This window comes from Phaseolus vulgaris, chromosome 3, assembly GCF_000499845.2.
Source record: "Phaseolus vulgaris cultivar G19833 chromosome 3, P. vulgaris v2.0, whole genome shotgun sequence".
Taxonomy (NCBI): Eukaryota; Viridiplantae; Streptophyta; class Magnoliopsida; order Fabales; family Fabaceae; genus Phaseolus; species Phaseolus vulgaris.
In genome coordinates this window covers 41,924,168-41,996,256 of record NC_023757.2, presented here as the reverse complement: position 1 = coordinate 41,996,256, position 72,089 = coordinate 41,924,168, and the positions used below count along the sequence as shown (strand labels likewise).

The 72,089-nt window shown below is 30.7% G+C and overlaps 6 protein-coding genes across 6 annotated transcripts; 1 reads left to right on the top strand and 5 right to left on the bottom strand.

Annotated features, from left to right (window-relative positions):
* The first annotated feature begins 15,550 nt into the window (after positions 1-15,550).
* Positions 15,551-17,663, top strand: LOC137807824 (transcription factor MYB1R1-like). The gene is made up of 3 exons (XM_068608639.1): positions 15,551-16,048; positions 16,162-16,370; positions 16,862-17,663. Exons 1-3 carry the CDS (start codon positions 15,793-15,795, stop codon positions 17,294-17,296), a joined length of 900 nt encoding a protein of 299 aa, XP_068464740.1. The 5' UTR covers positions 15,551-15,792; the 3' UTR covers positions 17,297-17,663.
* A 9,354-nt stretch (positions 17,664-27,017) lies between these two features.
* On the bottom strand, positions 27,018-30,827 carry LOC137807821 (serine/threonine-protein kinase AtPK2/AtPK19-like). The gene is made up of 6 exons (XM_068608633.1): positions 30,015-30,827; positions 29,862-29,944; positions 29,648-29,768; positions 29,256-29,429; positions 28,660-28,767; positions 27,018-27,712 (listed from the first exon to the last, which is right to left on the bottom strand). Exons 1-6 carry the CDS (start codon positions 30,486-30,488, stop codon positions 27,419-27,421), a joined length of 1,254 nt encoding a protein of 417 aa, XP_068464734.1. The 5' UTR covers positions 30,489-30,827; the 3' UTR covers positions 27,018-27,418.
* Positions 30,828-32,527: 1,700 nt separating this feature from the next.
* On the bottom strand, positions 32,528-48,171 carry LOC137807820 (transportin MOS14). Its single transcript, XM_068608632.1, has 27 exons — positions 47,762-48,171; positions 47,328-47,405; positions 47,124-47,186; positions 46,853-46,900; positions 46,581-46,727; positions 46,156-46,287; positions 46,023-46,063; positions 45,496-45,587; positions 43,641-43,768; positions 41,374-41,449; positions 41,094-41,214; positions 40,775-40,874; positions 40,429-40,510; positions 38,291-38,373; positions 37,904-38,023; positions 37,320-37,371; positions 37,032-37,187; positions 36,147-36,270; positions 35,959-36,040; positions 35,785-35,873; positions 35,606-35,680; positions 35,447-35,501; positions 34,883-35,002; positions 33,909-34,001; positions 33,678-33,823; positions 33,301-33,478; positions 32,528-33,185 (listed from the first exon to the last, which is right to left on the bottom strand). Exons 1-27 carry the CDS (start codon positions 47,882-47,884, stop codon positions 32,907-32,909), a joined length of 2,883 nt encoding a protein of 960 aa, XP_068464733.1. The 5' UTR covers positions 47,885-48,171; the 3' UTR covers positions 32,528-32,906.
* Positions 48,172-54,582: 6,411 nt separating this feature from the next.
* Positions 54,583-58,012, bottom strand: LOC137807819 (uncharacterized). The gene is made up of 5 exons (XM_068608631.1): positions 57,584-58,012; positions 56,701-56,814; positions 56,332-56,590; positions 55,531-55,695; positions 54,583-54,808 (listed from the first exon to the last, which is right to left on the bottom strand). The coding sequence occupies exons 1-5, from the start codon at positions 57,674-57,676 to the stop codon at positions 54,786-54,788; spliced, it is 654 nt and encodes a 217-aa protein (XP_068464732.1). The 5' UTR covers positions 57,677-58,012; the 3' UTR covers positions 54,583-54,785.
* A 124-nt stretch (positions 58,013-58,136) lies between these two features.
* Positions 58,137-60,595, bottom strand: LOC137807818 (KIN17-like protein). The gene is made up of 2 exons (XM_068608629.1): positions 60,387-60,595; positions 58,137-59,476 (listed from the first exon to the last, which is right to left on the bottom strand). Exon 2 carries the CDS (start codon positions 59,467-59,469, stop codon positions 58,270-58,272), a length of 1,200 nt encoding a protein of 399 aa, XP_068464730.1. The 5' UTR covers positions 59,470-59,476; positions 60,387-60,595; the 3' UTR covers positions 58,137-58,269.
* Positions 60,596-71,152: 10,557 nt separating this feature from the next.
* On the bottom strand, positions 71,153-71,722 carry LOC137805646 (AT-hook motif nuclear-localized protein 17-like). The gene has a single exon (XM_068605587.1). The coding sequence runs from the start codon at positions 71,720-71,722 to the stop codon at positions 71,153-71,155; it is 570 nt and encodes a 189-aa protein (XP_068461688.1).
* Between the last annotated feature and the right edge of the window lie 367 nt (positions 71,723-72,089).

Genomic DNA, 72,089 nt, shown 5'->3' with positions numbered 1-72,089 from the left:
CCAAGAGATTTAACACTTGATAATGTCATTGGGAACATTGAGAAAGGAGTGTCAACTAGAAAATCCTTGACAAATTTCTGTGAAGCAATGGCCTTTGTATCTCAAGTTGAACCCAAGAATTTGAATGAAGCTCTCAAGGACAACAACTGGATTTTAGCTATGCAAGAGGAACTAAATCAGTTTGCTCTTAATGAGGTCTGGACTCTTGTTCCTATAATACCTGAGATGAATATAATTGGGACAAAATGGGTATTTAGAAACAAGATGGATGAGCATGGAGTGATCACCAGAAACAAGGCTAGGCTAGTAGCTAAAGGGTACAATCAAGAAGAAGAGATAGACTATGATAAGACATATGCACCAGTGGCTCGGTTAGAAGCTGTTAGACTGCTGCTTGCCTTCTCCTGCATCAAAGGGTTCAAGCTATTTCAAAGGGATGTGAAGAGTTCTTTCTAAATGGTTATATTAATGAAGAGGTATTTGTTTCACAACCACCAGGTTTTGAAGACCATCAACATCCAGAATATGTGTTCAAACTCCAAAAGGCTCTCTATGGACTCAAGCAAGCTCCTAGGCAATGGTATGAGAGGCTAAGTGATTTTCTCACCTCACAAGGCTATGACAGAGGCACATCAGATAAGACCTTGTTCATTAAGAAAAAAGGAGATGACTCAATTCTAGTCCAAGTATATGTGGATGACATGATTTTGGATCAAACAATGGAGAATTGTGTGAAGCTTTCGTGAAAGTCATGAAGAGTGAGTTTGAAATGTCAATGATAGGTGAGTTGAACTATTTTCTAGGCTTGCAGGTCAAACAACTCAAGGATGGCATTTTCTTAAGTCAAGCTAAGTATTGCAAGGATCTGCTGAAGAAATTTGAAATGGACAAGTGTAAACCAATCAGCACACCCTTCTCAACAAGCTGTCATTTGGATCATGATGAAGCTGAAATTTCTGTTGATGAAACCAAATACAGAGGACTCATAGGATCACTACTGTATCTCACTGCCAGCAGGCCAGATATAATGTTTGCAGTGTGCATGTGTGCAAGGTTTCAATCTGCTCCTAAAGAATCATACTACAATGCTGTCAAAAGAATTTTGAAGTATTTACAAGGAACTAAAGAAGTTGGCTTGTGGTATCCAGGTAATATTTCATTAAGCTTAACTGGATATTCTGATTCAGATTTTGCAGGTTGCAAAATTGATAGGAAGAGCACAGGTGGAACCTGTCATTTGCTAGGATCAAGCTTGATCTCATGGCAATGTAAAAAACAGGCTTGTGTAGCTCTCTCCACTGCCGAAGCAGAATACATTGCAGCAGGGAGTTGCCGTGCTCAAACTATATGGCTAAGACAACAATTGAATGATTTTGGTATCTTACTTAATCATATACCTCTGCTGTGTGATAATACAAGTGCAATCAACTTAACCAAAAATCCTGTCATGCATTCAAGAACCAAACACATTGAAATTATGCATCATTTTTTAAGGGAACACATATCTAATGGAACATGTGATATTAAGTTCATTGGTACTGATTTACAACTTGCTGATGTGTTCACAAAACCATTAGCCAAAGATAGGTTTAATTTTCTGCTTAATGAATTGGGTATTATAAATGTCAATTGTGCCTAGCAGTGAAAAATTAAATCTATTTATTCGCAATTGAATGTGTTTATTTTCTGCACTGATATGCATTGATGACTAGGAAAGAGAAATTTTGATCTTTGACTGCTTGACTGACCTAGTGGGCATTAACCTCTGTACCTTTGACGGTTTTGGTCATGGTTATGTAACCGATTTGATGGTTTGGGTGCTCAATAAAGGCATGAGTATATGCATCGTGACCCTAAATATTTGCTGCATATTTTCAAAGATTCTCTGCACAAATTTAGAGCATAAAATCTTCATGCATATCCACTCATAACTGCCATATCAACCCATTCATTTCTATATAAATCTGTGTGAATACTTGCTACCCACATTGGCTATTCCTTTTCTGTTCTCACCATTTGAAACCAAGAAAAGAATTCAGGTTCAACCATGGCTTCTTCTTCCAAGAAACAGAAAAATAAGGGGAAGCAAACCACCTTTCAAGGTGTGCTAGAAGGTTGGTTCGCTGGAAATGAAGAAGGCTTCAATGCCTACATTCACGAGACAAGCAGAAAACAGATTAACATACCCAAAGTGCTGGATTTCAACTGGCTGAAATCTGAAAAACTGGTAGAAACAAGGGCTGTGTTGAAGCACCAGAAACTGAAAAAGATGTTGGAATTAACGGGTAATGTATATCCTGACTTGGTTAAGGTGTTTTACACTAACCTCACATTGGATGGAAAGAATGTTGTCTCTTATGTGAAAGGGACCAAGATGAAGATCACAAGTGAGGTGTGGAATTCTGTGGCTGGAATAAAATATGCTAGATTGAAAGTAGGAAAGGGAAACACTAGTGGAATCCAAGAATTCAACAAGCTGCAATATTATAAGAGTTGCATGAGGAATCCTACAGAGAGTATAAACAGGTTCCATGCAGGGCATTTGAACCTCACTCCACGCCTAGTTGCATACATCATAGCATGGCAACTTATTCCAAGAGGGACAAACCATGCTGTCTTACATGAAGAGGATCTCATTCTCCTATATTGCATCATGAACCAGATTAAGGTAAACTGGGTGTTCATTGTCAATGAACACATGCTCAAGTCAAAAAGGTTGGCCGATTACCGCTTTTCCTATGCTATTCTTGTTTCCAAATTAATTGATTACTTTGGTGTTGATGTTACAAATGAGAGAAACGACCCTATCAAAGCTGTAAGTGAGATTGATAATTCAACTCTCACCAAAATGGGTTTTCACAAAATTGAAGACAAGTGGATGGTTCTCATGGAGAAGGACCCTCAAGCAGAACATGAAGATGAGGATGAAGCTGTTCCTATGGATGATGACTCACCTGCTACCCAATCTGAACATGAGGAAGTTGCTGCAAATGCCATAGTTGCCTACCAAGCTCCAGAATACCGAGGAGAACCAATGTCTATGTTTGAAAGGCAAGTGTTGTATCGTCTTGATGTAATGTCTGCAAAACAAAGGTCATACTTTGAGACTACTCATGCAAGGTTTCAACACCTTGATGATCAGATTGAAGGGGTTCAGGCACAGCTTGCAGAGCTTTACTACAAGGATCAATAGTCTTCTGTTTTTAATGCTGTTTTTATCATTTTTCAAATGTCTGTAATGCTGAACAATATGGTTTTATTTTTCTGGACTATTATGGTTATGGTTTCTGTTTCATATTTGCTTTCCCTATGCTTATATGTTGTTTGATGAATCCAAAGGGGGAGAAAAATAGCTACTGAAAACTGAAACAGGGAGATTTTTCTGCACCTTAAAACCATGTCTTATGCTATGCAATATTGCTGTTGTTTTTCTGGTTTAAAATTTGGTGCAGTGCAGGTGCTTAAAGCAACAAAGCTATGAGGTTAGCTATGGGGATTTGTCTCCATCAAACAGGGGGAGATTGTTGAAGACGGTTGCTGCCCCTTCAAGATTGTGTTTGATGAAGACTTCTATGTACATTTCATTTGTATTTTGCTTTGCTTTAAGTGTGTCTTAGGTAGTGCTTAGAGGTTGTCTAAGAGTGGGCTTTTTGTTGAGTAACTCACCTCATAACCACTGACCATGTGATAAGAACAAGCATAAGTTTTCTTAAACTGTTTTTTACATGTTTTACAAAAAACACGTTTACTGCATAAAAATAAATCTGTTCTTTTCTAAATAAACAGATTCATTTTTTTTAAACTGATGCCTTGGCTAAGTCTTGTGGAAATTAGATTTTGTGCATCAGGTATTTTGAATAAGTCTTCTTCTTTTCAAAATGACTGAGTTTTAAATAGTTAAACTTTCTCTGCTTTTGTTTTGAAAAATAAATCTGTTCATCTGTAAATGAATAGATTCTTTTTGTCTCTGGTGCCATGTCAAGCTTAAACGTTTTCAGTTTTATCTCTGCACCAGAATGGTTGACTAAGTCTCCTCACTTAACAAATTCTCTAACTGCCTTTTGAAAATAAATCTGTTCATTTTATTTTCAATCTGTTCATTTTATAACAGCTTTAACTGTTTTTCAAAAATCTGTTATAAGTTGGTTTTCTATAAAATGAAAACTTGTTTCTGAGTTTAAGAATCGTTCATACATTTGCAAAAACAAGTTTTGATAGCAGAGAATTAAGAGTTTACAAAGGATTAGCATTTGTTCTTCAAAGATTTCAAAAATCACAAAGTGCTTGTTCTTGGTTTGGTTCCAAAAGCTTGGTGTGAGGTGCAGCTACTGTTCTAGCAATCTTGCCTACTGGTTTAAGGCAGATCTTTGTATCCTCAATCAGGTGTAGTCGTTTCACTTCTCATTTCTTGTAATAGTTTGGTTGAACACTCTTCTTGATAGGTTTTCTTGAAGAGTGGGTGTGTGCTGAAATAGGTTTTTTCAGCAAGAGTACCTAAGTTCTTGTAGGTTTCAAGAACAGTGGGAATTGTGCTTGGTTGTACTGTGTTTTAGTGATTTCCACCTGGTTTTGGTGAAGACTGGATGTAGCTCAGTTGAGTGAACCAGTATAACTGCTTGTGTTCATTCTCTCTCACTCTCTGCAATTTCGTTTCTGCATAATTGATAAAACAACAAAGAAATAAATATGTTCAATTGAAAATAAATCTGTTCTTTCTGGGCACTGTGCATACTGTTCTTAATTTCTGAAAAAGTTGTTTGATTCTGATAAGAACATATAAAATCTGCTAAAAGCCACTGGAACAGATTGACTGTGATAGGTTGCTCAAGAAATTGTCAAAGCTATTAATTGAACCTTAAACAATTGCTTAAAAATTGAAGCTTGCTATTCTGTGATTCATTGCTCTTAATTTCTGGAAAACTGTTTGATATCAAGAAGAACACTCACAGTTTGTTAAAAGCCACTGGAATAGGTTGATTGTAAAGGTTACTCAATTAATTGGTATGCTATCAATTGAACCTTAATCACTTGCTTGAAATTGAAGTTTGTTGTTTTGTGTTTCACTGTTTTTTAATTTGATATCTGTGTGTGTGCATCTGGAAAATCTATCTGCATAATCTTGTGATTAACCTTGTTGTATAAACGCTTTTCAAACAAAAACAGTGCTGAAATAAATCTGTTCATTTTCACATAAATCGATTTATTTTATGTAAAACTGTGTTAAACACTGTTTCTGCGAGAAAGTTTTAAAAGGTCAATTCACCCCCCTTCTTGAACTTTGGCACTATTAAACCCAACAAAAATGAGGTGTTCTCAGGTTCTTTTTTCGCTCAAGAGAGACTTATAACGAAATTCTAGGTGCTCTCAGGTTGAATCTTACTCAAGCGAGAGAATTTTTGCTTGAGCGAGATCCATTCTCGCTCAGTAAATTCTTGCTCAAGCTAGACTCTCTGTAAAATAAACTTTTATTTTTGCTTTTGAAAGCCTAGTTTATTATTGCATATTGTTTTTAAGTGAAAATTCTAAATTTTATTTAAAAATATGATTAAAGGAAATTAGTTATATGTTTAACTGAATTTTGAGATGTGTTTGTTTTGTTTAGAAAAGTTTAAATTATGACGTGATTGAATGGTGTATTGATGTGCTACATGAAGTATGGAATGATGTGAAAGTGTGATCAAAACATAGTATTTTCAGGAAAGGAAATACCGTGTTGAGATTGTTACTAGGTTGTATTGATCTGTCGGGTCCCAACCCAATGAGACAATCCTAATTCTATTGATATAATGGAATCACATAGATGAAGTTATTCAGTTGGCGAGAGTCGATGGAGGTTCATATGACTTTGTCTGCAGTTTGAAATATAATCTGGTCTTTCAGGTCATATGAATTTACTCTGTCATACTAGGTGATGAAATGATGAGATATTGAGATGTTTATGCGCATGAATGTGTGGATTCAAGCGAGTAGTATGACAGGTGCAGGTCTCAGGATTCTAATTTCAATACACAAGTCTTCCAGAAGTAGAGTCAAGTGTCTATGTGTTGTGAGTCAGTAGAAGTCTGACATGTGAAAGATAAATTGTGAATTTTAATAGACACTTATACGAGACTTGAGGAATTATGTTTATTAATTTGAAATTAAAATTATATAGATTTTTTTTATAGCTAGTTTATGCTTTACTTTGTTTTGTGGTTGTTTTTTCTTAATCTGTGATGACCGTGTATTTACACGGAAGCAGATGATGTTATAGGTGATAGCATTTTTCAGTGAGAAGATGGATCATGTTTTTTTTTTAAATATTTATTTTAATTTTATGTATATATGAAAAGAAATCTATTTTGAAATACTATATTAAAAAATCATAGAAATATTTATATTTTGTTTATATATTTATTATGATATTTTAAGTAGATTATGATTATAGGATATGAGAAAAATATTGAAATGTTAAAAAGGTGTTGAATATGTTGCCTCTTTTCCAATTTGGCTATAGTTTTTACCCAACCAAAAGTAGCATTAGTTGGTTAGGCAATAAATGAGTTGTGCAGAGTAAATGTATGGTGATGATGGTGGTGGAAGAGAGGGTTTATAAATAATAGTTTAAAGAGTGAGGATCTGAGATTGTAGCTGTCAAAGACCCCCTTTATACCTTTTCTTCAACATCTTTACTTCAAACTCAAAAGGGAAACAAAGTGATTAAGGCTACGTGACACCCACCATTCTACAATTTTCTCTTTACCTTTTTTCTTTCAAACGTCAAACAAAAAGAATGAATGAATCAAAATCATCTAAAGACTTCACCACTACCTGCTACAATTACAACTTTTTCCTACAAATTAAATGTCAAATCTTAAACTACTTTTTTTCATCGGTCAAGTTATATGCTAAAAGAATTAATTAAATTGAAAAAAAAGGACGAATCATCATATAATATAAATGTTTTTATCCACATTCAAAATATGTACTAAAATAAATAGTATAAAAAATTATCACTTTTAATTTTGGAGTTTGTTTTTAAGATACACTTAATAAGATTAAAACGATAAATCAAAATAATTATAACTGCACTATTTGAAATTGTTTATAATATAACATGTTCCAGTAAAATTATTTCGTATTAGAAGTAAATCAAAATAAAGAACTCAACTTTTTTTTCTTAATTTTAATGGAATCAAATGCATCCAATTTCAAAATGAAGTTAAAGTTCTATATATTTATTTTTATTTGTTAAGAAGCTGATATTAATTTCGCCACTGTTTTATTATTTTATTATCTTTATTATTTTATTATCGTAATTATTGTAGAATCGCAATTATTTCGTAGCAGTGTCAATAATGAAATAAGTAAAATGGAATGAAAATAAATATTGTTTAATTGAAAAGAAGTAAAATGAAAATAAAAATTATTTAATTAAAGAAAAGTAAAACATAAATAAAATAAAAGTTCATTTTTAAAATTATATTATTAGTTATTGTAAAATCGAAAAAATTAGTCTTAAAATATAAGTGATACAATTAAAATAATATCGGAATATTTTATTATTAAAGTTAAAAGAGTATATAAATAGAAATCTAGTTATTCAAGTTTCATTTTAAAAAACAAAACTATCATTTTTCTAAAAACTCATTTTTTTTCTTTCATCTGCCTTTTCTCTAAGATTTTGACCTCTTCGCTCGTCATTTTGATGATCGGAGTCCGTCATCAGGCTCCTGCCAATGAATACTACAAGATTGCCCGATCAGAATCTTTAATAGAGTAAGTTCATTTTTGCTCTGATCTATGAGTCAAATTTTGAACTTGTTAGGTGTGTATTGCATGTGACTCTTCATGGTTAATCTATGTTAACTCAAGATCCTAATGATTTAGTTAGATTTTTTATCAAGACTTTGTAGTGCAGGTTAGGCTACCCTAGAGATTTTAGTAGATTTGGAGCCCTTAAGGAGCATTTGCTCAAGTAAAGGTAAGGGAGACTAGTTTAAATTGCCAATAGAATCCTAGGCTAGAAGATCTGAATGTGGGAGTGACGTGATTACCCGTTCCAAATTTTTGTTTGCATGATTTTCTTGTTTTGAGTTGATTTGAAATTGATTGAAATTGAAATGTGAAATAATACATATAGTAGATGTTGTAGAATGTATATATGAGTTTGGAATTGAATGAGTTAATGAATGTATTTGAATAGTTTAAAATTCAAAAGGTGCTCTCGGGTCCCTTCTTGCTCAAGCGAGTAAGTTTTCACTCAAGCGAGACCTATGATAAAATTTTGGGTGCTCTCAGGTTGAATCTCGCTCAAGCGAGAGAATTTTCGCTTGAGCGATACTCATTCTCGCTCAAGATAGACTGTAAAAAATAACTAATTTTTTTATATTTGCTTTTAAAAGGTTGGTTTATTTATTTTTGTAAAGTTTTACTTATAAATTATGTAAAATTTTATTTTATGTATATTTAATTGAAAATTTCTTTAATTAGATTTATATGATTAGTGAATGAATTGTTGTGTGTTTTGGGAATTCTAAACTTTGTTATGATTTGACTGTGTGATTTTGGATATTGTGATATTCAGAATATGAATTTTAATCAAGACATAATATTTTCAGGAAAGAAAATATTGTGTTAAGATTATTTAGAATGTGCATTGACTAAGGATTTGTCTATAAGGAGATATCATGACTCTCTTGAGATAATGAAATCATATAGATGAAGTTATTCAAGTAGTGAGAGTCGAAGGAAGTTCATACGAATGGATAAGTTGTTTGAAAGATAACTAACTTGACATGTTATATAAATTAACCATGTCATACTATGAAAGATGATATTGAGATTATTTATGCACATAGTTGTGAGATAGTATGATAAGTGCAGATCTTTGAGTCTAAGTGAACGCATGAGTATTATATAATGTCAAGTGTCTATGTGTTGTGAGTCAGTAGAAGTCTGACGTGTGAAAGATGAATTATGAAATTTGAATAGATACTTAATGGTTTGAGAAATTGTATGAGACTTGGTTAATTATTTTTATTAATTTAAAATTGAAATTATATAGAAGTTTTTTTTATATAGCTAACTTGTTCTGTGTTTGTGTTTGTTTTTTTTATTTATTTGTGATAATCGTGTTTTATACGGGAGTAGATGAGATTGCAAGTAATAAAGCTCTTCAATGAGCAACTGGAGGATGAGATAACTTTAATTTAAATGCTTTATTTTGTTTTTTTTTTAAAAAAAACTTTTGTGTATATATTAAAATTCTTATGAAAAACAATATTTTTTTAAGATACAATTATAAAATAGTTATATATATATATATATTCATATGTTAATTAGATATTGTTTATTTTATTTCTATTTTATTATATAGGTAAAATTAAGGATATCACGGTTATTAATATTAAATTTAGTTATTTATATCAATATTATTGTTTTATTAAAGTAACATTATTTTAATTGTTTTTATTTATTTATTTATTTATCATTACTATTATTGTCGTGTAAAATATAAAAATCACAAAAAAATAATAGAAAATATAACAACAGATTAAAACTGACAACAAACGGACAGGTCTCTGAGTACTCACGGGTCTCAAACTAATATTTACAACAATATATAATAACAAAAATATTTATAGAGTACATATCTCATTTTTATTTTATTTTTAATTACATTTTAAAATTATAAAAAACATAAATATAAATTATTTATATTCTAAAATTAACTGTCCATCACTATTGTTATTATTTGACTGTACTTAATTTTTATTGAAAAATGATAGTTTGGAAAATGCTTGTTAATGATACTATTAAATCTTTCGTGCCGATGTAACTTCTCACAATACTTTTGTGTTAAAGTGAGAAAAAAAAGGAGTATGTAATTTTTTTTCTTCATTTCTTTCTTTTTCAATCAAACCACCATCTTTGATTCCTCTGTCTCCATCCAATTCTATACCAAACCCACTCTGAAAGAGAGAAAAAGGAAAAAGAAAAGATGAAGTTGCAAATTGCAAATTATGTTCATTCTATGTGACCTGTTTGGCTGGTTAGGAATGGGTAGCTTTTAAAACGCATTTTACGTCCATACTACAGCAGTCAAAATGTGAACGTAACTCATTTTCTTTGTATGAAAAAGTTGGTTTTGGTCCTTCAGATTTAAGAAACTTCCACAACAAGTTTTTATTCTTATATTAAGATTATGGAATTATTATTGTTTTAAAGAGAGAGGGAAAAATCAAAACGAAATTAGAAGAATAGATGAAAGAAGTTGTGATGTTACTGTAAGCAGAGAGAGTGAAGAATTGTGAGTGATGGAGGGAGAGAGAGAGATAATGGAAGGCCACAAACCCTTATCCTTTTCCCTGCACCCCACCACCAAACCTACCTATCACCATATCATAATAATATCTTTTATTATATATAGTTGCATCCACAGATAACAAAAAATCTTCCTTTTCGTCCCCTTTAACAATGCTACTCCTACTAATAATGGACATAATGCAATTCCTTTCAAACTCCATGATGAAAACCCAACATTACCAAATATAAAAGGGAGGCAACTCTTAATTATTGCATTTTTATAAGTGTGTGATGAGGTGGGTTTAGTTTAATATCCACTTAATAGTGTTAATTATGGACAAGTTGCGGAGAATAGTGTAAGTTTGACCATTGATATGATAGATGAAGATTTGAGATTTATAGATGCATGTGGCCCTCATCCTTTCTGCTTGTATTAAATTTTTGACAGGATAAAGGGAGGAGGAGCCCATGTGTCCCAGTTCCATTAGTGGAGATTACTGTGAATTTGTCAGCTACTTCCACACCTCCATTTTGGATAATATCTCTACTTCTTCTTCACTCTCTACATTCTATTCCTCCATACCCTCTCAAATCATATGCTTTCTCATTTCATATTAACCTATTTTTAATCCACACAACTTATTATCTCATCTCATTTTCTTAAATACTTTTATTCAAGATACAATGTTAACGTCAAAGTTCAAACTGGAATAAGATTTTAATTAGGTTAATAATTTTTATTTCAATATTTCTCATCAAACATACCACAAATAAATCTATACTAGTGCAAAAATACTTATTTAGACAACTAATATATATTATTTCACTACCAAACGTTGTATATTAAAATATGGTGATATTTTTAAATTAAAAAAATATATATAAACAACGATTGTAAGAGGAACCACTGTCTATTTATATCAGAGAGGGCTAAGAGAATGAAGTTTCATCTTTGGAACCACTTTACGATTACCACATATGACACCAATGTTTCGACCTTATGTTCATTGAGATAATATCGTTAAGGTCAACAACGCCGAGTGAAAATGCAAGGATTACAAGAGCAACTCGTAGCAGGAATAATGATCGTAAAAATGTCTAAATTCAAGAAAACCTATAAATAGGTGATAATTTTGGGAAGTATTGAACTGAACTGAACTCTTTATACTCTCTTATACTCACACTTATTTATACTCTTTTTTACATGAGCATTGAAGAGTCTTTTATAAGTGGACCTCTCTTCTTTCCTTGTGATCGATCAACACTACAAAACTCAATCCATAAGAAAATCTTCTCTTTTCCACCTCAAAACTTTTCAAATCCATTTCCAGTAAGAACAATTAACAACAATAATAATAGTACTCATTGTAATATATGAGTAGTCATTACAAGAAAATCATTGATTAGAAACCAATTTTAGAAATAAAAAATAATTAGTTGCTATAGTGACCAAATTAGAAACCATTGTGGAAACTAAAAAAATTGTTGGTTTCTAAATTAGTTTCTATTATAGTTAAATGGTTTCTAAATTGGTATCTAATTAGCTACCAAGGTTTTTGCTACCAAATTTTTAAACTAAATAATTGGTATGAAACTAAATAACCACTATAATTTTGGTTTTTGAAAAAGAAATAAAAAGAGAATAAAAACGCTAACAATATGGATATGGAAATTCAATTCAATTCCATAGTTCGTACAATACGTTTTGTTATAATATTGACACAATTGTTTGAGGTTGAAGGACTTAATGAGTGATTAGTCATAACTTCATAGTTACTCCATTTGTGGCCTGTAGCTTTTACATAAAATCCTTAAACTACAAAGTTCCTGATCCTAGGTTATTATGTGTAGCATAACTTGTGGATCTTTGAAAGAACATACTGGTCGATGAATTGCTTTATTTATTTTCATGTCACGACTTTTAATCTTCGTATCCAATGAGTTTACGACATTTGTGCTTGGGAATCGAACCCACAATTTACATTGTCGTCTCTTTTCATAGGATCGATGGTAGTAACAAGTTAGGATTGGCTGTAAAGTGTACTCTCTCCTCTTTTATTTGTACGATATCTTTAATATTAAATTTCATTATCAACATTGTTGACCAAATACTAATAATCAATTTTTGTATTATGTTATATATATACTCACATCACACCTGTGATTAAAATCAATTTATTAACATCTAAGATAAATGAAGGTTTACTTTATTTACCATCTTCGTCTATTTCATCAAACATATACTTGTTTGTATATGATGTTTCTAGGCATCATTAAATTATTACACAAATTTTACATTTTTTTTTAATATCATATAACTCTCCCAACATAGTTTATACATTCATTCAATCATTGCCATATAAATTTTATTAACTTTAGAACAATTAGTGGAAAGACAGTTCCAGGTGTGTTGTTTTTTTTTATGATGAAAAAATATTTGTAATTCAAAATTTAATTATTATAACAATTACCAAAATAAATAAAATAGTTACTAAATTGTATATTAAAATTATAAAAAATGTATATAAAAATCAAAAGTAATTATAAAAAAATATATTTTTTATTAATTCTTTCTAATGTTATAATTATATTGTTGGAGATCCTACTTTAAGGTGAACGAAACTAAATTATAATATATAAGTGAAATATCACACTTTGAAATAGTTTTATTATTAATAGTTATAAATTATCATAAAAATTATATTTAATATGATTTTTGGTTGTTGGCTATGTCCTTTTTTATATTATTAATTCATAGAAATTAATTTGTTTTTATTAAATACTTGTTTTTATTAAAAAAATTCATCACTTAATTTGTGATCTTTTAGAAAATCAGAGCTCAATTTTTTTGGTACATTGTATTATATGTTGTACGTGTATTAAAATATTATACTATGGAGCTAAAAAAAGTATATCCTGAATTTTAAAATGTAAATATTATTTGTTGTCTTGCAGCGCGGTGGTTGGATCTTTATCCTGTTAATAAAATTTAAAATAATTAATTATAAATAAATTAGAACCATTTGATTCATGAGGTCCTTTGTCGTCGTTCATTTAGATATGTGCAAAATATCCTCATTAATTATTTTGCTTAAGTTATTTGAATATAGAACCGTTTTGAGAGAATGGAAAAGACCAACTATAATAACTTTCTGCTTCATTTATATATTAATTAAAAATACAAAATATTTGAAGTTTGCTTCGACAACATTTTCATAAACATTTTTAGAAGAAAAATAAATATGGAATAAATTCATGTGAATTAAAATTAGTTTAGGTCATATTCGTTGTAAACTCATGGTATCATATTTTAATCTCTTGTAAGTTTTAATATATGACATCATTTTAAGATTTCCTTACATTACTCCATAAGACTTCCTTATACTTTTTACTTCATATAAAGGTTTTATATTTTAACAATTTATTATTTACTTGTTAGTAATAATTTTTTTTTATAAGAAAACAAAATTAATTTTATAATTCAGATTTTTTTTTAAATTTAGAGTTTTAAATTTTATGTTATATCAATATATAGACAAATATTCAAATTTTAAATTAATGATTATTGTATAACTCCACTAATATAGATATTTTAAATAATTTAATTTGTTATTAATTTTAAATTATAGAAAATTTCATTTAATTATTTTATTTTATTTTTCTCTCTTTGCATAATGACTGATCAGAAAAAAAAATTATGATTTACCTAGTTTTTTTTATCAGTAAAGAATAAATAAAATAAACAGAGACACTTCAGTGGTGTCTCAATCCTTATATAAAACTCCAAATTACATGATCCTATAACCCTACCAACTAAGGATCCGACAAACATTATACTACATATCAAGGTAAAAAACCAAACCAAGATATAGAAACCCACCAGATACAATTGTCTCACCCCATCAAAGCGGTCACACCCTCAAATAAACACATGTATCCAGCAACAAAACAAGATCATTATCATCAAACTGAAAGACCTTACCCAAGATCCTATCCACTAGGATTTACCTAGTGAATAGGATATAGTTAAAAAAGAATTGATTAAGATTTGTTTATAAAGATATTTGTCTAAATATATTCTTAAATAATAACTCAAAATAGACACAAAATTTAACTTGAATAGATTAAAAAAAATCTAAGATTTATTCCTATATGCTTTTAATGATGGCCAAATAATTGCTATTGAAAATAAGCTAAATGCAAATATGATTTTAATAAACATCTCATGGAAATCTCTATATATATATATGCATTAGTATAATTTTTGCACTATAATTAATCTGAAATTTTATCATTTGGTCAAGTTACTTACTTTTTTTCTATAATTTTTTTTTTATTTGAGTATCAAGCTATTTACTTATCGTGTGCATTTATATAATATTTCATTTTACCAAATAATCATTTATTATCCTTTTAGTTCGAAAAATATTAAAATTTAAAAAAACTGTTGAAAGTACAATCATTTATTAACTAGTCTCATATGGTAAGAAAACTTATATTAAAATTAGTATTAATATTTTTTGTATGACAATACCTTCGAGTTTTTAACTTTCATTTCCCCTTTCATGTAAGTGTTTAGCACAAATATTATCATTTTCCCTTTAACTTTCATTTTTTTTAATTACCTCATTTTTTTTTTTCATTTCTCGCAACCTTTGTAGTTTATATTGACACTCATATAAAATTAAAAAAAAAAATACAGTGAAATGTATGCCATGATATATAACGATGAATAATTAAATTTAAAGACTAAGTAAGAATAAACATATCATGAACACTTTAATAAAAGTTTTTAATTATATAATTAAAGTGAGAAACAAATTTTTCTTTGCAAATTTTAATACCTCATGAGACTTAAGTGATAATGAATGAACTCTTTGAGAATAAAAAATGACTGTGAATATTATTTATTTGCATGGTTATTGTAATATTAAAAATTAATGTCTTGCATTACTAATTTATAAGTTAAGCTTCTTTGGGTAATAATATATTAACTCTTGACACTTATTAGATATGAATTTAATGAGTCAAACTAACATGTTGATATTTAATGTTATAAAATAGTTTATAATTTTACTTTAAATATATCAATGAAATATTACTATTATTTAATCGCAAGTCTTAAAAAATTATAAAATGATTTAACTTTACAACAACTATATAAAATTTGTTCTAATGAGTTGATAAGTAATACCTAAAAAATGAACTCAGAATTATTAAAGAACTATAACAATGCAAAAAAAAGAATTTATTTATATGTTAGAATTAAGTTTTTAAAAATAATATTTAATTTAATTTTTAAAAAATATGCTCCACATGGTTGCCACCTCATTGCCGTCTGAAACTCTGTTGTATTAAACACCACGCACTCAACTTGGATCCTACCTTCTCTCTCTCATATATCCTTCATCTTCTCTCTTCCTCTCACCGACTCACAAAACTCGCCTTGTACGGACTCCGATTCTATCTGACTCACACTAACCGTAACCACCGTCCGATCCGACCATGTCTCCCTCCTGCGCCGCTACAGACTCCGTTGCCTCTGGCGAGATCATGCTGTTCGGGGTTCGAGTCGTCGTCGATTCCATGAGGAAGAGCGTCAGCATGAACAACCTCTCACAGTACGAGCATCCGCAAGACGGTAACAACAATAACAACACCAACAACATCAAAAAGGAAGTTCTCACCGCCGGTTATGCCTCAGCCGATGACGCTGTTCCTCATAACTCCGTCCGTCACCGCGAGCGGGAGCGGAAGCGAGGTTCGATCCGTTTATTCGATCGATTGTCATTTTTTAATTTTAATATAATCTCTGTCGTTTGATCGCATAACCGGTGTTTCCGATGTATTAATTGAAATTGCGTTGATGATTAGGAGTTCCGTGGACGGAGGAAGAGCACAAACTGTTTTTGGTTGGATTGCAGAAGGTAGGGAAAGGTGATTGGAGAGGAATCTCCAAAAACTACGTGAAAACACGCACTCCGACGCAGGTTGCGAGCCATGCTCAGAAGTACTTTCTCCGCAGAAGCAACCTCAATCGCCGTCGTCGTAGATCCAGCCTATTCGACATCACCACCGACACGGTAATTTCGTCACCGTGTTCCTCTCGCGCTCATCCTCTGTTACTTCTTGACGTTATTTTAAAATATTTGCTTCAAATTAATTTCTCAATCGGTCTCCGTACACAAAAAAATATTGAGATGCTTTTGGTGTTGTGTTATTCATGTTCAATTAGTTATACTCCTAATCAATAGAGCGTTACGGTCCTACAAAATGACATATTTTCTTAGGTATTTCTTAATGTTCTAGTCAATAGTCCTGTCTTGAATATTATTACTCCTTCCATTTTTAGGGATTGGAGAAAAAAGGAAAGAAGCTTCCGTCAGTCGTGTGTCTTGCTATGAAATTCCTTTGGTTGTGGAAGTGAATGTTTGCATGAGTGGTTATAAAAATGGATTTAGGCATTTTGTCTCCTGTGTTAAGAGTTGACCTGATTGGAGCTAAAACTTTTTTCAAACCTGGATTGGAATTTGGAGTGACAAAATATTCATGATTTTATCAATTTTTGTGCCAGGTCTCTGCAGTTCTAATGGAGGATGAACAGGTCCAGAATCAAGACTCCCTGTCTCATCCACAACCTGTGTGCCCTGCAATTCCTGAAACTAGCAAAAGTGGATTTCCAATGATGCCAGTTTATCAGTTTGGGGTTGGTTCTGGAGTGATTTCAGTCCAAGGTGGGAAACCATTAGAAGAACTCACTCTGGGACAAGGAAACATAGAACACAAGGTGCCAATCAATCTGGTCCGTGCAATTCCTGTTGTTGCAGATCCTAAAGCACCCACAGTGTCTGATATCATCACCCCAAGTTCTGGTTCTGCAGTTGACCTACCCACACTGTCCTTGGGGCTATCCTTCTCTTCTGACCAAAGGCAAACATCATCAAGACATCCTGCTTTACATGCCATACCATGTTTCAGCAATGGAGATAGCGTCATTAGTGTTGCTTGAGAAAGATGACCCGTGAATATGTCATGGTCCTTGTCTAGAGTATCTTGGATTCACCGATTAATCTGATATTTTCGTCTCTAGTTTCCTGTCCTTTTGGTGGGAGAAGAAGAGAGAGAGATGTTGAAGAAAAGGACGATGGATTTAAGAAGGCAAGTTTTAAGTGACTGAATTTGATCCTTCTGTTCCTTGTACAGATCCGGGAAAGGTCCTGTCCTGTTTCTTCTTGTTTGCTTATGTTAATTAATGTATGACTTTAGGTTGTGGTTTATTTGGTCATTTATGTTTGTAGTTGATGTAACTGAAAATAACAAAATCCTCTCTGTTCTTTATTGATAATGCATTAATAGTTGGATATGGACCTTACAGACGAGTGGTTTGTGACTCTTTTGGGGATAATATTATCTGGTTGGCTCTGAACTTTGAAGGTTGGTAGTGTGTGTCATTCCTGTTAGGTGTTATAGCAGTTTGGCACGTTTTTTCTTATCTCACCAATTTCTGTATTTACGCCTAGTCACCATGTTCCTCGTCCTTTCTATCCAAATACTACTACACACTTCTCTTATTTAGAAAATAATAATATTTTATTCAAATCTAATTAAAACCAAACTTTTCTTATAAATAAAATATTTTCATAATTTATTTTCTTTAAGTTTTAGTTAATATTTTATTTTAAATAACATAAAATAAGTGAGTATCGTTTTATTAGCATAAGAAAAATAGATGCTATATTACTAAAAGTATGAAATAAGTTTGTGTTTTAAAAAATATAAAATAATATCATTTCATTTTGTTATACATTTGATACAGATAATTTTCTACTTTAAAACTATAAAGATAATGGTATTTAGCTTGGGTATAGTTATTCCTTTGTATAAATTAGATTAATATTGAAAAGGACCAGTCACTTTGTATTTATTTGTTTTATCTGATAATAAAATTTAATTTGATATTTTTAGAAGTTTGATTCTATAAAAAAATTGTTTGAAACTTATTTTATATGAAGATTTATTAAATAAAAGTACATACCCTACCCATCCTCTCTCTTGTCTTTTTTTTTCTCTCTCTCTATATATATAGATAATTGCTAAGCGAATTTAAGTTTTTTTTATAAACAATAGTATTAGAAGACTGTATAAAATTCAATACAACATTATTTGCATTTATTAAATTTAAAAAATTCAAATGACTTAAACTTTGGCTTTTAAACATTTTTTTAAAGATTTGACCCTATTATAACAAATAGATCTAAATTGATTTAAACTTAAAGTAGAACTTGATGATAGGTTCTGACCAGCGGCCAAATTTATTTCTTAGTAATTTATTCCTTCCTTCTCATAGAATGTTTTAGGAATTTAACTAGACTCTGTGTAGTACAATTAATAAAATCAGTATTTTTTTAAGTTATTAATTGATAAAGTTAATAATTTAATAGACATACTTATAATAGAATAATTAAAAATTATAAAATCATTAGTCCTGTAATAACTATATCAAAAAGTTATCTAGAATAATTTCTAATGGATTGATAAGTATATTTTATACAGATACTGTACAAAAATATCTTTGGTAGTAATAATTTTTGTAATAGATGAAGTTCATTTAACATTTAGAGAATAAAATATGTTTGAACTTTTATTTAGTGAACAACACTGTTGATTGAGGTAGTATATGAATTCCAGTGGTGATGGTAGAATTTGTCTGGTTAGTGGTGGCTTGGCACATATGTCTTAAAAGGCAAAGGTTCTGAGCATAGCATAGATAAACAAAGCATAACCACGTTTTTAGAACAAAATCCATTCAAAAATTTGATGATCGATGGGATGTATTTTGTAGATTTAGTAGTATAGATTTTTTTTTCTCTCTCTAGAACAACCTTCTTCTTCTTCTTTAATTATTTTAACCTAAGATTCGGATGAGATATTTTAGTGAAGAGTCTGAACCACTCCTAACCACTCATTTCGGGTCCATTGCCACTCATAATTTATAGTTTTCTCCATTAAGTAGTGCCTCCTCCTCTTACCAAAATTTTATTTATTTACTACAAGTGCCCTTTTGACGTGTTTGGCAGGGGAAACAACAATTATGTTGATTTTAAGGAAAAATAACTTAATCTAATTGGACTAACTTAAGGCTCAAATTCACAACAAATCAAAATTTTATCAATTTAAATTGAATTTACTTTAATGAATATTCTCATTATTCTAACTGAAAATCTGGAAATGGATATAAAATAGATGATTTATCTGTGAAATGAATTCAGTTATAAGTCGCAATGAATCGAGTTAGGCTGGAAATTAATAAGACTGTTAAAAATATATAAAACTATAATAATATAAAATTAAGTGAATACATTTTGGTAATTATGTTGATAAAATATTTAAATATGTGACCGTTTGATCAGATAAAATATTTTTATTACTATATTATAATACTGAATGCATGGTCACCAGTAGAAAATATATTTTCTCTTTATTTCAGGTAGAAATACTATGTTACTCAAATCAATTCAAACCAATTAGCTTCATATAATAAAAAATACTTCTCTTTCTTTAAAAAAAAATACATGATTTCATAACAAATAATTTTTGTCATAGTTTTATTATTTTATTAGGTCTCATTCGTTGTGGTGTTTTATTTTATTTTATGGGAACATTATTAACCACCATTCCTTGATAAATCATCAATAATACAACAAAAATATATTTTAAAACACAAGAGTGAAAAGACACAATTTTGCATGTTAATTTTAGTCATAGATTATTTTTTTTAAATAAAATTTTTTATATTAGGTATCATTAGGCAACTTAAGATCTCACTGACACTTCAAATAACAACAATTATTTGTCAATCACATGAAAAAATATTATTAAAAAATAATAAAATAAAATAAAAAACAAAAATACGGGAGAACGATCAAAACTCATATGTTAACAAAACAATACATAAATCGATTATACATGTTTATAAAAAATTTTAAAAACAAACAAAGTGAAAAACTATTATACCAATGAAAAGATTCTAAAATAAATTGACTAATTTAGTCATATGAAATAATTCCTTTAGTCATGAAATAATTCCATTCCATTCCTTTGAAAATACAATTTATAAACAGCTCCTCAAAAGAATACTTTAAAATAAAGAAAAAGTGCATTAAAATTGCGAGCATAAATGAATAGTGTTTTTCTTGATTATTTAGTTGCGTGACACAGTGGTATTTACACTTACCCTTTCTTTGTTTGACTGGCATTTCCAATAATTGTAATTGGTACCTAACAACAACACTTTTTTGTGTCTCACTGTCAAATTTAGTTCATTATTGGATGATCTGAAAGGACACTGTCCGATATTATCGGGTGAAAATATGCAGAAGAAAAACAAAGAAAAATAAATTCTGGAAGGAGACGAATCTTTTTACTTCTTCTGGGGACCCACTCAAAGATTATGTTCTGTTCCACTGTTCCAACACTTGCTTGTCTTCAAGTAGTTGCTAATTCATTTTGTTGATTTGCATTTTTTTTTACATAAATGGATCATTTTTTTAAAAGTTATAAAAATGACAATTTTAATAATTTTTAAGAAAATTATTTCTCTATGTTAAAATGAAAAAATATTTACCTTAAATATGTAAATTTTTCAATTCATTCACTCTCTACATTCAATATTCAAATTATTTTTAAAAAAATTAATATTTCATTTTTAAAAAATTAAAATTATTTCTGAAATTGAGTTGAAATCACCTCATATAGATAGATAAGAGAAGTTATGAGAAAATCAAGTTTTGGCTCAATTGAATTCTTTTTAGTGCTGAAAATACCAAGTAAAGAATGAGATTGAGTAAGTAGTCACAATAAAACTATACTTATAAATTTATAAGTTTTTTATATTTAGGTTAACAATACCCAAATCCAACTAATATTAAAAGTTTATTCTGTTGTATTAAAATCAGTTTTATTTGTGTTATTTCGAGTTATTAGATTCATTGATGGTTTTATAGTGATCCTTGAAACTAATAATTATCTTTGAATTTATTTATTATATTTGTGCCTTAAGTAACGATATTATATTAGCATAATAGCATTTTAAGTTAAATCACCGTTTATGTTCTTTTCGGTACCTACTTTTTTTAGTTAACATTATTCTTTAACAATATTCTTCAATTAATTAAGACTTCATTTTTATTGACTTTTTCTTATTCCCAGTATTAATTTTCAACCAAAAAATACGAAAAATTATTCAAACAGAGTTAAATGCTATTAATTGAATTTTTTTATTAGCATAAGAATTGATTAGTAATCTCTCTCTTATATTTAAGCCTGAAAAAAAGTAGTTAGGTACGATTTGGTTGGGTTTATATGGAAAATAAGGCCCAAGAAAACAATGCGAGATGACCCACTATCTATGTTAAAACTCACTTTATTAATAGTGGCATTTTGTTTAGTAGAATTTATTAAATTCTGACCTATTCTTATACACTTTAAGTATATAAGCATTAATTTTATAAAATTACAGTTTTATTTAATCACAATGTAAAATGTTATCCACTATTCCTTTATATTGTATTTCCTACTTATACTAATGATTACAATGAAGGTTATTTTCATATTCTTAAATTCATATTTTCTCCTTAATAATTAACATTAAAAACGTTAATTTTCTGATGATTATGCCAAATACATTTTATTTCCAATGTATATTAATTGAGGTTATTGTTAATTGATGTCAATCAAGAATACTTTTCCAGCCAATATCAATTAAATTGTTTTTTATAGACAAGGTTGATGTTATTTCTCAATTAACACAAATTAGTATTTTTAATTTTTTTTAAAAGAACTACTTAGATTTTTATTATTGTTTTTAATAGTAACTATTATTATTTTTATTTACATAAGGGTTATATTTTGTTTTAAACCAATGTTAATGGACAAATCCTAACAAACTTTGAATAAAAAATAGTATATGTTTTGAATTATTAAAAATTATTTGCTATTTTTTTTTTTAATTTAGTAGCAATTAAAATAATTTATCCAAATAAAAAATTAAAATTTAATAAGGTTTAATTATCCAATCCAAAAAATAAATAAATTAAAATTCAATTTTGAATGTTTTAAAATTATCTATTCCAATCCAAACAGAAGGTAAAATAAAAGATATTTTATGAAGTTACAAATTAAAGTGATATTTTTAAAAAATTGAAGACTAAAATTAAATACGCGTAAAGTTGAGATATGTAGATCTTGTAAAGAAATTTTAATTTGTCATTCTTAATTATCATATAATGATAAATTTATTATTTTTTGTATAACTATCTTAAAAATCACATCAACTTCTAATTTATTAACTATCTAAATATGTTTAGAGTTTATAATAATGATGCACTAGTAGTGAAAAACTTTTTACACTGCAATTTAATTACAGATTATTATTTTTCATATGATTTCAAAAATAATTAATGTAAAAGCCAGCAAACTTATCATAAAATTTATGATCACATGAGAAGGTAGAAGGTGAAGTCTTTCTTCTCATTTTTATGAATAAAACTTAAACTGTCTAAATTTTTAAGTCTAATAGGAGTTTACTCCTTTTGAAATTGTTATTCCCTAATCGTATGAAATGACTTACCGTGTGTTGTTGACATGAACCATGCATGGAATATAAATAAATTTCGTATATATTCTCGTAAAAATGGGTGTGAATTGAAGAAATTGTTTACTTATTCCCACAATTCTCTCCAAAGAACAAGGGTGTAGATTAACTTTCATTTCCTTGTTTATCACGGTAAGAAAACTATTACAGAAAAAATAATTTTAGAGACTATAATAATTAAATTAGATTTTATTTTAAAGATAAAAAGTATTTATATTTAAAGTATTTTTTTATTATTAATAAATATTTTCTAAATTAATATTTAATTAGTTAATAAGATTTTAGTTATTAACTTTAAAAGTTGTTCTTGCTAGGAAGATGAGACCTAGAGAACTATTGAAATCTCCGTCTTCCTCCTTCGGTCGGGCTGGTTGTTGGGTGCTTGACTGGGGTCCTTCTCGTCTTTGTGCTTCTCCTTCAGCTCTCGGTCTTGGGTGAACACCGAATGGGGTACCTGCGGAAGGTACCCCGACGCTCAAGTCAGTAAAGCGGGTGATCAGTATTCGGGTAGGTGCACAGTAATAAATGACGTACATTTCTCTTTGGGATGTGTGCTATTTATATTATTTTAATGAGCTTACCTTACTGGGTCTGATTAGTGGAATGGATCACACTTATGGACGTATTACCTAATCCTTAATGACAGGTTAGTTTCACTAACCTTGGTTTGAGCATTAATAGATGTATGGGTTGGCCAGGTCGACCGTGACGATTTCTCTCGTCTCGGCCAAGTTCTCGCAGTCTCGGTCAGCAAGCCCGACTCTCGGTCAGGGTGACCGGATCTTCGGTCTCGCCCGTACCAGGACAAAATTTAAATAATTAATAATTAAAATTTTAGTAATTAATTAGATACTAATTTTAAAATTATTTATTAATAATAAATACTTTAAATATCAATAATATTTTTAAACTTTAAAATAATAATTAATTTAATAAATTGAGTGAATACTAACTTTATTTTAGTGTATTGATAAAAAGAAGGGAGGACTAACACGTATTAGGAAAGAAGAAAAGAAAGGAAATGACATGATCATGAGTCATCAGAAGCTGATGTAATGTTTTGTTGAAAGTGGTGGTGGAAGATTCTGGAAGACACTAGTAGACCACTCCATAAATTACACTGGATTCCCATTTAGCTACAGCCATTCCCTCCAAAGGCATAAGTTCCTTCTCTACAAATGTTTGTCCCTACTATAGACACACAATTTTAACAACACTTAACTTCTACATCTGTATATTATAAGAAAATATATGTCCAAAGTAGTACACACAATGTTAGACATCATTAAAATTCAAATCTTGTACTACTTGGTCAAGAAATAGAAGTTGCTGCCACTTGTATCAACCAATGTTTCTAAAAAATTATCTTTATATAGTTTAACATGAAACAATTCTTTCTGTACAAATTGAGGGTTCTTAATTATTTATCCAATTCTCTTTTAAGATCGAAAAGTAAGATTAGTCTACCCCTTCAAATGCAAAATCTCTTTAAATAAAAGATAAAACTAATCTATAGTATATAAGTATTAGCAAACCTCAATGTTTATTAGATCTACTGTGATCTACTATTAGATCTACTATTGAACCTTCATAGGTATTTAGTCTCACGTTTTATATGTATATGTTTCAACACTTCCTAATAATGAGTAGCTGGATTCTTAACAGACAAGACAAGTCAAATTATTTTTAAAATATAATCAGAATGCCAAAAGAACAAAAAGAGATGCTGAAAGCTACTGAGCGAAGCATATTGGTTGGCCGGTGAAGTATAAGACACATAAAGTGTAGATAACTTTGCTGGTATTTGGTTTATGCTCAGCCAGTTTTACTCATGAATGCTGCATATGTTAACTTTAAAGGATTAAAACATCTAATTGCATAAGCATCTTCATAAGCTGGATTAAGAAAATTATTGAAATAAGTTAAATAGAATTTGTTTTAGCAAGTTCGATATAAAAACTCACAGAATTAAGCTAAAGAATTTATGAAGGTATTTTTATAAGCACAAATAGGGTCTGTAGAAGATACTGTAAAAGCCTCCTAAAAATAGTTGGTTTCTATGTGGTTGCATGACTGCGGTGACTTCTGCATAGCCTAACGGTCTCAGGTTACCTGTTTGAAGCTTGAAATTCGAGTTAATAAAAAATTAGAAGCTAAAATGTTGGGTACCTTCCATCATCAGGATGTTTAGCAATCATATTCTTGAACCACTTCTTCACGATTTCTTGTACTTTATCATCTATCCACACATATATGTTGGACCACCATTATGACTGCAACACTCAAATATTCGGAATAATTAATATCTTTTTGGCATGAGCCTAAATATCAATTTATTGAAGACATTATGTGTATCCAAAATATCATCTTAAAACCAAATGAAATCATTAATATAATTCATGCAAATTCGTGTTGAAAACATCATCTGTATAAACTAATCTGTATAAACTAGTCTACATATAATACTTGTCCATCCAGCAAAGAATATTAAATAAGCATCAAGGAAAAGTTGATTATACATTTGTTTTAGCTAGAAACATCAATAACTAAGTTTATTACATTATTACAGCTGGTTAATCGAACCAAAATGGCTGCTTATCTAAGTAGTATGATACATGGAGCACATAAAAGCTGTGACGGCAATATGAAGGAGCACACAAGTGAAGACAACTGAGAAAGTATTACATGATCAAGAACATATGTTCTTGGTCCATCTCCGTGAGACACATTATTTACTCCTCTGAGTATACGTATTACGTGGAGAATGACCAAGATCACATAGTCCTTGACCATGTAATGATATCTTCTTATACACCACCACGCCCAAGCTTGTTGCGTATCTTACTGATATAGTCAGAAGCCAATCCATCAACACACTGCTCTTTCTTTGGGTTAACATCAGTAGGGACTCTTTCTTGATAAATCAAATGTTCAGTTGATCCATTGCTCCCGCATGATTTGACCACATATGTGGGGTTTGCACGACTCTGTGGCTGTTGTGACCTTCTGCTTGTAGGTAATTGATCAGGAACCAGTGCTTCCTCATCAGAGTCCATATCAGACTCTGGACCAGCCTTTCTAGTACTAGTGGCACCAAGAGTCTTCTGTGCAATAGAGAAAGAAGACAGCTTAATGATATTTACTACAAGCTTCATCGATTTCTCACAAAGAGACTTCTCATTCTTGGACTTGATTCTATCCATGATTTTTGGCTTAACCAGACCCTGGTGTTTTAAGAGATGGTTATTGCAACATTTTTAAGCAAGGTCTATTTATAAGCATAGGATGTAGATGGGTGGGTGAATTGGTCTTTTTGGGTTCTTTCTGGTTTCGTGTAAACCCTCATCCAAATATATCCTAATCTCAGTTTCTTTGGTGTGTGGATCCCTTGCTCATTCAGTTATATGAAGGTTCTTCTGCAAAGAGTAGAGCCCACGTAATTATAGACAGAATCTTGTTGCTTTTGTTGCTGTATGCCGAATGAAAACATGTAGTAGCACACATAACATAAATAATTGGTTTGGTCCCTGGCTGCACCATTCGTTAAAACCATTAAGATTCTAGGCTTTATAAAACTATAACGGGCAAAAAGTAGATTTTAGTGACTGGTGCACATGGCCAGAGATTGGGGAGATTTTACCCTGGTCTTATATTATTCACGTAGTTCACATGCTACGGAGGTTTGATATTTTATTATGTTTGGGTTACGCGAAGTCGTAAAGTCCTGAAGGTATAAGATTCTTTCATTCTGCTAATCTCCTATTTGTGTTTTTCAGAATGTTACTGTTTCTTAATGGTTGTCTTTACATTTTAAATAACGATTACCTTACAAATTACGCTTTTGTGGAATCGTCTCATCCAGTGTATCTGACACGACTAGTGTCAAGCATGCAGTGATGGAAGGAGGGCCCATCTCAAACAACCACCCAAGATCTGACCGTTTATATTAGACAAATGTTTTTATAGATACTTTTATTTGTGCATTCCTACTTCCTACCCAAAATATAAAAAACGTGCGTTTTTTTGCAGGGAAAGGAAACATTGGTACCATCAATTGATAGCTGTGTTCAATGAGCAATGATGAAATGCATCAACTTAAAGTTGTATTGCTGCAAACACTTCTGATGAATAAGTCAAATATTTTATACACCCTCACCCTCTTTAGGGCCCTGGCTGATTAAATATGTTAATGTTGACCTTAATGGAAGGCAACGCAATTTAAATCTCTACCTTAGTTTAAAACAAGAACTAAACCAAGCTGCACAAACATAATTGGCCATATCCCTAAACATTCTCTATTCTCTGCAATGGGCCATTACAATATTCACTTAAAAGTTTACTTTGAAAGCAGACGGGGTGGCTCCTTGGTCAGAGAAGTTTTTGGTTACTTGTAAGCTAAGAAAGCTCACAATCAGAAGATATGGGTTACTTGTCTTATTGAAGTCAATTTTGATACATTGATCCATGTACAGATTTCCTTCATTCTAGTGAGCGAGATGAAAGCCAAGGGTTGGGTGCCACATAAGTATAGCCCTGGAAATGGTCACCTGCTGTAGGTGTGGTTGCTGGCGAGTCATTAGGGGGCATTGCTGTCCAACATTTGTCAAAATTAGCTGTACAGTCTTTCCCAGACACATCTGGTTTAAACTTTGGTTCCACTTCTCTTGCCTCCAATTTTTTCCAATTGATTGACCTAAACCATTTATGACTTTTGATTTGGTCATCTCCATTTGGCCCATGTCCTAACCTTGTCGCTGGATCCTTTTGCAGCAACTGTAACAAGTAAACAGAATGTACAGATTTTAGAATTGGATCCCTCTATCTCTGTCCGTACATATTTTTTCTTTAATCTCAAACAAAATATTTGAGAACATCACGTCCCAGAATAGGAACTTTTACTGTATCCTAGCATTCTTCTATATTATTTTTCAACGCTATCCTTTGAATGTTCATACTTAGTAGCAAAATAACATCTACATAAATGTGGTAAATCAATTTTTTATTTCTCTAGAAATTGTCATTAGGTAAGGAAAAATTGATCGTAGTGCAGATGCTTTTACTACCTTTAATTTTGTATTTAAAGAAATTACTCACTTTGTATTTTGAGCAAGATGATCAGATCATGAGTGTGGCTGTTTACAAAGTAACCTTGAAAAATACTGGAAAGATATCGTGGTACATTTTTTTCACTAATTTCTATTAGAATATTCATGTCATTTAAAAAACATGATTTTCTTTTTGAATAACATACGTGAAATCCAAATAGATTAACATAGACAACAGAGTCAACTTACATACTCATGAAATAAAACAAATTGGCGTTTTAGTTTTAAAATATTTTGATAAATACTATCGTTAACAAAATATCGGAATTGTAATTTTGAAAAGGTCAATAGATGAGTTCTTTGAAAATGAACTTAGACTGGTTTTGAGAAAGATATAAATTTAAGTTTCGGGTTGACATATATTTAGGTTCACTGTGCATGTGAAGACTATACAGGATAAATGTCAAATTTATGTTTTCAAAATAGAAGTATCCACATAGAAATTAGATAGGATCACTTTTGGAGTAAAGTATACGATTTCACACATAAAAAGAGATCATACAATTAAGTTGTGTTCAGGTAACATGCATATTATACTTGTAAGTGCACGTGAAAGAAGATGAGAAAGTAGAGAAACATAATGGAAGAAAACCAGATATACTGTCGTCTACTTACTCCTTTGAGTAATGAGTGAGCTTCACTGGTAAGGAATGGTGGAAGTTTAACTTTCTCTTTAATAATTTTCTCCTGAAGTTTCTTTCGGTTAGTGTGTGTAAATGGTGCCTGCCAAATGAAATCATAAATTATGACAAGTTAATGCTTCCCCTTGTGTTCTTACATAGAAAATAAATGAAATAGAAAAGGTTCCTCAACAGCAATTAAACAGATTCATTCACAAATGAATATTGAAAAATAAAAAGAGTACATTGATCTTCAATAAGGTCCGCATTGAAATAATTAGGTTCAACACTTTCGATTACCATGTAATTTGAACTTAAATCAACCTCATCCGCCTATAGTAAAATTTAGAGTCATGCATATCTGCTGACTCAACCATCTATTGGATAGGCAACTAAGCCTTGGCCAAGACATACCTATCTTCATTAATAACGTTCTCTATTCAAGGCCAAATACTTAATGAACTCTAATTTCTAACCGTGCATATTGTTATTGTCCACATATAATCCCAAGTATTCAACTTTAGGTACCTTAAGACAATGATAAGTGTTAGAAAAAGTGTTGTTAGCATTTTTGGTGCAGATAGGCATTACCTTCCCTGTTAGCATTTCATACAACAGGATACCAACACTCCACCAATCCGCATCCTTGTTATGGCCTTTAGCCAGAAGAATTTCAGGAGCCATATATTCCACTGTCCCACAAAGAGAGTTTGATCTTCCCATTTCATCAATCTCTTTTGACATTCCAAAATCAGTCAGCATGACCTATACACGGGCAGAGCAAATATCAAAGTCGAACTATACAGCTCAGCCATCTAAGATATTCAACGGTGAAGTTAACAAACTTGATATATCAGAATTAGGAGCACAACCCCACAAGGTGACATAAAAAACAGAAGGCAATAAGACTATCAAAAGTGAAAGCAGCAAAAACAAAGTTGATGCAAGAAAGAAGGCATAGTAAGTATGGGCATTATTATTACATGCCCATGAGAATCCATTAGAATGTTTTCAGGCTTAAGATCCCGATGCACGATGCCTTTGCTGTGAAGATGTGAAACAGCAGACACTATCTCAGCAGTGTAAAGCCTTGCCTGATCCTCACTACTCCACACATACACCAAACCAAAAGGATGATTAAAATTAAATAAACGTTGAATACGTAGCTTGCAACACATAAGATGAAGAAAAAGATACCTGAAGATACCCTGGCGATACAAATGAAAGAAGAGATGCCCTCCATTTATAAAATCCAACACCAAATATAACTTAGATTTGGTCTGCACATAACATACAGAGTAAGTGATTGTATGAATGAATTGAAGTGAATTAGGATAGTGAGTTAGAGACCTGAAAAGAGTAACGTAGCTGAACAATGAAAGGGTGAAGAACTTTAGTGAGAATATCCCTCTCCGCTTTCATGTAATCAACATGGTTTTTCTTTATGACGGTGTCCTTTCTCATGACCTTCATGGCGAAGACCCCGTCACCATCGAAGCAATTTCCTTTTTTTCTAACAAGAAAGACTTTGCCAAAGGCACCCTGCCCTACAACTCGGAGAATATGAAAATCGGAAGGTCCAATCTTAACAGGGTCAGAAACAAGAGGTTCCTTTTCTTCGTCTTCGTCGTCGTCCTCGTGGACGAAGTAGAGAGGGGTGGAAGAGGGATTGAAGCGCGGGGAGGGGCCCACAAAGGAGTGGGACCTACTGTGGATGACGTGTGGGCTTGTGATGGATGGGGATGGGGATGGGGAAGAAGAAGAAGAAGAAGAAGGGATGATGAGTTTGGTGAGGTTCGTCTTCTTCTCATATGTTGACACCATTTTTCCTTCCAGGGAGAGAAAGAGATGAGATTACATTGCACTTTGCATTCACTGAATCCAATTGGTGAATGATTGATTCGATTTGACGAGCAAAAGTGGAACTTCAAAGGATGGGTCCACGCGCTGTTCATGCTCCTCGCATCATCGCTCCAATAATAAATACATCCAAATTAAGGTAATCATTTCATAAGAGTTATATTAAGGATCATAATTGGAAGTTCTGAATCTTATTAAGGCCATATCATTACAATATTTTTAATGCAAGGTGTTACACTACTTTTTCTTTTTTACTATTCTCCTTCTAGATAACATACAATATCTTATTTAATATTTAATTTCACGGTAGATCTTATTTTGATATTTTAAGTAAATTTTGTTAGTTTCACAATTTCATCTGTATTTAAGTTTGTTGGTAGAAAAATATTTAAAAAAATCTTTATATTTTGAGGTGTTTCACTTGTTTTGTTACCCTAAAGCATCGTACAACAATTGAATTGCAAAGTCACGCAATTCATTCACTACTTCAATCGAAATTCAATGAATTGGCTTCCAATTGTTTCTTGTGGTTGGAGAGAGGTGGTTGACAATGAGCGAGGAGATGAGGGAAAAGAGGATTTGGAGAGGGTCATCCAAGTAATGGTGGTGCATCTGGACATTGGCAGAACAAGATTGTCCAAACAATGAAGGAATTAAAATATTTACATAATTGGTAGAATCATTAAGCGGAAGATATTATATTGATTACTTTTAAATAATTATAATCAAAGGAACTAAATCTAGAAAATTTAACAAAGAAAAGAACCATTAATAAAATATTTTGAGACTAATTTTGAAAATTTATTTGATTAAATTTCATTTGAGTTTCTGTAATTCCCTTGATTCCCTATTTTTCACTTGCGGTCATCAGTTGCCTTTCAACTTATCTATAATAATCTATAACTATTAGAATATCATTTTTGGTTTTCACGATTTGTTCGGCCTGTTTATGCTCAACTGATATACAAATTACTGACCAATGAACATATGACAATTGCTTCCTGCAACATATCATTGCACCCGTAGAAAAGACGAAACTGTCCTAAATTTTTTTTTCGAAATATGTGTTCTGGATTTTTTTTTCTGGAATGAAATTTTATGTTATGAATTTTTTTATCCGGAATGAGTTTTTCATTTTTATTTTCGGATTTTCATTTCCGAAACACAATAATTTCTTTTCCAGATTTTTTTTTTTCTGGAATGTATTATTTTTCAATTTTGAATTTTTTTGTCCAAAATAGAATTTTAATTTTTTTTCCAGATTTTTATTTCCGAAACTCAATAATCACTTCCAGATTTATTTTTCCAGAATGTATTATTTTCAATTCTGAATTTTTATTTCCAGAATTAAGGGTATTTTTGGAAATTAAAAAAATATGTTGAGTGCAGGTTAAAAATGATTGAGTGTAGGAAGCATTTGCCTGAACACATACACGACTCTAACCTTCTGCATTTTACCAGTCACTGTTCTCGTTCGAGGTTGAAGATAAGGATTACTTTTCAGCGCCAACGCCAGTTCAGCTATAACAAACCAGCGTTTAGCTTCTCTTAATCTCCCAATTTAAAAACAGACAAAAGATGGTTGCTAATATAACGCTCAAACAAGGAAATGGAGCCTTGCATCAAAACATGGCATAGTCAAGAACCGCAATAGGCCCTCGTAGCTTTAAGAATGTATTCAAGTTTTTACTGTTAAATAAAATCCGGTGAAAATAAATTTATTCAAAAATAATTTAAAAATCTTTAAATAAATAATTATTTATAATTTTAAGATCCTTTTGGCTATGAAATCAATATTAAAATATTATTTCCATTAATAAGAACTTAACATATTCTATTAGTGAAGAGCGTATCCACTCTAAATTTTAAGACGGTTTTGCCGCCACATGCATCAAGAGCTTATAATAACTCTATCAAATTAGTCAATCATTCTATGTTCTTGACATCCCTCTTCGTTCATTTGAATAGATGAGTCAGACGAACCTAACAAAAATCAGTGCACAGATTCCAAATTTCATATTCATTCCAAACTTAAAAAATTGAAACAACTTATCAATGTTCTCTATTTCCCCCCACTTTTTCTGTTTCCATTAAATTACAATTGTATACCATGTAACCTCCGGTCCCCCCCAAAAATGACAACCGGGACAAACATCACTCACCAATCCCACATCTCAAGAAAAATAAAAGATACAACACCCTATTTAATTTCTTCCGGCCAACACAACAGATCATGCAGGGGCAAATTCTCCTGAAAAATTGGAGAATGATAATAGATAAAAAAAAAAGAATATAAGATAGATAATACACAACCAACTAGCCTAGCCAACAGACAGGACCTAAACAAAATGGCCCTCCCTATCACAGGCATTTATCAATCGTCTATGATACATTCACCATGTTCAACTCAAGCGGTCTCAAAGCTTCTTGAACTATTTCCTGAACTGATCTGTTCCGTCGGCAAACATCTGAGAGCTCTTCAACAGGAACAGTAAGCCCATTAGTATCACCGCCGGATGCTGCATCAGAAAGAGCTTTCAAGAATCTTGATCGCTCCACATCTGTAACAGCTGTCGATGGAATTAATAAAACACTCTTTTTTGCCCATTCCAGCGCTTGCATCCCATATGATCGAGTTAACGCCAGTAGCGTATAAGATACCTGAGGAAGGAGCAAGTGTAAAAAAGAACAGAAGAGATAGTGGCACTACATCCCGTCAAAAGTGAACATATGCAAATAAAGACAGTAGACGTTGCGTGAGAAATTGAGAAATTACCACGTCCACTCGAGATTTTGGAAGTGCTCCCGTTAATGAAGCGACCAAAATTCTGGTGATGCTGGCACCTCGAGGAATAATTACACTATCTCTTATTGGTATAAATAGCTCCCCCATAGAGGAATTTGCAAGATCAAAAATATCAGCCAAGAAATGCAAAATGGAATTGGAAGCCTCCCTACACAGGAGGAAAACAGCAAAAAGGGTAAACAACCACACTAAATAAAAGTGAGCCATGGAGCAGCGTGAAAAGTAGTTACAACAGGATTTCTTGGCTCTCAACAATAAATAATATACAAAAGGATCATGAATACACATAACACCCTTTCCCAAGAATGGATGATGCTTTTTAAGTTTTTTTCAGTTAGAGACTGTACCTATGCTGTACTGTGATGCCAATCATAGAGCAATCGACTAATGAAGGAAAGACAGATGAGGGAATAAACAGTTGAGGACAGTAGCGAATACACCTTGACGCCAACAAGAAACAATCATCGGCTATATCAGGACGGGCTGTGAATTCCTGCAGCAAAAAAAAATAAAATCAGACATTAAAAGACTATCAACAGATTTGAAAGAAAGTACTACAGAAAAGTCACTCAGATCACCTGAATATTTGTGAGAAGACGTGTTGTATGTTGAAAGAGCGCCTCAATCAAACTTTTTAGGTAGTCAGCACAAGATGGATCAGAACCAAATATCTGAAATGCAAGATATCAACCACCAAAGTTATGCCAAACTAGTTCATTGACCACACCATGAAGAGGAAGGATTTTGTACAACCTATAGTTGATGGGATAATTAGGTTATATCTACCAATCTTTTCACAGAACAAGTCATTTTATCAGGAAAAAAATCAGTGGAGTAAATTAGTCGAGGAAGCAAAGACCAGAAATAAGAAAGAATATACAAGTAGAAGGGCACATGGAAATAGGTAAATTTGGTTTTTCTAGGTAATATATAAGTAGAATAAGAAACTGGGGGATAAGGAGAAGTCATCGGAAAAAGCATTTCCAATACCCATATGTTCACAGGCCTCATAGCACAGTTGTTTGGACTTGTTATCTTGTCTATGAACCATGTTCTTTCTTCACACTTCAGTCCATATTTCCTTAATTGGTCCTTTGGTCTGTCTTTACACATCTATTCGAGTATCAATGCTAGAATAAACTATTGATCATATACCAACATTTTCACTATCCTGCTATGGTATTTTCCAGCTTGGCCATACCACACCCTGGTCAGGGACTGATAACCATGCACTCATGTTCACCCAGGATAAAAAAAGATCTTTCTGTAAAGTTGAAATGTATTTCTAATACCAACATAGCATCCACTATCCTTCTATGATTGGCCACACCACACCCTGGTCAGGGACTGATAACCATACACTCACCTTCACCCAGATATATTTGTTTCAAGTCGACATATATTTCTAAAACCATTTTCTGTATGCAGACTCGTTCATATAAAAAGAAATTTTCTATCACGCACAATGAAGGTATCTATTGAACTAAAACCATATAACTTCGGAAACATTTGGTTATGAGGAAAGGCCAGTGACACAGCAACATATGAATACCTTTATAACTTCACTGGAGAGATAAAGAAAGCATGGTTGGTGGTGCTGCCTATATAGACTCTGAATCTCTTCCAGCATGGCACCAATTGTGAGCCCCATGAATCTTCCAGAAGTTCTCACCTAGAAACAAGCGATAGAATATTGCCACATGACATTCAATAATACAAACTAATCTTTTCAATATTCAATATACATAGAACCAGAGTTGAGCATGTACAGACTCTTTAGGAGGAAGATACCATCTGGTAACTGACAATAAATTTTAAATCTGAACTGCTGACTTGGCTGACAAACAGCCAACTGAAAACATGGCTTATTACATTTCAGTAGAAACACATCATAAACATAGTGTGCTGCAACCACATGAAAACTATGGATGGAGACATCATGACAGATTTAGACATAGTAAGCATGGGATGAAACCACACAAAAATTGTAATAAGTTAAGATTAATGCCTAATCCATATTGAATGACTCTACCAACAGATGCCTTTCTCATTTTAACAACTTCCTTCACATTGACAAAGTGTAAATGGAGCAGAGTTAATTATTTAGCTTACTCACTGCATATTTACATGCGCGGCAGAGAGATTCCATTGTTCTCATGTCCCAAGCACGACTGGCATCAATGTCATTATAAAGATGTCTTAGACAAGAAATCTTCAAAATATAAAAGAATGAAAATGAAGCAAAGAAAAAAAAAGATAATCAGGGACGACTTACAGATCAAAGATAGCCTTAAAAATAGGCCATAGCCGTTGAATAGCATCTGCCACAACTTGAGGATGATGTACATATCTAAAAGCAGATTCAGTTACGTGTTAAGGATTGTGATAAATGTAGTTTAAAAAAAGGGTGATGCTTGGGGCACTTAGACAACATCTATTAATTAGGGAACACACCTAAAGATGTAAGCAAATCTATCAATGTGAACTGTTAACTGACGAGAAGGTCTTTTACTCAAGCTTTCTGGACCTAGAGCAATAGCTTCCTGGTGGAGCAAAATATAAAATAGAACACAAAATAATCAAAAGAAAATTTTATAACTGAAAAGTGTCTGCAAATTGAACACTAACCTGTAAAGGAGTTATGACTGGTATGCATAACGCCTCAAGAGCTCTCGTAGCATCTTCTGGAGGAAGTTCAGTAACGACCATACTGCATGGAAATTGAAGATGTTCAAGTCAATATCATTGAAAAGGTAGAAACAAATCAAACATCAGCATACAAACCTATATGTTAAAATTTAAAGCAACCAAATTACCTTAATGCTTCAACCAGATGCAACGAGTCTTCAGCAGGAACTTTGAAACTATCTTCTCCATTAACCGTCTTGTTGTAGATGTGGAACAGACCCTCTAAGCATCCACAAAGCTTTTTCCGGCAGTCTGAAATCAGAACAAAATACAAGAGATTATTCACATCAAATAATCAAATCATTGTAAATCACCAACTTGCATCCTTATTGCTGATCCAAAAAAAAAAAAAAAAAAAAAAAAACCAACTTGCATCCTCAGGCAAGAGAAGATTTTTCATAAGCAAGGAGTTATGGCTTGAAGGCATTTCTACTTAAAAAACATGAGAACAGAGATGATTGAATTCTTGACAACAAGATCATAGACTGTTATTATATCAAGAACCAACTATTCCCCAACAGTTGAAGCTGTTGGGTTAAGGCTTATTCCATTCATTCAATCAAATACTGTCTCAATTAAATAGGCCATGAAAAAAATAATGGAATTAAAACAAAATACCTCGTTGTCCATCCAATATTTTCCTTTTTATTCATTTTGCGAAAAATTCTAAGAATCACTACAGCCGTTGTTAGGTAAAAGCAGACATAAAAGTAAAATTACGTTCCTGCAAAACCTTATTGAAAAAAAAATGCTTCCTTAAACAAGCTCATGTCTTAAAAACAATAATGTTTTCATCACTGAGTATGAAAATGACCAAAACAATGCTCCATGCAACACTTCATAATCAAAACAAAACCACAAAGTTCAGAAGTTGATTTGTTTTCATTCAAGGTAGAGTCGCTAATCTTTGCCATGTTTGCACTGAATATCATTGTAACTCACCAAGCTAACTCTTCACCATTCCAAAACATAAAAAGAAAGTGCACAAATATACTCAGAGTAGTTGGCTATACCATCACATATGTGTCTAAATGCCAAAGCAGCAGCAGCTGCACAATCTTCAGATGTACCCATGCCATTCATTAGGATATCTAAAACCGATGGCAGTACAGACAGTCCACAAGACGCAGAATCAAGCCATTTTGAATAAGCTCCAATAGTTAAACACACTGAAAATAAAGCAACCAGACATGAAAAGCATTTTATTAGTCAGGTAACATAATGAAATAAAAAATTACAAGGACTGGGAACTAAAAAGTTCATCAGGAAGAGAAATAAATAAAGGGCAGTACACACTTTACCTGTCTGAAGTAGTTGGGGTTGATGAGGAAGTTTCGGAAGCAAAGCCATGATCTGTATGAAGGCAAAAAAAAAATACTTATGGACTTGCAGAAGAATGGAAGTAGACAGTACCATTGTATTAGACAATGAAATATGGTAAGCAAGGAAAATTTGAGACATTGGAGGTGGGAAAAACAGGATTTTAGGGGTATAGTCAGCATAAGGAAAATAGATTTCATAGAAGATTAAGTCTTTGGAGATGAACAATTTAACACCCGAAGATAAACAACGTATAACTCTTATGAGCAGTAGAATATCTTAGGAAAATACAGGAAATCAAATATGTGAGTTGGTCTAGATAAAGGAGGTGGGTGCAACCGAACATAAGAAAGTTATAATCCAAGAGCAGAGTCAACAATGACTCAGGTTCTTTGCACCAAGATATCCACAAAAGAATTTAAATACAGATAGAAATTCGTCTGTGTAGACAAAAGGGTATAAAATTAAGGAAGTATTTTATAATGGATTAAAAGAAATTATTTGTAATATTTAGCAGAAGAACTATATAATAATTATTATTACAAATTTAAAGGTGGAGGCATACCTGAGGCATCACTTCTGCTTCAACAACTGACACATAATTCGATATAGCCCGAATACAAAATAAAGCAGCCTCAGCTGGTCGCCATTCCTTGTGTTCATTATTACCATGGCCAGATACAGCCTAAACAGGGCGATAAGGCAGTTCAGAAACAGTGAAGAGGTTTGGGAAATAACATTCATACATTGTTTAAGCAAAATCACATATAAGAAGCAGAAAAAACATGGCCAGCAGCTACAGTCTACTTACTGATAATAAAGTTAACAAGACATGCAAAAAAGTTCTAAACGAAACTCATGCAGTAAAATTTGTTTAAACCAGGTTATTTCACACCATTACAAGAACATTTGATTGTCAATAACAAAAGCATATTTTAATTAATGTTCGCACCTCAAGCAGTTTCATGTATAAAATTTTAAGTGTCGCATCACCACCAAGTACTGATGATGCATCTGTCAATACATCTGCAACAGCTGAAACACAAATTTCCAGTTAGAAATATTATCTAATTCTGGTTGAAATACATGTGTTAAGAAAGAATTAGCAATCAGTAAACCATAATAAAAGTTGTACAGCATAGTATTTCAGGGCAAATGGCCCCTCACACAAACAAGATCATCACTAACTAAAATACTCAGACAGAGAAACATTAGATCTTAAAAGTAAATTGCATTAGTAATAGCATGTGGCCAACAGATGCAATGAGCATCCGTTAACAATTTTCACAAAGCTTTCAGAGCATTAAAACTATTCCCTATTTTCGCTGAATGCAAACCCATGAAATTATCTGAAATCAAATTTCACGTTTCGAACTATACAGTAGTAATTTAAGTTGTTTCATTATCAGTGTAGTTGTTCCTTGCATCCCACATATAAGAAAACCCATAACACAGGCTTCAACAAATCTTTGTCACTAAATACGACAAATTGTTAAAAAATGAGAGGAAATTTTCTAAATGTGTCTGTATCTTCACCACTCAGCAGATGAATTATTTACAACAATAATGATTACAAAGACAATAAATAACAACTACTACAAGTTTCAACAGAACAATTAAAACATCACAATTTCCTAAAGTACATTGAACCGTGTTACAATAACTGAACTACTTGGAAAGATAATAAACATTAAAAGCACCCATTTCCAACACAAATCAACTTTTTGTCCTGGATTTAAAAGATATGGCAACAGAAACTAACAAGAACAAAAGATATGATACCTTCCGAATGGAATTAAATAAGATAAACAATAGCCAGGAAATAGCGTCAATTTGACTATCCATGCTTCTCAGTGTAAAATAAGTATCAATTTCAGAACCAAATTGATGTCAATAGACACTTTTCGGACAAACCAGTGCTTATTTAAGATTATGAGTGACAATAATGCATTAAACCAAAAAATTATTGCTAGATGGTTAATATGTCATCCATCATATATTATTAAACCAATGGATCAAGATATTATATCCAAGGAGCCCCCGTTCATGTTCTAAAAACAGTCCTTATAAAGAGAATTTTTAAGGGATGAGTAGGATCTTTTAAATGAGTCATGGATAAGGATTTTTCCTACATGTTTAATGGATCATAGATGCAATATTGTTTATCTGTGACCCATCCATTTTAATCCAACTTGATTTTTCTAAATCTTCTGATTTACACCCATGTAACAAAGAGAGACCAAATTGATGTCAAACTTCTTGGAGCCAATTGGGAACTTTCTTATACATATGGAGGACCAACGAGAGTGTAGTGTTTATATATAGCAAAAAACAGAGACCCCTTTATATTAATTAACAATCAGCCAAGAGACCACAACAGCTAAGAACCATCATAAAATTATCAAAATCAATGCAAATTATTGTGTTCCAATCCATCCACAATGCAATACTCCAGGTACTTCAGAGCAGATTGTTAAGCTAGCTATAATGATGCAATTCAACTAAAAAAGTTACAGTAAAAAATATGTAATTTTAAGCACATTAATTTGTTTATGGAATAATTCATCCACATTAATTTTAAGCACATTAATATCACAAAAACGGATATGGAATTATTTGTTTATATTAAAACAGTAATGAGTTTTTAACATTTAAACCATTTTAAAAAATAGTTTACGGTTAATGATTTATGCAGAAGAATATGCAAGGGATAAAAGAAATAATGCAAAAGAAGTAGAAGAGAAAGGAGATTTTGGGATCAGCATGAGAAGTGAGGCCACCGGTATAAGAGATAAATAATGTCAAGTGTGATAAATGAGGTTGTTGCTTTGCAATAGATGCAATGGTCAGAGTAACGTGTGAAAGAGGAGTTTAAAGTAATATAATAAAAACTATGAATCAGAACGCTGAAGCTGCGAGATGGAGGTCCAACAGATTTTTTAACCCTGCCTGAACGGCTTCTTTAAGTGGTCATCTGAATAGCCTAACATAATAGCTTCTCTCCTAAACAGCTTAAATGTGAATCAATCAAATGCACAATAATATATGAGGAAAGCAAGCAGATGCATCAGAACAACACCATCCCATTACCATATTTGGTCTGCTTAAATTCCTTAAGATCCTCGTATGAAAGGTCTTGATAATCTTCAGGATACTGAACCCGAAAGATAACCTATAATAATCCGTGAAAAAAGGAAGGTAAGAATACTACAGGTATTCAGTCAAGTTATGTATGATCGAATGCCATTAAATCATATATTTCATAATGCAACAAGAATGTTGTGAATAATTATGTAGATAAGTAAAAAGTCACATAACTTTTTAGCGTATACATATAATTACAAAACTGATATTAAGGTAAAACAAGAGCTGGAAACCATGCACTGCTGAGGGTGTTTGACAGTTTCATAGGAAATTTTTAGTTCCAACATCTCACCAGTGATACAAGTGACTCATATGCACGACGGAAAACCTGCAGCCTTCTATTTCTCTCTGCTTCAATGCAAGCTTCATTACCATATGAAATATAGGACTCCCTGTCAGATTATATAATAATCATATTTCTGGTTAAAGCAGAGTCAAGTAAAAGGGTTTATTTGAATAAACTTCATAAACATCTCTAGGGAAAAAAATAAGAAACATAAAATGAGTTCCTTTATAAGCCAAAGTTAATCATCTTCTCCTGAAAAAGCTTATAGAGAAATTTACCTAAACAAACCCTACAAATGCTATTTTCCAGAAAGGACAAAAATCACCTTTTGGTCAAGTTTAACTGAAGACTATGCCAAAAGTTAAAAGTCATAGAAGCAATATCATATTCAGGATGTGAAGCAACTTCCAACAATGCATGCACTATTAGCATTGATTCATCTGAACCTGAAAAATTCAGTTAAGACAATGCAGACCCAATAAGTTCAACACAACCAAAAACCACAAGAAACTTGCTAAGACATCAAAATTATTCACACAGTGCACGAGAAAGCACCAATTCTTCTCAAAGGGAAACCAACGAAGTTTATGACTATGTACAAGTACCGGTTGCAATCAGTTCCACGTATGAATCACCCATGTCGGCAAATAACCTAGCAATCGCCTTCACATCTTCCTCATCCTAGAAAAGAAGACTTGTAAGAAGTATAATATGCAACTGTCCCTAAAATAGCACACTATCATATATATAATGGATGAAACAAAAAACTAATCATTTTCTATACCCATGGTCATTCAAATAGTCATACAGTCTAGAACTGAAATCCTTAAAAAAAGAACTTTGGAATATTTTATTTTTTGGTTCAATTCATTAATTTGAAAAAGTACATCAACCTCTATATATAGAGAACTCTAACCCTAAAGTAGAGATTACAAAGAAATCTCTAGAATCTTCTAACTGCTTCTAACAGCACGCTTAATATCCTACTGTATGTTATTAACTATAATAGATATCTATAATCCCAGCTTGCAACTGAGATCATGAAATCATTCAGTGGGGAGACATTTTGTAAATAGATCTACTAACTAAAGCCCAGATGAAACTAAGGGGTGATAAGGCCACTATCCGGTTTTTCTTTAATGAAGTGTCGATCCATCTGTGTGTGCTTAGTCCTATCATGTTGAATTGGATTGTGAGCAATTCTAATAGCTGATCGTTCAACAAACTGAGCAAGAGTTACAGCATCCTTGTTATTTTCAAGCTTCAAACTTTGATATTGGTCCAACTCAATCCATAAACCCTTCAACAATGCATAATATTCTGCAACATAGAGGGGTTGGCACCAAAGATCTTGCTTCCTAACTCAGCATGTAGAGATATCCTGTCACTGGAATAACTATTTGCAAGGTCTTCCCAAATTTCACGGGCATTGAAGTAGAACATATAATTTCTATTGTTTTTTGTAGTCATGGATCCCCATAGCCATGTAATAATTTGCAAGTCATCATTGTCCCAAATTCGGAAATTAGGGGTACCTGGAGATAAGGCCTCTCCTTCAATATGGTTGAACTTACCTGTACCCTTTAATGTGCACATCGAATAAATTGAGCTCACTAGAGATAATTTCAACCATTAAGGCAACTATCATCAAGTGTGGAAGATCAACATTGCTTAGTGGAGTTGCCATGCAAAAATATAAAGGATTCCCCAACATCCTCCTAAATAAAAACAGAGAATAGAAAATAAAACAAAAAGAAAAAACAGTGTTGTCGTGAACAATACTCTTTTCAAAGGAGAGACACACCCCAATAATAGAAGGAAATTGGAGGCTCCGCAGCGATGACGATGACAACGGTGGAAACAGTGACAGAGAAGATTCCTAGGAAACACAAGTTGGGATGCATTTCTAGCAATCCCTATAATAAAAGGAAATGGGTGCACTTCAAGCAACCCTATAAAGGAAACGTAGCTAAGATGGTAAAGAAGAAATGCAAAAGCAAAGCCTTGCAAAGCCCCCAAGATCGGGAGCTCTAATACCAACTTGAAAAGGATTAATCTGAAAAGAAGATTTTTAGTCAATTCATTAATTTGAAACAGTATATCATCTTCTATGTGTAGAGATCTCTTACACTAAAGTAAAGATAACAAAGAGATCTCTAGAATCTTCAAAGAGCACACTTAATATCCTAGTGTAGTTTATTATCTATATTTTACTATATTTTCTCCTGGATAAATAGTTTAAACTCTTAAAGCCAAGATACAATATTATATATATATATATATATATATATATATATATATATATTTGTTAATTTGTTAACATACAATCAAATAATTTTTAGGAGTAACCTAGCAAGTTATAACTACAAATTTCTTTAAATACACCCAAGGTGCAACTTGCTATCTTATGAAAAACAAATTAATGTAAGTTAGCAAATGCATATGGGGTTGGCTAACTTACACCTACTAATTTTGTTAAAAGTTAGCAAACTATAACTATACACTCAAGGTGTAACTTCCTAGGTTAATCCTAAAAATCAAAAGGGTGTAACTTATATATGTATGTATGTATACACACATACATACACATCCAAGGCTGGCATGATTCACTACATATGTAGTATTGACAATCACAACATGGCTCTAAAACAATAGCTCATATTCCCAATAAACCAAGTCAGCATCATGACATTGTCGCAAACAAAAAAACACGTAAATTTCACATTACTTTTGACTTTAGCCATCGAGTAAATGCCAACAGAGAGAACAAAATTTGTAATACCACAAAAGAAAAACTGTCCCAGTATGCTTTGGAATAGGGCAATCTCTCATGCCCCAACACATGGAGATTGGATATTAATAAAGTATTTACCTTTGTAGAATCACTAAGTTGGGCTTTAAGATTCATAACTTGAGGTACAATGACTTGGATTAAGGGCATATTTGCAGAAACACCGTCAGTATTGCCTGCTGCTGTGTAATGTATTAACTCAGAAATGACTGCAAAAGAGCATACCCACAAGAGAAAGAATATTATGTTGCGAAATTAAAAATACAGTGAAAGCAGTACCATGATTAAATCCCAGGTGACAATATAAAAGGAACAGCAGAAATAATCAAAATGGCGATAATATTACTTATACTGACTTTAGTGAACAAATAAATTAGCTACAAATTTCTATTATCTTGTAAAAATTTGTTATAATTGATTGATTATGATGAAAAAATAATAGAGAAAATATTGATGTTTGATAAGATTACATAAACACTAACCTACATTATGTGTAATGTTATTCTAGGACAAAGTACTAGAGTAATACAATCATAGCAAAATGAAATGTTTTTGTCACATTGTACAAAAATAAGAAATGATAATAAAAGTAAATATTATATAAAGCTTTAACAGTTGTTTGGTACACAAACCTAATAGTAGAGTCAAACACAGTCAAAGCATTTCATCCCACCAAAATCATATAAAACTCCCAATACCTTATAGGATTACAACATCCATTCCAATTCCCATCTTTCTCACTATAGGCATCCCCTGCTATCACATTCAGCACTTCCCAACCACCAGCATTTCCTTGCACATGAATCATGATCATGAACCAGTTGCACCATTCCTTGCACATGAATCATGATCATGAACCAGTTGCAGCAGATGAAAGTGTTTTCTCCTATTATACACCTTAGGAGAAATACTCAAAGGAAGTGGAAATATGACACCACCAAATGCCAGTATATTTCACCAGGGCAAAAATGAAGGCAAATGTGGAATCCTTGATGGGAAGCTCACCATGAAGATTTAAAACTCTCTACCATTTGACTCTTCCACTTTGCTGGCCATAATGTAACCAATTAGGTTATTAAAAGATTTTAGATCTGGAATCAAACTAGGGTCAAAGAAGAACCAGTTCATTTTAAAATTTGATCAAGCTGCACAGAAGAGCTTCCGACAAAAAAATGGAGCTCAAAGGGAATGTAAGTGGATGCCTGTGGTTTTTTCCATTGCTGAAATTTGCTTTTGTAAGAACTTTTACCTCTTCCAAGGAAGAAGACTATAATTTTTTATTTTAAATTCCAGAATATTATATGCAAAGTAACATTCTTTTGGGTAGATATTATGTATTTAACCATTTCATTTAAGATAGAATATGAGTGTCTCAGCTTCTAAAGTTAGATTGACAATGAGGCCATATCATGCCTCCTTATTAAAATACGGTCATATCCTGCCTCCTTATGACAACAAGACTCCTAAAAGTTAAGGGTTTAATATACTAACAAAAATTAATATTAATCTTTAAAAGCATTAAACTATCTACCATCCTAGCTAGCTCATATACATTAAGTTTTCCAGCTTGTTTTAGACAGTATAGCTTCATACATACATAAATTATATAAAAGGGGTGGTCAGTGTTGAATTTCTTTCGGTAGATCAGTATTGCACTTGCACTAGCATCAAGAATTCAATAATAAAATTTTATATTTATTGTTCCTACAATCGTATCCTTAGCATATCTACATCTATCATAATGTGTACCAAGAAGAAGTGATCAGACCTGAAACGTGTGTATCAATAGTTGCATACAATCAATTTGACATTCACTAATTTCTTTTTTCCCAAGGGTTAGTAAAAATGCAGCATAAAGTATTATATGCCTAATTGAAACATATCACAAAAAACAAACATAATTTAAGATGAATGTTTCCCAGTTTACTTGTTATACCATTTACAGATGCCTCTGAAAGTAACTCGGAATTCAAGCTTGATAATGCCGTGAGAACAAGTGGATGAGAACTAAGAACTGATCCTGGAATGCTGGAGAACAAAAAATTCATCAGCCAATCAAGTCAAATACCACCAGGTTGAAATAAACATTTACAAAATCCCCAACCTCTTTATCTAACTTTATGAATGCAAACTAAAACCCATTACCCAGCACTTTCAGATATGCTACCCACGCCTTCTATCATTTTCACTTAACAAAAAGGTCAATATATGTAGAACTCAGGTAAATTATCCAATCCTTCTGGCATTCCTTCATGTGAAAGCCAACAAATTAAATTGCATGCATACATAGCAAAAACGAAATACCGGTAACCCTAAAATTGGGGACAACAGAGCATTCATGTTAACTCAAAAAAAGCTTATTCTCATTCATTATGTTGAAACGAGTCTTCTGACTACAATTATGAGTAACAAAACATCTTATAAAAAATAGATGCAGGCGGCCTAAGTAGAGAAACTTAATACCCATGCTTTAAGCGAAGCCACGAAGCAAATGCCTCAAGAACCTGGAAATTTTAACATGAAAATATCAGATAATGAAATTCATTACTTACCTGCTCCTTAAGTGAGTAAGTAGATAATGAAATCCATTACTAACCTGCTCCTTAAGTTCAGAAATCGTCAAACAAGCTGTCAAGATATTAAGAGCAACTTCCATTTGAGATGTAAGCTCCTTTTCAAATTGACGTCGCCTTTCTGGGCGTGCTGCTATCTTATAATTCAATACTTCCTTCATATACAGATAAAATATGTGAAACATCATAATATGCAACACAAACATTCAAATTGTTAACAAAACTTACTATAATTAAAATATTTTGTTAAAACCATTTATAGAAGAATGCATGACTTATACGATGCTCTGACAAATACTAAATAAACAACAATATCCAAGCCAGACAAAGCAGCATCTTTGTAAATTATAACTTAACATTTAGTCATTCAAAGTTCAGAAATATGTTTAATTAATAAGATGAAAGATGGCATATGCTCCTTCTTCACCACTGATGTCAGCTAGTATACCTCTGGTAGAACTGTAAGTAACTCCAAGAATCCCGGTATATATTCTGGATGTGAATCCATCTCATCCCTAAGCCATTTGACTATACCACCATCGCCCCAGTCTTCGGCAGGGACGTGCACTGCCAAGGCAGCCACTGCAATGCTAATCTACAAGTGCAGCACATTTTGAACAATACATTTGGGAACATTAAATTTCCATACAAAGAGAACAAAACTAACTGACAGAAACAAACCACAGAGAAAGACAAGTTTAAGGGACTTTTATATGACACCTGTGTTCTAACTTTTGGAGGACCCTTGTGGAACTTTTTCAGCAAAGTCTGCATTAAAAAAACTATCAAAATCAAATCATACAAAGTATTGTTCCTACTTAAACATCTCTGTGGTCATGGATTGGAGTCCATAAACCAAACAATTTTACCCAGGGCATGTGACGAAACAGGAGGATATACGCCACCCTTTTAATTGGAGATAAATTACACATCCAAAAACTTAAATAAACACCATAGGAAAAGCACCAAGACTACATAGACCCTAACTCACATTCAATGAGTCACGCAATGGCCGAAAAGCTGTGGAAGGGAGTTCCTCAAAGTCCCTTTGTACCTAAACCATACCAAAAACAAGTACTCAAAACCCAAGAAGAAGAAATAAAGACCTTGGGGCAAGTATTTTGCATTCAGAAACCAACATCCAACATTCTTATTAACTTCTCATCAACAGGAAGTAGGAGAACAGTGAAGTCACCTTGCTTCTCAAGGTCTGAGAACAAAATATTAAGGTTTCTAGATTGCTACTGGGATCATGAAGTAAGTTATCAGCCACCTGCAGAGATCAAAGTAATAAACATTTGTGCGGTAAGTTTTGAAATTTTGTCTCTGCATCCAATTATAAAGCTCAAGATTCAAACAAATAAAGCAAGAAGTCTCCTTGATATCAAAGAGACACGGAAATAGAAACAATCACAAAACACAACTAAACAACCCTCAGAGAGAGGTTCACAGTTGGAGAACCACTACAATCAGCAAATCAATTACCGGAAAAGAAAAGCATGGACAAACAGGATAATTATCTAGTCATTGGGAGAAAATCAAATCGGGGCACAAGACCACGAAAAGAAAGACAAATCCACGACGAAAGTAAATGAATTGAGGAAGCAGATAACGGATTGAAGAGAGAACCTGCCACGCATCCAAAGTCCTTTGGAAATCTTGAAGATAGCGATCGGCTTGCATGCGCACCGCATCGTCAGGGTGATGGTAGAGTGCAGTTAGGGCTTCCTTCACAGTGTTCTGAAGGTCCATGCTCAAATCGAAAGGAAACAATAATCGAATCAAATCGGTGGCGCCGATAGAGGAAGAGAGAACCAAAGTTCAATCTCTCTCTCTCACTATCTCTCTTCTGATTTACAGTGGCTTTTCAATTTGGTGTTCTGCTCTGGCACTACGTTTGAAAGGAGAGAGTAAGGTTTGTTGATAAAGCGACGAAAGGGGTTTTTGGCGCCCGGTGAGAAAGGGTTGGAGCCTTGCTTGCTTTGAGGAGTTTCATCAATCGTTGATCACACATCCTCAACGAAAATACTCTCTCAGCCGTTTGATTAATTGACGCTTAGGTCAACTTACATGCCCTGCACTTTTGCCCAAAAGGTTAGAATGCCTGAGATCTGGACACCTGGCAGTCATTATTTAAATTGCGAGATGGGCCCAATTTAAAGCCAACGTAAATCCGTGTTAAACCGCGAGTTTTTTTTTTTACCTTTGGGTTCTTTCACTTCCTCCGCATGACATTTTGTTTGAACTTATCTCTATTCACAACAACTTAATCAGTGTTATCTTTACGTAATCAAAATTAAGGGTTTGAAATATTTTTTAATCCATAAATTATGTTTTATATTTTGTGATAATAAATAAGTAATTTGAATGTGTAAATTATGTTTCAATTTATGCAAATAATTATAGTTACATTATGATATAATAAAGTTGGTTTTAAATATTTTAGACTGGGTATTGAATTTGTTTGAATGCGATTGAATTAAAAAAAACCATAAACAGTTAATATGAAAAGATTGTGATAAGACAAGTGATTGGGAATTAAAAAGTTATGAAAACACTAAAACATGTAAAAAAAGTTATAAAAAGTAGCGACTAATGCACGGCTGTATCGCATTTTGAATTATATTTAGAACTAAATTAAATTTTGTTAATAGAATGGATTAAGCAGGGGATAACTTATTTGGGAAAATAAATAAAAACAAAATATATGGTTAACAGAAGGTATAAGAAAATAATTGAATACGTGATACTCCTGTTGATATATTTGTAATATTAATATTTTAAGAACAAATTAGACATATCAAATATATACAGAAAATATTGTATATTACAATAGATGTACTTCAAGATTTTATGAAGTTAGAAAAATATAGTTTATCTTTTAAAAAATAATATTTTCAGATAACATTGTTTTGTATAAAAATAGCTTTCTTCTCAAATTTCTCAAAAAAAAATCTCAAAAAAAATCGCACTCACCTATGGAGTATTTTTTAAAATTAAAATGCAATGCTTAGCTTTTATTAAAAAGATTAATTTGTGACTATATTAAATAATTTAATAAAAGTTATATAATATTGTTAATAATATTTTATTCAATACAGTCACCAATTATTTTTTTAATAAAAAATAAATATTTTAATGTAATTTAATAAGAACATTTAACTTTGTAGTATAGAAATAAAATATTAGTTTCACTCTTTTGGATTTAACTTCTAAAATAAATAAAAATATAATACTGATTAAATAAAAATAGCTATAACTTTAACTAAATTTTAAAATTAATAATAATATATGTGTTTTTACTTTTTTTTCTTGACATCACTTGAATTATAAAATAATCTTATATTATTATGACTTAACGAGTTTTTAACCTAAATAAATTGTAGTATGAATGCAAAATATGTTGTAAGGTAGGTTTAACGCATTCTCTTGTTAATTTTCTTTTATAAATACCCAATGTATGATCAAATATAAGACGCATTTCTTTTTTAACCTTGGTTTCTCTCCTTCTTGGTTTATATCCTTTACTTTTACCTGTATAATTTATTAAACACTTGCAACTTCTTGTTTGTATGAATGGTTGCTGGTTTTCCATCAAAATATAACAGAATCAAGAACAATAAGATATAGGAATCTAAGATATACCGGTATGGCCAATCGACATCATGATGTGTCTCGGTCTCTCTGTCCGAGATGATCGAGACACATACTGACGTGTCTCAGTCTACCTGACTGATCGACACATAACGCACAGTTAGACCGACCAACATGTATAACCATTAACGTTCAAACCAATGTTAGTGAAGCATTCCACTAATCATTAAGGATTAGGTAATGCAACCCTAACTGTGATTCATTCCACTAATCATGCCCAATGAGGTAAGCTCATTAAACTAATATAAATAGCACACATTCCAAAAAACAAGATACGAGTCATTTATTAATTGTGCACCTATTTTGATGTCTTCTGCAAGTACTCCATTCGGTATTCACCCGAGAACGAGAGTCGAAGAAGAGACACTAAGACGAGAAGGATTTCAGTCAAACAACTAGCAATCTGCCCGACCGAAAAAAAAAAAGACGAAACTTCAATAATTTTTTAGGTCTCATATCCTTAAGAGAAACATAAAAAAATTTATCTGGCCATATCCAATCGTTCTCACAATGACTCAATTACTAATTTGGGGTCATTTTCATACTGTCTCTAAAGCTAATAATATCTTGCTAATATATATGAACTTTGATACAACAAATCAGGGGAGAAGAATCCCACCACAACAGAGTTTTTAAACGAAAACCACAATAAAATTATTTCAAAAGCTCAAGGAGATTAGATGCCTTTCTTATAATGGATATCTCACTGTGAGAAACAACATTTTGCGTCAAAAGATTAAGCTGACCAACCATCATCCCCTGTGAGTCTTTCCTTTTTAATGGAAAACTAACCACACTGATAGATCTGTCATTCCCAATAAATCTCCCTCAAATTATGTTACTTTCTCAAAACCACCACCTATCTGCATATGCAACCATCCAGGTTGTGATCCAAATATTATTCCTGAAAGGTCAAATGGCTGAGTGGCAACCTGTTCCACTATAACAGCAGATCAAAATCGCAGTAAAAAATAAGCAGTCCTTCACAAAACAGTGATGTCTTAAATACATGTCATAGGTCTAGGTAATAATACTTGGACTGAAGAACATATTGTCCCAAGAAAACTACAGTCTGCCATTCATTAAAAACCATGCGGGTCTTAGTCTTCATTTAGTTCATCCTATGTTACATGGATTTGACAAATAATATAGAATGTGTTCAGAAGAGTGAGTCTGGCTGTGTAACTAGCACTCTTCTTGTACTAATATATGAGGAAATATTCTTTTAAGTAATGAATACATCTTATATATTATATATAATAAGTGTATTATTTGAAAGATATATAAAGGTTTCTATCCAAGGTAGGACCACTAATTATAAAATTTTATAATTATTAAATTAATTACATATAATTGCGTATAATATTATAAAATATTACATACAATAATTAATAATTATATATAATTTAATTATTATTATTTTCTTAATATCACTAATAATTGTATCAAATAATTTATTGATACAAATAATTTATGACCTAATATATAAATTTTGTAATCAAAATGTCTTTATTATGTTAAATAAAATATAAATTATACTTTTATAAATTTCTCATTTTGATAAATGTCTGTCTAAACATGTACTTAATTTATTACTCAATTTTTTTATCAATTAAATGTAATTTTATAAGTTAATTATTAATTTGGATAAATTTTAAAAAATTATTGAAATTGACAAGGGTTATAAAATTTGAATTGAAATCTCATTACACTACTAAACTAAAGTTGTGTTAGATTTATTTATTACTCTTTTATATAGAATTAGTAATTTTTTTAATTTATACATACGTTTTTATTTATTTCATAATTTATTTTTTTTCCTTTTTTAGAAAGAAAAAAAATATTGAAAGGATAAAATTTGAGATATAAATAAATATTTTTAGATACTATACGAATGACAGATGTAACCAAGTGAATCAAGACACTGGATTGTAAATCCATAATGCGGGGTCAATTCCCTTCATTATCTATATATAGATAGATAGATATTAAGTATTAGTCTGAAATAATTAAAAATTATCAAAATACAAAAAATATTTCATAAAGTAATTTTATTTTATAAGCACGTATACTCATCTTTATATGCACTATATATTTGTGTAACCTTTTTATTAACTCAAATATAAATGTTTTTTCCAACCATATCAACCATCCATAATCAGTATTTTATATACATCTATTAAACATATGCTAAGCATTCACTCAAACATCGATCAAATAGTTTTTTATTTTTCATTGAGAGACACACAATATTAAATTATTATCCAAAATATTATTAAGCGTTCAATTACTTGAAACATTTATACACTATATTGGTTATTTGTGTTAATAATTCTAACAAAAACCATCTTGAGGGAAAATGTAATTTAATAAAGTTTATATTATCCTTGTAATTTAGCACTTCCTTGTAAAGAGGGAAAATGTCAAATCTTTTTAAAAATATTTTCTATCATATACATCATTAGTATTTTTTTACACAAAAATATTCTATTTAAATTGATATTATTATTATTATACTCAATTGTTTACCTTGTGTTATGGAATCAAAATTAAAAATCTTATCTCACTTTTGAAGTTGAGAGGAATAATAATTTTCATAAACACCTTTTAAATCTCTAATTGAATTCTCTAATAAACTTTGAAACACACAATAATTGAAATGTGATGATTAATTTTAAGGATGATCTTCTTAAACTTGCGCTGGCAATATTATGGATAAGATAGTACTTATTTTGAATCCAAAATAAATTATTAAGATGCAATAAGTTCATATATATCCATTAATTAAGCTAGACGGAAAGAGAAATATGATTGTATGAAAGGACAAAAGATGCTGAGGTTTTTTTTTTTGTCCTTTCCTGTATTCTGTCATATTTGTGGCTTGTTCCTTTCAGAAATGGAAAACCATCACTGTTTGTAGAGTTCATTCGAAAAAACAATGGTGATCTTTAATAATTTATGACAAACCCATTTAATCTTTCCATTTTCAATAAATTTACATATTGATATCCGAGCTATGTGTCAGAAAAAAAACAAGAGATGGGGAAATTAAGTATGGGATTCAAGCATTATTAAAGGTGTGAACGATGTGTGAGAATTGACATGGTGAAAGATATTGAAACTGATGGGAAATCAGGGGAGATAGAGAAAGAAAAAATATAAAGAAAGATTTTTTATTTGGTTTTTGATGACAATGTCAACTAGTACACTCGCCAATTTTGTTTTTGGTATGCAAAAATATAGGTCGGATTGGTTCTCCTGCAAAGTCATTTAATTACTCGATTCTGTATGAGAGATAGACTGTAGTCGGTGAACAAAGTCCGTATAAAAAAAATATTTTTTGAAAAAATTAAATTTTTAATAATTTTTTTAAAAAAATATTTTTTATTGAAAAATTAAAATTTTATTCATATTTTAATTCATTTAATTAAGAAAATATGGATGTAAGTATGAGAGTTGTTAGAAGATTTGATTAAAAATAATTAAAGTTTTATTTTGTATTATTTTTCTTTTATATATATATATAAATGTATTAAAGTATTTTATTAAAGTTTTGGATGACTATTTTTTTTTAAAGAGTATCTTATTAATTTCTTTTCTTTATATTATTTTTTTATTAAAAACATTTAAATATATAATTTTAGTTAAGATTAGATTCACAATCCCTCTTAATATTAACTCATTTAGATGATTGATAAAAAATTCATTTATTTAAATTCATTTTCTAAAATAAATTAAAATAAAGATCGTGTTAAGTAAAAAAAAAAAAAAACTATATTGTGAAGTCTATCTATATATTGCATTTTTTTTTGTTATATAATTTAAGTTTGAGATTAGTCAAACTATATTAAATATGGTTTTACATTTTTATTCTTATTTGTTAAATTCATTGTTTATCATCATTAAACAATAATATTAAAAAGTTTCCACTAAAATTGCTATGTAGCCATTTTCTCTAATTTTTCATTTTTGACGAAAACCTTAATTTATTACTTTATTTAGTTTTTATTTAATCTCACAATTATTTGTTCCTTGACTTTCTTTTTAGGTTTCTAAAAACTTGGTTTTTTATTTTCTTAAAATTTTCTATAAATTTTAAAATAAGTATAATAAAAAATATTTTAACAAATGATAAAATCCACATTTAATTCCATATCACCACTTTTACTTACATATGTTTTTTAATTTTAATTATATCTCCATGATCTAACAAAAGAGAAACTTCTCATGCTACAATTGTCACATTAAACATTTTCAATTTTTTATATATGGTTTTTGTAATACTAAAATTATGTTTTCCTGACTTTTAAATATGATAAGCAGTATATTACATAATTAACTAAAGAGAATTCTTTTGTGTTTTTTTTTCGGAAAAGATAGATTCTTATTTATTTTTTAAATAGTGGTTGAATTATTCTTTGGATTGATTGATAAATTTTTCAAACAAACAACGCCTGTGATATCACTATTAACTATTAAAATAATAATCAAAGGTAAATGTTAATTAATAAACTATTAACATAGTATAAAAGTAAGCTTCAAATTTGTGGGGGCAAATCCAGTTCTGCAAGTTAAGCATGGTCTGTATGTTATTATAAATTCTTTTCTGTGTTCAATTTTTATGCATAATTTTTTTTCAAAATCTAATATTTATTTATTTTTACATTCATTATGATGTTTTGAAATTCATGAGTTTTAAGTTGATCTTATTGCATACTGTCATTGTTTCTTATGTGGTTTTATCTTCAATTTTCAGCTAACCATTATGAAAAAAAACACTACTTAATATGATTAAATTATAAAAGATAAAATTTTCTGTCTAGCAATAAAATTGTATATGAAATTCATTATCTCTTCATTACATTAGATTATACAGGGCATGACATGACTCATCATGCAGAATGCCCTTTGCTTCTCCATCTATATGCAGGGGTATACTTACACATATATGTGCTATAATATAAATCAATATTTCTCACTCATACTAAGATTTTAGGAACTATGATTTGTAGAAGTCCATCCCTGAAAATGGAGAAAGAAACAACAAATCATCAGCTTCACATATCTTTGAACTGGTGCAAATCCACACACATCATCACATACTACTAGTCTTTATGTACAAAATAAAAAAGGATATGGAAGCCTAGGTATTTTCTGAGTAGATGTTATAAATTATATAACTTTTGGACTGAGTTTGAAAAATTTATGAATCATAATGCCATGGCAGAGTTGTAGATGCCAAGCAAAGCATTAACATTGTCATAGATTCGGTTTTTCTGTACTTAAAATACAAGCATGATCTAGCTACCAAAAAAATATAAGTAATTATCATCATTACAGTATCTAGTTTCAGCAGTAGTGAATCAGCCATTTTAGCCAAGAACGTTAGGTATTCAGTAAATTTCTCAGTTATTTAATTGAGTTTCAAGGTTACAATTTAACTCGCCATGTTGTGTTAGTATAAGAGATCACTTTTCACTGACCAGGTATAGTTGGCTTAGCACTGTGTGAAAGCTTGAAGCCAAAATCTCCAAAAGAAGATCTAGTGTGTGGGAGTTACCTTGGTATTTTATTACTACTTCCAAATTGAGAGAATATTAATATTGAACTTTGTTAGTAATATAATCATTCACCGACCCAATAACCAAAACTACTAATAATATAATGCAATAGACCAAATTAGACGAGTTTTTAATTTATGAGTTAACATTAAGAAACATATGCATAACACAGATATAACTTACAAAAACTCAGCTGATATTCTGTCCTTGTTCCCACCAGCAGGAAGCTGCCACACCACCTCATATGGTCCATATAATATTTCCCTCCGATGGTATGAAGAAAATGAAGCATTTGGACAACCTCCAATTGTCCAAGAGCTAGTAGAGCGTCTACCTTTGACACACAACCTGTCACAGTTCACATATTGACTCTTTTATCAGAAAGAAAAGAGGTCATGTACTTCAAAGATTTATAACCAAGAATGTTCAGCATCAAAATTTCAATTTAGTGCTTCACTTCCAGGATTTGTGCATTATATTACAATGCAGATATAATAAACTAACTTTGTATTAATAGACAAGACCCTTGCCCGGGACACAAATGAAAGAACCACTCCAAACACAATAATGACTTTTGGATAAAAGTAGTATCCAACAATATTTCATTAAGCCGTGTCCTTTTCTTCAACATTCCCTTGCTATTAATGATTCGGCAGAACTAAATGCTTAATACCATAAATTGCAAAGAGTATAACAATCAGTATGGGGAGGAATATAAGATATTCTTCTCTTACTTTCGAACCTCCACTCATATGTCACTGATACTGACACCCGGAACTTCCACTGTGATAACATATTTGCTTTCTGATTCTGCAACATCCATCCTTGGAGACCACTCAATTCGTGCAGAATACTAAGAATGATTCTTTAGCAGTTGACAGACAGCATACAAAAATTTACACAAACAATTCAAAATAAATTATATACTTCTGTTTGTTATAGCTATCATAACTTCAAATAAATTTCTTAGTTCAAAGTGCTAACCACCAATTTCAGAATAGCACGTTTTCTTTTCAGAATCTAACTGATCTCCTCTAATCTGTCTGTTTGGCTTAGCTAATGCAGGCGGTTCAAGTGTACTAAATTCACAGCCCTGCTCCGGAGTCATTGGTTGGACCACTGAATTTTTTAAGAGTGATTCTGCCATCGCAGGTCTAGCAAAACATGATGCTCTTGCATTAGAAGCGCATTCAGATGCAGCACCAGCACCATGATGAGTTTTAGGAGCAAAAGTTGAGACACCCTGGAAATTTGTTGTTTCAAAGAATCCCGTGAGAAATGAATCATTTACCAAAAAGAGAAGTAAATAGAACATTATTAAGTATTTCAAAATAATAAGAACACTTAAAGTACCTCCTCAATTAAAGTCTGCCTCATAAAATAACCAAGAGAAGAAGATGCTTGGCGTGCAAAATACACCTTATTATCGCATCTCCAGAGCACAGAATTCAGACTGCCACTGCAGTTCTGATGGTGGGGTAGTAAAATTGATGAAAATGAATTGTAAACATATATTCAAAAAAAGAAGAAGATAGTACATGCAGATTACTATATTAGGCGTTGTAAACCAAAAGCTACAAAACAAATATAGTGGTCTATTACAAGAACGTAGCGTAGTGTCGCATATAGAAATTCATAATTAAGGAAACACTTAAGTTTCAAAAAGGGACAGAGATGAAGAAAAGACAACAAAAATGCATTTAATGGTGTTCAACTTATTATTGCCTAAGTTAATCATAAAAGAAAAGACCAATTTAAACAATTATATTTCCAATCCTGAACCTCGTGATACAAACCCTTCACCACAATAAACTACAGAAAACCAGACATTGTATAAGTAATATTTCACAATTTATTTAAAGCTAGCGGCATAGTGACGTCAATCATTTGATAAGGGTTATATTTCCTTGTCTTCAAAACCAATAAACAATCTATTCTCATCCTTTATGCAATAAAAAACGTATTTGTCCACTTTACAATACTCAAATGAGATGCAGTTTGGTTCTGTGACTACAACAAATAAAGATTCCTATTAGATGGCTTATTCTGTTTAGGCGAGGAAGATAGTAAGTTTAATACCCTTCCCAACTTAGCCATATCTATCTCCGTTACAACTCCCATGTGTCATAAAAACCTTTGAATTCAAATTCCATTATTATCTAAGGAACCAACCACGGTAACAAGAAGAGAAAAGAGTGTAAATGGAAAAAAAGAAAAGAGCACAGTATATTATTACCATTGGCAGAACATGGGTGGTTGAAATATCATCCTTGGGAGAAAAGTGGGCTGCAATCATGTGAATTCTGCGTTTCACTAACTCACTCACCATTTCTACCAATAAAAGCTTCACAAATATTTGAGCTGAACAGATGATGCATTAGAGGATCAAGAATATATGCAGAAACAGTCACTGATGAATGAAACATATTTTTAAGACAGCAAAATTGGTTGGGCCATTCAAGCTAAATATCTTTGTGAAACTGAAGATAATGTCTGTAAGATCTTATGCCTGAAGTCCACCAGGACCCTAAATATCACTTTGTTTCATAGCTCAGACTGTAGCCTTTAATTTCTTTGTATTATTATTACCTTCTGATAAAATATACAATAGAAAAATATGTAACTATATTAAATATACATATATATATATATAATTAAATCATCATGTACCGATAACAAGTAAATTAACATAAATGGAGTCTAATTGTACCTACAACATGATATTTCATAGCTCTCGGTTACCATATTTTTCTGCAGATTTGGTGCCTAAATATAGTGAAAATTATAAATTACCAAGAATTGTATCCAATATAAGATAATGAATATGGTTTGTGCTACAAAGATGACACACTAGAGAAAGATACATAAGGACGAAGACTACAAGTCATGCAAACCACTGAGTTATTAATTCCATCCAACTCACTAGGCTACTTTACAAATGTCCTCGTATTCCATAGCTTTAAGTACTCTGCCATCATAAGGTCCTTTCTCAATCTGCACCTTAGCACAAAAATTATCTGTATCCACCCCCAACAGCTTAGCAATGGATCCTCTATATGCACCGTTGACAATTTTTACACGGCCCCCAACTTGTGGAATTACAGTTTCAAGCTCTGCCTGATCAACTCTGAGCACGTGCTTACTTTCAAGCATTTCTATTTCCCCAACATACTTGTCAATCACCTTCCGTACAACACCCTTTTGCTTGTAGTAGCCCTTCTCTGCCAAAACTTTGCTCATAACCTTAACAACAATTCCTTCATGCAACCAGTAATCCTTCCTGTTGATTTTTTCCTTTTTCTTCTCTTCATCCCTCATCATTTCATCCAAAGTTGATTTTCCACCACCACTTTCTTTCCTCTTCAAATTGATTCCAGGATTTCTTTCCCCATATCTCTCTTCATCAACCTCCTCAAACACCACCCTTGATGCCTCACGCTTTTCCTTGGTCACAGGTTGTTTAGCCAATGAAGACCCAAGAGAAAACCCTATCTTAATTCCATCTTCCATATTTAGTTCTCTTGGAGGCTCAGATTGTAAAGGCTGATCGGCCTCAGGAGTAGGCTGCTGTATCATTTGTTCAGCCATTTCAATCTGTTTCTTGATCTCCTTCTCTTGCTTTTCTTCATCTGCCATATCTGCCTTGATTCTCTTATTCTTCATCCTCTCCTTGAAAAGGGTTTCTGAATCTCTGTCTATGTATGTAATGAACCATCCCTTGGGTGTTTCCTCCACCTTACATTTGCCAGTTCGACCCAAGTACTTGACAAATTCAGTAAGTGTTGCCCACTGAGTGGAGTTCATATGAACATGGTGTCTATCATTTATGTATTCGTTATAAACTACAGTGGCTGCCACACGGCTGAATCGGTGGCTGCGCTTCATGTGCTCCAGAAAAGTGCTCTCAAACTCTTCAGTATAGCCCTCAACTATCCGGTGTGGGTTTTGTCCAAAAATCTGCATTTGACGCTGGTGCCCTTCACTCATGCAATGGCATTTAAATCCATTCTCATCTCGGCACTGCTTTTGGCACATCTGGCAATACCACCGAAGCTTCTGCAATCCTTTTGCTTTGATTCGATTGGCAATTGCTTTTGGTGTGAGAAACTCATTTTTCCCCATCACGAATCTGGATGTAACATTTTAGATCAAACAAAACATTACCAATAGTCCTACCAGTGTCTCATTACAGATGAAATTTTGTTAAATGGTGGGAGTACATAATAAAAACAGCATTGGAACAACAGCTAAAATTTGTAAAGCATTAGAAAACAATAAGCAAATGATTTAAGACCAACAACCAATATCAAAGAATTAATATAACAACTAATGAATACGTTAAGAGTTTAAATCAACATACAATAAACAACTTCACACTTTTTACTTTCCCTGAGATGTTAATTAGAATCCTTCAAAGAAACGTATTTTTCCCCATCACCAATTTTGATGTAACATTTCAGATCTAACAAAATCAACAATCATACCCAGTGAAGGGAGGGAGGAAGCCCACAATAAAAACAGTATTAGAAAACAAGAAGCAAAGTTTTTGGGGACAAGCACTCACATCAAATAATTAGATATAATGACTAATGAACATGTTTTGAATTTTGATCAGAATACAATAAACATTCGAAGTTGAAGCTCGTCATGAACCGGCAAAGATTCCCAAAGGAAACCACCACAAAACATCACCAAACTCAATTACTTTAATTCTCAACACTGCTAATAATAAATCAATGGCTTTCCAAACACACTATGCCCAAACCTCGGTTCTAACATTTTGGCTCGGTATCCTATTCTAGTTTGATTACATCCGATTACTCGAAACACACTTCTGTCATTCTACGCCTTTCAGTCAAGTAGAAGGGCCAAACTGAGAGCGAGGCAAGCTGGGAACGGGCTCAAACTTACGATTCTAAGACCAAGTCAGAGACTACTTAACGTCTCACAGAACGATCACAACAAGGAGAGATTTTTTGGGCAAAAAAATTGGCTTAATCCACCTTTACTATTGATAGTACACTAGAGAGAAAACGGACCTGAGAGTGGCAACAATTCCGGCTGAGACGTGAGCGGTGGTTTACGGTGGAGACGGCGGCTACAATTGCCGGAAACCCTAGAATCGGAGTCCGCGGCAGAGGAGAAAGAAAATAACACGAAAGAGAGAGCCGTGTCTGAATCTAGCAACAGTGGCGCCTCTTTAAAGATATTCTTTTAAACCTTTAAAAATAGGAAGCAATAATTCACTATCATTTCATTATAAATTACAAATTATATATACACATATTTGATAAATTTGCTAAATGTTAGCTTTGACAGTACTGATTTTAAAGCCACAATAATAATAATTTTAATAAATTAATAATATAAAAAAAAACTACAGTATATGCACACTAAAATCTTCAGTTTAAAAAAAAGAATTTCTTAAAAAACTGCATAACAAAAACTAATATGCTCCTGATGTGATTTATAACAATTAATAATATACTCTACAACAATTAAATTTATTTTGTTGTTATATTTTGTGTACATATTTTTATTTTATTTTTATCTTATAAAAACTAGAAGAAACATGGGGTTATGTCTATATATTTACATTTTTATTATAATATAATATTTATATTTATATTTATATATATTTGTATATATATTTTTTATTGTATATATGTCAAAGAATGATAAATCGAGGTAGATGGGTTATATAAGATTATATTATAAATATGAATATATGATAGGGTTTTATATTTCATTTTATCCTCTATTACAATTTTTAGTTTTTATCTATATTAATTTTATAACAATATATAGATCTCCTTTTTAATGTAATCAAAGATTGATATTATTGAATAATTAAAGTGTGTGTTTATTTTTAAATTATCAGTAATTTAAAAAAAAACATAATTAAAAATAAAATATAAAAATAGAATGCATACATGAAATAAATAAAAAATAGCATTAGTATATTATTATGACTATTTAAAAATTTAGATAAAATTAGTATTTTTTTAGAACGTATGTATATAGAAATATAGGTTATATAATTTTGCGTCATATTTATAAATTTATCCTATATAATTACTGGCTATGTTTCGATCATAATAAATATTTATAGTAAACATAAAGTTTATGATAATATTTTAAAAATATGGATAGATGAATATAATATATGTATTTGTATTTATTAAAATAACTATAAATTCATCATAGTTTAATTGAATATATTATCAACTAATATTATTATTTTTTATTTATAAAAAATACTATATAATCAAATTCATTCAATGAAGATATAAAAAGAAAAAAGGAAAAATAAATAAATTTAATTAATATATTTTTGTAAGTATAATTTTTGGAATAATCTATGCAACTTTTAAATAGTTTAAAAAGATAGACTAAAATTTGTTTAAACATTATTCTTCTGTCATTTCAATACAATATAAATTATTCAAACTCATCAACTCATAATCAAATTCAATTTAAGTGACTTCTGTTGCCATATTAACTTATTGTCTAAATCAACTATCATAAAATTTTATAAAGAACATAGATAACTTCTTATCTCCATAGAATAAAATTTTATCCAGAGAGAACCACTCTAAAATATAGGGACTTAAAATAAGTTATTTAAACATTTCCAAATCTTTGTATGATTTTAATAAAGTTGAAATAAATATTTTTCTCAACTGATCTCACTAGGATCGATGACTAAATCACACAAAAAAAAATATTTAGGGTAAATAATTAACTTAATCTGATTGAAATATGATGAAATACAAATGTAGTTTGACTCATCAATTAGAACAAAGTATGATCAAATATGAGTTATGAGAGAGAAATCAAAAAGATCTTTAGATTGATAACTAAATCATAAAAAGAAAATAATGAATAAGAGATCTTTAAAGTAAAAAATAAACTTATTCAATTTAAAAATATGATAAAAATAATTAAAATTATATAAGAATAATAATATACTTATTCAATTACAAAACAAGTGAGAGTGAACAAAGTTTTCAGGTATAACCACAATTTTAACGTTGTCCTTTATCCATAAAAAATAAGAATGAAGATTTTTTTAATTTTTTTAATTATATTTTAAAATCACAACATCTTATTTTCGGTAATTGTACATAAAAAAATCACTAAAAATATACATTATAAAAACAATTTTTTTCCCAGTAAGTAACTTTAATATCCTACTAACACAAAACCACAAAGAATGGTGTAACCATAGATATAAAAAAAAAAAAAAACTAAAAATGAAGATAAGAAATCAGGTTGCTAAGCAATAGTAATAGAAAAGTAGTAGAGATAAAACTGTTAAGCCCACTGAAAATAATTACACACTTTATTTTATAGCTTATTATAATGTATATTTATTTATATTAAAGATATATAAAATAACATATAAATAATGCAGACACGCTGATGTAATAGTTACTATGAATTGTAAAGTTTAGTAGTTCATTTACCACGAAGATATAAAAATAGACAAATTTCTTCTGCACCCCCACGGTTTCACCCTGCACTCCCACGGGATTGCTGAAAATATTATCTTATTCTTAACCAAAAAAATAAATAAACTGCACTCTCTTCTTCGTCTTCTCAGGCGCACCTCCGTTGCATCCTTTTTTTTTTTCTTCTTCTTCTTATTCATTTTTGTGTTGGAGAACACTTCAGAAAATTCATATTGCCTGTTGGCAAAACATATTTTATAGATTATTTATATTTAAACAAATAACATATTTTAGATTATACAATTTAGAATATAAAAAATCACAAATATTAATTTCAAAATTTTGTAATTCGATTTTTTTTAATTCAATCTAAAATGAAAAAAAATATTTTAATTTTTAAAATCTTATATTTTAAATTATACAATTCAAAATAAATAAATAAAATTACAAAAAATTAACTTTCGGGAGAAGATAATTTTAGTATTTTCAAAAGTATAGAGGTGCAGAAGAAAAACATGGGGTGTAAGAAGAATTTGCCATAAAAAATATGGTTCGCCATGGAAATAAGTTAAGGCCCAATAAACTACTTTAGATCATATTCTCCATACTGTTTTTTATTTGCATGATCAAGTATCAAACATTTGTTTATATATTGTATTAAAGAATTTAGTTATTAGTGACTGGAGTTAATACAAAACCAATGAGTTTATGAAAATTATGACTATGACTATGACTATCGTAATAATAAAGGTATTTGCTGTAATGTTTTACTGCTTTAAGAAATATATGATTCCATCCAAAGCGTTTTTGGGAAAATTTACCCTTCTGCTGCACTATTTTAAAACAATATTAAAATGGGTTAATTTAGAATTAACTAAGATTGGATAAGTCCTATTGAGGAAGCACACTTAGTATTAAAAAAGTTATGTTTTACAAATACAATATCAACTTCTAATTTCACTATATAAAAATCGTGTTTAACTTATATAATTTTATTTTATATCTTTTTATTTTATTTTACAAATACAGTAGTTAAACTTGATTAAAAATATTAAAATGAACCTATTTTAAAAACAGGGATGAATTAATGAGTAGGTTCTCAGAATGATCAGGAGTTGATTTATTCCTCAACCAAGTTCTTTAATATCAATAGACCAATAAACTGCTGTTTCACGTTTGTTTGGAGTGATCTTTGGAATTTTTAAAGTAATTTCAATGAACTTGTTCAATTATTTAACATATATAGACCAACAAGCATTCCAACTGTGTCTGTATATTTTCAATAAGTTATTTCTTCTGTTTTTGTCAAGACATGTGAAAGCAACACCACAACCACATTGCTCTGAATTTAGGACTAGGAAATCTCTTTGGAATGATTCTCTTAAATTTTATGCTAGTGGAAATATGTAACCTAACATCAGAAGCAACACCATTTGGTGTTTGAGACTTTTTTTTAAAAAAACTTTAAGAAATTTAGTACATTTTTATTTTTTTTAACATCTCACTTGTTCTATCTTCTTGAATCGTGAATCCAATCTCTGACAACTTTAATTTAGCAAAATAAATAAGTGTCTACTCATAATTAAGTTTAAAGTCTAAGGTTTATAAGTTATTCTAGAAGATTGAGTTAGACTCAATCCATTTTTTAATATGATATCAAAATTATTTATAATCTATCATAGTGAAAGTTTGTTGAGTTTATCAGTTCACCACTATAATAACGTTATTGAACCATTTATAATATATAATCTCACACATAAGTCAAAAATCTCACATAAGCTAAAGATAAAAATATTTTATAGTATATAAATAAAAGCAAAATTTTATAAATAGATTTTACAAAGTATGTCGAAAAAACAAGAAAATTATTTTTTCATTGTTTTCTTTTAATAGCAGTAACAAGTGGACCCAGGGAAATGTGAAATCTAAACTGGATGTGATATTCAAGTTCAATAATATAGAAGAAATCCAGAACTGCCATTAATGTTTTGGAACGTTAATGATCTCAGCGTTTTTTTGTCTTCTCAGATTGTGTATCGAAATTCTAATTTGAGAGACCATGTGTTTACTGTGGTTTAGTATTAATCAAACCATGAACAAAATTGGAAGCTTCACTTCATTAACAAATTACATTTAAAGTGAATTGATTAAGATAATAAACTTCAAGTCTGATTGTAAAAGGATATTCAAGATTTTCAAAGTAACAGTAATATATTCCTTTTATGATTTTAATCATTATTAAAAAAGTGTTGGTATTATTCTTATATTTTTTAATGATATTAATTTCTTACATATTTAGTGATAATTAAGGGAGGATTTTCATGACTTGGATAAAAATTTTCTATATTGATTTTCACAAGTTAAATACTCATAATTTTTTTAACATTTTTGTTTGCTAGTCCTACTATTTATAACTATATTTGCTTTTTCTTCAAAATTTTAAGTTCATTTCCTTATTATGCTAAACTTAATATTGATCAATAGGACATTACTCTATAAGCTAACAGTAAAGGATTTAAAAAATTTGGGTCAAATCATAACATTAAATTAGTGAGGATAAGTTGAAGTTTTGATGAAATATAAACAAAGTAATTGGATGAATAAAAAATATAGTGGTAATCTGCTGACTACACTAAATACATCATGTTATTTAAGAGGATTATTTTTTTTTGCAAATTTGACAATAAAGCAGGGAAGAAGACAATATGATATTAAAACTGCCTTACATGTAGTCCAGTGACATCTGTCTCTTGATTTCCTTACAATAACTTTTTTTTTCAAATTTTTTTAATGTTTAGCATTGGATGTAATTGAATACAATAATATCTTTACTTTAAACTACATTTAATAAAAAAATGACCATATTAGATTGAAGAACATTAAAAAGAAAACAAATGGATATATAAGCTTTTTATTTTGATATTCAACACTTAAATGGAAAAATAAATGCGAGGCATATATGAATATAAGAATAATAAAAATTAAAAAAAAATAATATTAATGTTATACAAATGAATTATTAAATTAATTTAAATTTGAAAAACCTGAATAATTGTTTATACACACTTTATTTAATTAGAGTAGGGTTGATAAAATTAGTTTATCCGATCCATTTTGACATGACTCATCATTGATATTGATATGTAAAAAAAAGGACTCACCATGGTTAAATAGGGTGAAAGTTCTAACTTGTCTCAATCTAATATATATTAATATTTTTTTTTTCTTGGTTAATCAACCAAGTAAGCAAGGAGAGAGGAGAATAGATCACCTTATCTAAATTCTCTTTTAAAGGCTATTTATCCCATCAAGTTGACATATATTTAAAAGGAATGTTTCACTAACTCAAGAATCACTTTTATTCAATTATAAAAGGTGAAGATTTCACTTAACTTATATATTATAATTTAATGTTATTCATAGTCAATATGAAATCTTTAGCAGATACTCGTCTCACGAAAGAATGAACATCTAAAATGTATTAGATATTGTGGGTAGTCTAAAATGAGTCCAATAATGATGACACAACAACTCAAATAAATTTGACTAAAATAAATTCTAAATGATTGTGATAACATCTTAGTAAGTGAGCTTATACCTAAGGTATATGATTTTTATTTTTTTTTGCCAATAAATTCTTTAATAGGAGAAATCAAAAGGATTTTATATAAATAAATTGTGAACAAATCAACATAAAAAATTTAAGATAATATTTTCAACTAAAACCTTAAAAGTAATATAGGTTTGCGATCTTTTACTTATATTTGATTCATTTTAGTCAGTTTTATTAAGATTTTAACTCATTTTAAATTCCTAGTTCACAACAAATATTATAGTCATTGAGGCAAATCATTTTACATATGTAAAAGATAATATTAAAAGATTTCATACTTTCATCTCTCAAAAAAACACTTGCATTGAATCACGAGAACAAAACAAATGATCTTGATTTAAATAAAACTCTTTCTCAAGAATCTAAGTCTAGAATGCTTTGGTTTTGTGATGTACATTAAAATATTCGATAGAATGAGAATTTCAATTAAATTCAATAGATACATAGAAAAAAAATATAATAATAGAAATAGGAACCTTAATTCACTCTAATTTCTCATTACGTATGACATCAACTATTAATCTTCTTTATCTAGCACACATGGAAGCCCGATGTAACAACACTTTTTTTAAAAAAAACTACAGACCCCATGTGCCTTCATTTTTCTTCTTTCACTCTCTCTCTCCATATTCTCTTCTCTCTCTTAATTTCTCTCCTAATCTTCATCTATTAATTTCTCTCCTAATCTTCATCTATTTTAAAATATGATCATACCACGCTGTAGCTGAGGAGTTAAGGAACATTTCTACCCGATCAGATTTTCAAACAGAATAAGTTCATTTTTACTCTAAATATCCTTTGTTCTCTGTTTTTTCTTAGGATTTAGTTATCAATCTTTGTGGGGTCAGTTGAGAAGTTTAATCCTCTCAACTTATTCTATTATATAATGAATTTTTGTTCTGTTTGGATAACTTGCATTAGGCCCGTAAATCTTGAAGCTTATCCAAACTATGGGAAATAAAATTCTAGAAGTTGCTTGGAAAACAAGCAATTAAGGTAAGGGAAGCTAAATTTAATTTTTAATAACACCTTAGGATAGAAGATTTGGATGTGGAAGGGACGTGGTCCCAATATTCAATTTCTCTTGCAGGGATGTTGTGTGTTTATATATTGGGTTGTTTTTTTATATATTATTTAAATTTGTGGAAATATTGGGTTTTGATGATTTAGTATTAAAGTGTTATTTTTTTATGTCAAATAAACTTTTGAATATTGTTGATCACTTTTTGAATGATATTGTATGACAAAATGGTATGGAATTGAATTCATACATTTGGGATAATGTATGGACTGATGTTTGTTGTGTATTAAGTATTGATGCCTATGTGGTAACAAAGATCTCTGAGCTTCACTGATGATCTAAGTCACATAGACTAAGATATCAGGTGGTGAGAAGCTGATGGGGAGTTCATGCACACCGTGACATATGAGATGCACGACTTGGGTTGTATTGAACTTACCCTAATCCTTTCTGTTGGATTCGCTGGTAATCTTTGGATTAGGTGTTAGTCTCTGGTAGGACTTACTTAATATGGGTCTTCCGGAAGACGTTGTTTGTTGAATATTCTGGATGTGTAGATCCATGTGAGATCTATATGATTATTTATTGTTGAGATTTGAAGAAAATTGAATAATTTGAGAAATTGATCATGTAATTTGGTTTTCTCTTTTGATTTAATTGTGTATATTATAAAATTCTATTTTCACTAGCTTACCCTTGCTTTTCTTGCTGTGTTTAAACTGCGATGACTGTACTATGTACACGAGCAGATGACGACCATACAGGTGCAGTTTGAGTTGTGGATATGTAAATATTTGTATTTCTATAAATCCTAATCATGTATTAGGAATATTTTGAAAAACTCCAAGTTTGTATAGAAACTGGTAGAACTGATATTGTAATAGTTATGGTAAATTATGGGATGTTACAACCACCCATGTGCTACATTTATTTTTTTCTATGTATTCTTTGCATAAGTGTTGTAAAGCATATTATTATTAATTATTGAAATCATTTAAAATCAACTTAAATAAAAAAAAAGGTAGATGTTGACTAATAAATACTTACCCAAAACATTCTACAAAAATACACATAAAACATTCTATAAAATAATCTTAAATAAAAGCATAAGTATATTGCAATGTAACTACAATATTTCAATACAATTCTTCGTTTTTTCTTCTTTTAGTGCTTTAAAGTTTTATCATAACATTTTCACATGTAGTCACAGAATGTGTATATCATCATAACTTTTATCAACAAATATCCTTAAGTTTTTTTTTTTCTCTTGGTGTTTCTGTACCTACCATATCTTAAATCTTTATGGTCTTCATATGCAAATGCCTACAACAATTATACTTTAAATTGTATCAAACATTTCAGCCTAAATTTTTCCTATTTCCTTTCAAATTTAAATGCTAGAACAAAGTAAGGATTATGATAACAATACATCAAATCATCGTACGCTTATTTTTCCCCTACTCCCTTGTTTAACTGATATAATTTCACAACTAGGAGAAGAATTTGCAATTTGCAGTCATAGATTGTTCTACTACTGCACTTTCTGATTATTGTTTTTATTTTTTTGCATGGAATAGTAGATTTGTGTTTGCTGAGAATATGTCACAGTATAATGCTTTTTGTCAAACTGTGTAGCTCAGTTTAATTTGTTTAAGCTGAAGCAATTTGTACACAATGTTACTTTTTTGGAAGATAAATGTGTGTACATTATAATTGGGTTGGAGCACCTCCCATTTTCATTTTTAATTTTATTTATTTATTGTTGTTGATTAAAAGAATCACCAACATCCAATACTTCATACCAAATAAATCTAAAAATCACTGTTTTACAAAATAACTAGATACAATTCATAATGAAAAATTTAAAAAAACCTAATAAAACACTATTCTTAAAACCATTAGGGTGACATACAATGTAACAACATTAATTAAACGTACAATATCTAATTTCCACCTATATTACATATGTTAGGGTTATCGTCTATATTCATCATCATCTTCATATCAACCTCATATTTTTTTAGTTAATGAAAGTTTTAGTTGCTATATGACATTGTTGCTTACATAACCTTCTCTTTAACAACTTCAAAAAATATTGTGATTTGAAATTGAAGAAATAATCGTAAAAGAACAATTAAGGATGAGATTTAGACGATAGTATAAACATTGTTATTTATGCAAGTCAACAACAAATATTATAGAAAAATTTGCACAAAAGTTGTCACACGAAACTTTCCCTACATTTTCATCTTTAAACAATATTTTAATTAATTATTACTTCATTTAATTTTTATTTACTTATCTTTTACCACAATCATACGTTTCTATTGACTTTTTATATTTCCAAACACGTTTTTTTTTTAATTTCTGAAGCTTGTTTCTTCAAATTTTAAAATGACTAAAATAAAATACATTATTTTTAATGAATAAGAAAATCCATAAAACAAATATATTAATATTGTAGACATAATAGCACATATTTGATAAAAAAAAGGGTAACTGCTGTATGTAGACAGAACATATTGCACATTCGACTACATATGCATTAGTCATTAGATAAACTATAGTTAAATGGGTTGGGAGGATTAAATTATGACTTCAATTTTTTGTGAATATTGATTTTCACATATTAAACAGTCATTTTTCTCTCCAATGTTTTTATTTGCTATAGTCGAAAATTGGCTCTTATATTTTTTTTTTAAAAAAAGAGTTGATTTTTCTCATGATAAAACTAAGTAGTGAATAAGACATTACACTAAGCTAAATTGTAAAGGAGCTCAAAATAATTACATGATTAAATCGATTGACGAGAAATGCGATCTAATTTGAAGTTTTAATAATAAATAAAGAAAGTAATTATATGATGAAAATTAGTGTTGTGGTGTGGACTACTTTAAATATATCATGACATTTAAGAGAAATTTTATTTTCCAATTTGTCTACACAGTTCCATATTTAAACTACTTTTATTCACTTTTTTTTAGATTTATTACCATTGCAATAACTTTTTAAATTCTTTTAAACTTTTTAATGTTTATATTGAATGACATAGAATATAATAAATATGTTTCCTTTTACCACATTAATTTGATCATTAAAAAAACTGATAAAATTAAATTCTATAAGAGGTTTAAAAAGAAAACAAATAGAAAGGTTTAAAATTTAAATATTTGTAAAAGAAAAAAGTAAATGAAAAATAAATGTGAGTTATATAAATATAAAAAAATAAAATTATTTTAACTTTGTATTAATGAATACGATGAAATGAATTGAGGAAATGGAATAATTATTCATTCATAATTAATTTATTGTTAAGATAATTTTCTTTCATTTGTTTTTTTCACGGAATTCCAAAATCACAAACTAATTTAAAATCATATCGAAACTAACATCATGTTTACAACATAAGCTCAACATTAAAAAAGAGTTGTACCTCTCACACGTAAAAACAAGTGCATCAAAAGATTTACTTCAACTTCATCAAAATAAATTTACACATTACCATGCTTCTAGACATATATAAAGAAACTTCAAGATAAATATTTTTGGAAATAAACTAATAATTCAGTATTTATCACAACACCTTAATTTTAAGATGAGTACATATAATGATATTAATGGAATTTATTGTTCTAATTGTCATCTATATGACATGAAAATGGCTATTGTTATCTCTTTTCTCATGATCATTATTGATTTGATTTCATCTTAGTGATTCTAAGAGTTCTTGAAAGTTGTAGCAGTCACAACAACATCATCACCTGCAATAACCTTCCCTCCAACAACCCCAACAAAGCTTTGATCTAAATTTGAACAAAAAGAAATGTTCAAAAAATAATCAAGATTAGATGATAATGAAGTAGTACTATAGTTGTTATATATGCAAGGGCCAGTGAAGGAAGCTAAAGTAAAGGGTCCATGAACAATGAAAGTAGAAATTTCAGATTGATCATCGCGAAGAGTGGCATTTAGAATAGATCCGGATGCACTTTGCACTGCGATGCTAATTTGGTGATCACAGACAAATTGGGTTAGAGTCTCAATTACATCAGAGTTTATAGGAATTTGAATGAGTATAGGTTTTTGGACATGCTCATGGTTTTGGTCAATCACAATGGCTAATTTTTGTTTGTTCTTGGAGCCCGCTGGCCTACCGCGTGTCCTCTTTGATGATGATGATGGTGGTTTTGAATGAGAGGAAGAATCAATAACACCATCAAAGGTGTTGTCATCAGAGGAAGAAATCAGGGTGGATGATAGGGTAGTTACATTACTTGGTTGAACCATTGTTAAAGTAGAAAAGGAGAATGTATATGAGATTTGAAATGGAAGAAAGATATTGTATTGGATATATAGAAGGAGAGAAACTAAAAGAATGAGGAATAGTGTGGATGTGTTAATAAGAAATATTTTTTTCGTTTGATGTTTCTTTGTAGAATAGTTTGTAATAATCAAGTAGAGTAGTCAGACATTTTATAAGAGAATCAAGGAAATGAATTGTGTTCACAAGGACCAAGTTACAAGAAATAAAATTGTGGATCTATTGCATGTATATTTGAGAGTTATGATTTTTAGTCAAAAAAGGAGTCCACAATGATACAAAACGTGTGTGGTTTTCAAAAGTGAAAGAGAAGGAATATATAAAAGATTTGGG

What these genes read in the sequence shown, in the direction of transcription:
- LOC137807824 (XM_068608639.1), top strand. Translation starts at nt 15,793, where the DNA reads ATGTCTCCCTCCTGCGCCGCTACAGACTCCGTTGCCTCTGGCGAGATC. An exon ending in CGAGCGGGAGCGGAAGCGAG is followed by an intron (nt 16,049 to 16,161) that starts GTTCGATCCGTT and finishes GTTGATGATTAG; the next exon opens with GAGTTCCGTGGACGGAGGAA. An exon ending in TCGACATCACCACCGACACG is followed by an intron (nt 16,371 to 16,861) that starts GTAATTTCGTCA and finishes TTTTTGTGCCAG; the next exon opens with GTCTCTGCAGTTCTAATGGA.
- LOC137807821 (XM_068608633.1), bottom strand. Translation starts at nt 30,488, where the DNA reads ATGGTGTCAACATATGAGAAGAAGACGAACCTCACCAAACTCATCATC. An exon ending in TATCGCCAGGGTATCTTCAG is followed by an intron (nt 29,769 to 29,861) that starts GTATCTTTTTCT and finishes TGTGTGGAGTAG; the next exon opens with TGAGGATCAGGCAAGGCTTT. An exon ending in TAATGGATTCTCATGGGCAT is followed by an intron (nt 29,430 to 29,647) that starts GTAATAATAATG and finishes GCCCGTGTATAG; the next exon opens with GTCATGCTGACTGATTTTGG.
- LOC137807820 (XM_068608632.1), bottom strand. Translation starts at nt 47,884, where the DNA reads ATGGACCTTCAGAACACTGTGAAGGAAGCCCTAACTGCACTCTACCAT. An exon ending in ACCCCAACTACTTCAGACAG is followed by an intron (nt 37,188 to 37,319) that starts GTAAAGTGTGTA and finishes CTTTATTTTCAG; the next exon opens with TGTGTTTAACTATTGGAGCT. An exon ending in TTTAAGGCTATCTTTGATCT is followed by an intron (nt 35,502 to 35,605) that starts GTAAGTCGTCCC and finishes CATTGATGCCAG; the next exon opens with TCGTGCTTGGGACATGAGAA.
- LOC137807819 (XM_068608631.1), bottom strand. Translation starts at nt 57,676, where the DNA reads ATGGTGAGTGAGTTAGTGAAACGCAGAATTCACATGATTGCAGCCCAC. An exon ending in GTGCTATTCTGAAATTGGTG is followed by an intron (nt 55,696 to 56,331) that starts GTTAGCACTTTG and finishes GAACTGTGACAG; the next exon opens with GTTGTGTGTCAAAGGTAGAC. An exon ending in AGAATATCAGCTGAGTTTTT is followed by an intron (nt 54,809 to 55,530) that starts GTAAGTTATATC and finishes CTCCATTTTCAG; the next exon opens with GGATGGACTTCTACAAATCA.
- LOC137807818 (XM_068608629.1), bottom strand. Translation starts at nt 59,469, where the DNA reads ATGGGGAAAAATGAGTTTCTCACACCAAAAGCAATTGCCAATCGAATC.
- LOC137805646 (XM_068605587.1), bottom strand. Translation starts at nt 71,722, where the DNA reads ATGGTTCAACCAAGTAATGTAACTACCCTATCATCCACCCTGATTTCT.